Genomic DNA, 72,089 nt, shown 5'->3' with positions numbered 1-72,089 from the left:
GGAATTAACACAACCATTTTTTACTGTGTGCTGTATAGCTTCGCTCCTGGTAAAGATTGTAAATATAACTCACTCAACTGAACCTTTTCGCATTTTTCCTTAAATCTCTTAAACGTTTAAAGATATCAACATTTTATATTTATAAAATCGTACTACAAAACTTTATAATGTAAGATAGCAAGCGTTTCCAAAGAGTTCCTTACCACTTAGTGATCATTCTTGAAATTAATAGTGATGTGATATATTTCAATATGGTACTATCAAAAATTAGTACTGTTATGAGATCAAACCACTAAAATATTCCGGGTTTGTTGTTAAATTTTCACATTATTCTTTCATTTTAAGATTTTTTTTTTTAAAAAAGAAAATTTACATAGGAATTCATTCTATATTTTTAATGCAGTAAATAAACAAATAACTGGTTTATTCATAGGAGCGTCTGTAAGGGTGTTTATTTTCATGATAGAAGAGGAGGAGCTGGAAAATGAAATGAAATCTTTGAGTTTTACGTCCCACAGTTATGCCGGTTAGGCTAAAGGAGACGATGATGATGAGAGATGAGTGAAATGGTGGAATGAAGAAAGTGGGAGGAAACGAGAGAATCCCGAGAAAACCCACGAGCACGGTGTTTGTCCACCACAAAGTTCACTTGGCGGGGGCTGGGATCGAACCCGGGACCCCAAGCACCAGAGGTGAACGCTCTACCACTGAGCCACCGCGCCCCCGAGGAGGAGCTGGAACTATAGTTACATGTTTTATCTATATAATTAGAGGTCATAATCAGTACTTGGTAAATTAAATGCATATTTCAAATCAGAAGAACCATACTAGTGAATAATAGATGGTGAAATTTGATTAGAGTAAACAACATTTTAATGAGTAAATTTAAGATAAATTTTTAAATACATCCGGATATTAATTCTAATCTCTTTTAATCAACAAATTTGTTTTTAATGTGTGTGTAAAGTAATCTAGAGATGCTAGTAGACAAAACTTCTTTGAATATATATGTCTTATTTCTACCATGGGATGTACCAGCGAGCAAAAGAGAAAAGGAACATCTTTTTGAAAAGAACTCAAGTCAAGGAAACCTATACGCTAGTGAGAATATCGTAGGTAGCTACTTATGAAAGGTATAATCAGCTTGGAATCATTATCGACTGCAGACAAAATGAAATGGTGATGAGACGATCACAAACCTTAAGGAAGATGGATGACATATTTTCGACCGGATTATTCGTGTTAGAAGAAGAAGCAGCCACCTATTCATTATGCACTGCTAAAAAAAAAATAGTATACATTCGGTTTTCCTGACTTGATTTTTTAAAAATAAAATCACGGGATTTTCGCAGGAGAGGGCAAAGTTTATCCTCTGGTTTTGTATTTTTAATATAGCTATAATAAGCACTGGCACAAATCCCGGGGGGATAAGGAGGATGTGTCCCCCCAATCTTGGAACTGGGAGGACTGTCCCATCCAATAGTCCAATTTGAAATGTGTTTTTGAGAGAGAAATGTGATAATTTGTGTCCGACTGCCATAAAGGAAAGTGAGATGAAATTGATGTCTCCCAGAATAAACCTCTGCCCGCCTCCCAATGTTGAAGACAACTCTGCTTCCCTGATCCCCTACAGCATTGTTTTTCAACTTCAAAAATATTTTGAACATATATATATATATATATATATATATATATATATATATATATATATATATATATATATATATATATATATATATATATATATATATATATATATATATATATATATATGAGCGGAACGGTCTTACCCGTCTCCCTTAATGTTAAAAACAGATTGGCGCCGCTGAAATAAGAGAAAGGATATGCAAAGAAGTCGCACTGAGGCTGATTTATTTGATACCGTCTCTGTATTCGCGGTAGTATCACATTACATAATCAGTAAGAACGCCAGGAACTTTAACATAGTGGGGTGTTCAAAATAAAAGAGGATATGCACCCAGTATAATGATATACATTTTTACACAAACTCAAAGAAAACAATATTTTTACGTCCAGGGGTGTATGTGAGGAAATTTAGGGGATGTTGAGGGTTTGCACAATACTCCCTGGACGTAATATCTATTTTTACAACAGAAGTTTAAAAAAATAAACTACTGCAGCAATAAATTCAGAAAATTTTTGCTTATGCCTGGAAAATTAATGCAAACTATTCATTTCCTTGTTAGGGAGAGGCCATACACTCCCTTGTGGAGTCTATAGATGTATTGTAACATGCTGTTGTGGGTACTTGACAACCTAGAGCAGCAGAGCCATCTTAACGGTATCATAGCTCTTGGCTGGGGGGCCCCGCGAGCATAATGGCATGTATTAATTACATATATTAGAAGCAAAATTTAGTCATAGAGACCACAACACAGTTATTTGCTCCGTAACCTATTTGGTCTAGGAATTAATTCGTGCGGTTGGTACGCACACATTGAGGCTGTAGTACAAACACAAAATACATAAATACCTTAAGAAAAATATTGTCCATCGCTAGCCACCACTTTCGCCCATCTGTCAGGCAATGTACGGATTCCGTGGCGAAAGAAGTCCTCATCCTTGGAAGCGATCCAGTCAGAGACCCATGTTTCGATATCTTCTGAAGAAGTAAACCGCTGTCCAATCAAATCGTTGTTTATGCAATCGAACAAGTAGTAGTCCGAAGGAGCAACGTCTGGTGAATACGGCGGGTGGGGTAAAACTTCCCATCCGACATTTTCTAAATAGGTTTTGACCGGTTTTGCGACATGTGGGCGAGCGTTATCATGTTGAACAATAAGTTTATCATGTCTGTTCTCCCATTCTGGTCGTGTTCTGGCCAGAGCTTGCTTCAAACGCATTAATTGTCGTCGATAACGTTCTCCATTCATAGTTTCACCCGGTTGCAGCAGCTCATAGTACACCACACCTTTCATATCCCACCATATGCACAGCATAACCTTTGCACAGTGAATATCTCGTTTTGGTTGTGATGGACCTGGTTCACCTGGTTTCACCCAGGCCTTTTTTCGTTTAGGGTTCTCGTAATGGATCCACTTCTCATCACCCGTAATAATTCGATGCAGAAACCCCTTTCTGCTCTGTCGTTGAAGCAGCAATTCGCAAATGGTTTTTCGTCTTTCAACGTCTCTGTCTTTCAATTCATGTGGAACCCAATGTGACATCTTTTGAATCATTCCCATGGCTTTCAAGCGTTTGGAGACTGTTGTTTGATCAACGCCTAATGCTGCTGCAAGTTGTTCCTGCGTTTGACACGAATCCTGCTCGAGCAATGCTGTCAATTCTTCGTCTTGAAATTTTTTTGGCTGTCCAGCTCGCTCTTGGTCTGCCAAGCCGAAATCACCACTTCTAAACCGTGCAAACCACTTCTGACACGTTCGCTCAGCTAGAGCATGGTCACCATACACTTCCACCAAAATATGATGACTTTCAGTCGCACTTTTCTGCATGTTAAAGTAATGCAGCAGGACACCCCGCAAAAACACTTTATCAGGCACAAATTGCGCCATGTTCACTTAACTACAAACTGGTGTTGTTGACGCTTTAATCCACTGCCCTATACTACGAACGATACGCGATGACAGGGGTTTGCAACACATGTGTGGATACAAGGAACTGTGGGACGCTCCGTTCGTTGCGCCATCTCTTGTCCACCCGCACGAATTAATTCCTAGACCAAATAATATGCTGTTTAAACGGCACTGGAAAATAAATTAAACTGGACAGCACAGTAGACGGCACTAGCGCGGGATCCGATTGGGAGAAATTGGTCCAATCGGCTTAAGCCGGCCCTGCTATTAAGTTTATGCGTTCTGTGCCTGTCTAAAGTAACAAATGCTGGAATTGATTTCAAGGCTGTTTCTGAGTGAATACTTTCTTCAAAATAATTTTTAAAGATTATAGAAAGATTTTCGAGACATTCGAGTCGAGTCGAGATTTTTACAAGTAGTCTCGACTCGAATTTTTGAGTCGAGAAGTACGTTTGTCTCGACTCGTCTGGAATTTTACAAAGCGTATCTCGACTCGAATTCGAGTCGAGATTCGTGACATGTCTCGACTCGTTCGCATCCCTCTTTTTTCTGTTTCACATGCGAAACCCCTTAGAACAATATAATGAGATAATGATTCAAAACTAAAGTTTTAAATAATATCCTCAGAAATAGCGATACGATTGGGAACGTGAGGGCATTTTCAAGTGGTGATTACGATCACTAACAACTAACTCCAGAAAAGCGTGTTCCCTAAATCCAATGCTGCGATTGCCATAAAATGGAGTTTCATTGTATTGTAATATACGAAGTGTTCGTCACCAGTCATGCTGGTGTCTAGTAGAGTCTTCAAATCCCTTCTGCATGATTCAATTTATACAGGCTGTATGTTCTCAATTTTCCAAAACAATATAAATATTTATTTATAAAAATGAAAAGAACTGAATAAAATTATTTGTTTAAAAGATTTCATATAAATCTGAGAATAAAAATAAAGATTACAGAAAAAAGTCTATATAATGAACCCCCTCCTCCGTCATGTCATACTTCATAACGTAAGGCCGAACCCCTTCTCCCCCTTTGCTGCGTTATGTAATATGTGGACGACCCCTTAGATGTGTATCACACTCATTATACACAGAGATCCTAGTATCCCGGACATTCATATTCAAATTTCTACCTGCCCATTCAAATTTTTGTCTGCCCATTGAATTGAAACAAATGAAAGTTGTTTTCACAACAATACAAGCGAGCGGGAATAGTACTGGGGCGTTTTCACTAATTTGTTTGGCTTCTTTCTTTGACTCTTGGTTAGGTCATGCGTGTGTGTGTTTATCTGGGTATTCTATTACAAACGGTTCTGCGAACTCGAAACATTTTAACATCCGGTTCTAGCGAACCGGCTGAATAGCACCGCTGGTTGTTATGTTGTACTGTCTTTGGAACGCACGCTGCACGGTGGTGATGGATTCTGTCTTCACATAATCCACCACACAAAATGCTTTGTTAATTATTCGCCATTTTGCAAACTGTTATCACCCTGCCACCTGGTGAGTCACAACGGAATCTGCAATGACATAAAGAAAACTTTAAAGTATGCTCTTTCGATTGGTTATTAACACAAATAGGAGGGAATCAAATATTTGAAGTTATACGACTTTCAAACCTGATGAATCATTTGTAATAACCCTGTATTTTAAGTCTATGAATAATTTCAAATAATTTTTACATATTAAAAAAATACAATAAGCTATACCAAGGCATTATTTAATATTTTGAAACAGTGTTGATTTGTGTCAAAATGCGTTATACTTTCAATTGTAGGTTTTTCCAAGTGATTAAAAAAAAAAAGTCAAAAAGCATTTTTTTTTCGACGTCGCTATTCCAATATTGTTTATTTTTCCTTGTCTTCTATTTCTTATTCAGTGATAATCGAAGTAAACAAGCTATTATCTAGGACGCTTTCGATGCAAGGGCGTCATTTAGGAAGGACAAAGGGTATTACTGAGTTTGAGAAATACCTATTTGTGATCAATTGTATACTAATGTGGAACTCTCATGTCCACGGAAAATCTTGCTTCCTCCGAGCAAGAAGGCACGGTGACTCAGTGCTAGAGCTTTCACATCTTGTGCATGATGTGTCTGGTTCGATCTCCTGCCGAGTAAGTTTGTGGTGGACATCATGTCCGTGGGTTTTCTAGAGGTACTCCTATTTCCTCCTACATTCACATTGTACCGATTCTTCTCTTATCATTCAGCCTTAATCACCTGTTTTCCTTAGCCTAAAGAGCCTAATGGTGGGATAAATTGAAAGCTTTCATTTTATTTCTTTCAATCAAAATCTGAAATGATGCTGCTGGTTTTGAACCGCAAATCTTTATTATTTTTTTTTCAGTTTCTTCTCTCAACCGTCAATTAATTCTCTCAATTATTGCCACAACAACTATTTCTGTCTTCACCTTACAACATGTGTATACAAACAATGAACAAAGTTTGCAATTCACTTATTTCGGTGAATAATTTACATTGTTTACTTGAGGTGTAACAAACAAAACAAACAAAAAACTCTTCCAACAAATCAGTGTATTTACAGAATTATTCTCTGTGATGTTACCACCTTCAAAGTAGTACCCTTCAGCATTCACACGCTTCTTCATATGGTGCAGCCACTGCTGGTAACATTCGTAAAACAAGGTTTCTGGAAGACTCTTCAGAAGATTCTCCGTTTTCTCTTGAACATCTTTAACTGAGATAAAATGGGTTTCCTTTATGCAAGATTTAACTTTAGGAAATTAAAAAAAAAAAAAAAAAAAATCGCAGGAAGCTAAATCTGGTAAATAAGGCATATTATCCATTACAGTAATGTCTTTGCTGGTCAGAAACTGCTTGACAGATAGCGTCTTGTAAGCGGATTCAACATCCATCCATCACTTCACAACTGTGACATTTTTCCCCATTTTTTTCATGGTCTTTTTAGTATCGTCAGGTACGACTTTGGCACCCTACGAAAAAAATATGCAACCACTTCTACTCCCAAACACAGCATAATTTTTGTACTTGCTGAGTCTAAGCGAAAAAATTATGCTGTGTTTGGGAGAAAAAAAAATTGACAAATGCCAAAATCATCCCAGATGCCAAAGCCACCCCAACTGACGACACTTCAATGTAGTGTGCTGAGTAACAGTCTGACCACTGAGAACCCACTCAATCATTAGAATTCCCTTAATGTTGAAGAAGATAATCAACATTGCCTTGAATTTTGATTTTGACATGCGCGCTTTTTTGGGTCTTGGGGATCCTCGACAGCTCAACTGCATCGACTGGAGCAGACTTTCAGGATCATAGGTAAAAACCCATGTTTCATCACCAGTGGCGGCGTAAGGGCGGGGCGAACGGTGCCCCCGCCCCGGGCTCCACATTATGGGGGCCCCCGACAGTAGGTAAAAAAATAATTACTAAGGAACCTTTTTAGCATGAGGCGTAGAAGGGCCGTCAAGGTTTATAATCCATATCTTCCTTAAATGTAAACGCAATTACTTATCAATCAATATTACACAAAATAACGCATGAAACAACACAAATATATCTCTAATAAAGCTAATCATTGCTGAATTTCCGTATAAGCTGAAAGCTTCGAGCCTCACTCTCTTGGGGACCCAAAGGAATTTAAAGAGAAAACTGAGTGTAGATTAAAAATAAATAAAATAAAAGTTTCATTATCCTGGAGGCTCCCAAAGAAATTTAGAGGAGAAAGCTCTGAATATAGGTGAAAAATAAAGTAAAGGTTTCATGCTCTTGGGGGAGGCCCAAAAGAATTTTAAAGGAAAAGGCTGAATGCAGGTAGAAAAATAAAACAAACGTTTCAATTTCTTGAGGTCTCCAAGAAAATTAAAGAAAAATTTGAGTGTAGGTGAAAAAATAATAAAATAAAAGTTTCACTCTCTTGGAGCCCCAAAGAAACTTAAAGGAAACAATGTATGTGTATTGAAATACGAATACAATAAAAGTTTCACTCTGTTCAATAACCTCGGAGAAATTTAAAGGAAAAAGCTGAGTGTAGATTAAAATATAATAAAAGAAAGTCAAAGTATATTGTGTTGTTTACATTGTAAGTAATGGGGCCCCGTCTGGTAGCCTGCTTCCTAAAATATCACTGTTTATTTATTTATTTATTTATTCGTGTATCATTTCAATAGAAGGGTAGAAAGAAGCGATCAACGTACATAATGCTTTATTAGAGTACTAGCATTATGTTGCTAACTAAAAGCTCTTTGGTGCAGACGCTATAGTCGCTGATTCACTTCTGTCTTTTTTTCTTTTGTCTTTAAAAGTCGAATTTTCAGCGACCGAAACCCTTTTGCATAGCTGTTTTCCTCATTTCTCCTCTTTGTTTTTTGGCGTATGAATTTACATTATAGCCCACAAATTTAGAGTGAAGAAAATGTTCAATAAGAAAACAAGAGTCCCAATTTTGATACGGAATATAAGTCTTTTGGCCATTTTCGTTACTCGTAACAATAATTCATTGAACCTTGTGGCTTACATGCTGCGCACGTTAACGTTCTGGCGGTCACTTTGTAGTAATGGAACGTTTGTTGGTATTCTTCCCTAGATCTATTCACCGATGGAATGTGCTGTAAAATCATATAAAGATTGGTCTGAAACATGAAACTGATACTAGATGGAGTTCAAAAGCAGATGCTTTAAAGGCACATTCTAGTCAATTGGATGAAGTAATTAATCTGTTGGAAGATCTGCGTGACACTTCGATTGAAACGCTTGATATTAGAGGAGATGCTGGTGTTCTTCTTGCAAGCATCCAGTCATTTAACTTCATCGCTTTACTATATTTCTGATCTGCAGATCTCTCATATATTGATCGGATCCAAAAACGCCTTCAATCTCAGGATATGAGTTTCAATCAAACTCTTGTTCAGTTACAGAGCCTGGTTGAAACCATTGATACCTGGAGACTTGAGGTGGGCAAGGAAATCTTGTCCGCAGCTGAAGGAAGTTGCAGGGTATGGAACATAACTGTGGGTACACACAGTAGAAGAAGGAGATGCATGTCTGGAGAAGCAAAGAATGAACCCCTGACTGCACATTCCGAAGTGAAAAGCTCTATCAATAAAATTCTAGATGAGATGAGACAACAAATGTAGGATCATTTTACTCAGATGCATGAACTGAAAGACAGATTTGTATTCCTGTGTTCTATGGCCAACTTTGTGCAACAGCTAGATGATGAGATCAAGGAAAGGTAAAAACCATGTTGCTATGATTTGGTTTTGTTCTACCCGAATGACCTGGATGGCTTAAAATTATTTCAGGATTGTAAGGATATAATCCGTTCACTAAGGTATACTCAGAAAGCTACAGAACAACTTTACTTTTCCCCACAAGGCATCCTGAAATATGTATCATCAATGGAGCTTGTTAATTTACTAAAGATTGGCAACCGTTTTTCAGATTTTGATAACACTTCCTGTATTTGTCGTATCATGTGAAAGGTCTTTCAGCAAAATGAAATTGATAAAATCATACTTGCGTTCCACAATGAGTCAAGAAAGATTCACGAATCTAGAGATTCTTTCTATCAAAAATGAAATAGCATCTACTTTGGATTTTGATAATATAGTCGAGACTTTCGCAGCTACCAAAGCAAGGAAGATATCATTCTGAATGTTGGCGGAACACAGGCTAATATGGTAGTGGAAGTATTGTCGAAAGTAGTTTCATGTTTCAAGTAAAGGCAATAAAAATACAAAAGCACCAAAAGAGTAATAAAAAGCCGTCAAGATCTATCAACTGACTGGTAATAGGTGGTAATGAAAAGTAGGATGGTATAACCCGTAGAAGAATTCTGTGCTTACACATTTAATCTATTATATATCCCCAATTATTCAATATATTCAGGAATGTTTGTTATAATATATTGTAACACTAAGTACGTTAGTAAGTGGTAATGGAAATAGTCATAAGTAAGGGAATATAAACATGACTGAACTATTAAATACAAAATAATATAATCATAAAACAAGTGTAAAATCTGGAAACAATAGTAAAAAGGACAAGCAAGAGAGAAATATTCTAGTGCTTAACTATTCATTGATACTTCGGCAAAAGCAGTGGGACTAAATAGAACGTACGTTATTACTGGAGAGAAACCTAGTAAAAGATGAATGAAGAAGACACGCAGGGGGATGAATCTATTCTATCCATTATTTACGGATAGTTCGGTAAAAGAAAAAAAAGTATTTGACTATTGTGTATAATCACTGGAGAGAAACCGAATGTTAAAGTGAATGGGGCTAATTGTAGAAGAAAAATCTAATCAAATGAAATCCATCTAGCGTAAATTCAGACAGGGAGAAACTTTGAATAAACAACCATATGAGAAATTGTGCAGGAGAAACACTAAAGACGAGAACCGAACAAAAATATTCTAGAAAACATAGAACTTACATTTAGAAATCGCATCGGTTATATTATTATTTGCAATTTTTGCAATATCAGCTCATTGTTACGTTCCGTACGTAAATTTGACTCTAAATGTATTGTTAGGAGTATTACTTCCACTATTCCATCTAATTATAGTACGCGTTGATACTAGGCTAATATAGGTGTAGGATTATTGATTGTTACGTTTTGTCTGTTCTTAAGATTATGCCATTTTTGTCGTGGGTTGTAGTTTCCGTTACACTTATATCCCTAATCCTTTTTCTATCGTGTCCTTTGTTTGAAAATGAAGAAAAAAATATGCAATGATAGCCTAGTCCAGTTTTATTTTTAGATACCAGCCTGAAGGCGGTTCTAAGCATTTGAAAAATAGACAGAGGTTCTGAATGTGACCCCCATTTGTTTAATATATCCCAGATTAAAATATCTAAATACACACACCAACAGGAAAGGGGGAGGAGTATAACAGAAAGAATTGTTATGTAAATGAGTGTCAAACGTAGAAGTGTACCGTATAAATCACGATTGTTCCAAAAGGGGCCCCGATCTACTTGACTGGCACCGGGCCCCAGTTTGCCTTACGCCGCCACTGTTCATCACAAGTTACAATAGGTCCCAACAAATTTGGTTGATTTCTAATGCATTCTTGCATGTGCACACACAAGTCTTAACGGCATTGCTTTTGGTCATCGGACAAAACATTTGGAACAAACTTTGCACAAATCTTCTTCATGTACACATAATTCCTGTAAAAATGCGTCGAACAGCTTCCCTATTCAAGTTAACCAAATCCACCACTGCACGAACATTTAATCTTCGATCACCCCGGAATCATCTCACAAATTTTGGCAATGTTTTGGACTGTGATAGCTTAACATTTAAAATGTTAACATTTGAATTGTTTCTGAAATGAAATTTTGAGTTTTACGTCCCACGTTTATGCCGGTTAGGCTAAAGGAGACGGTGATAATGAGTAATGAATGAAATGGTGGAATGAAGAAAGTGGGAGGAAACGGGAGAACCCCAAGAAAACCCACGCAAACGTTGAAATGTTTCTGTGGCTGATTTCTTAAGTTTCACAAGAAACTTGATGTTGATTCGCTGTTCAGTTTTTACATTAGACATTTTTCCGGCAGGATGTAGTTGCGCGATTTCACTAGTAAATGCAATACGCCCAACTGTCACAACCGGTTGAATCGAAATTGGCAACATGGATTGAGGAGGGCTGTGTGATTATGTCGCCAGAATAGTTGTTGCCTATTCCAATCTTTTTTCAAGGTTGTGCACTCAGTCTTTCTTTTTTCTTTTTTACTGTGTGTGTGTGTGTGTCCCACCTCGTATACTATAAATGTACGCATATATCAATCTATACGACAAATATTAGGATATGCAGGTAATATCTATAATAACTTGATGATAGAAAAATATTTGATAAAATGTTTCCTGTGTATTCATGATAACCTTGTTTTTCGGAGTGAAGTCTTGATGTTCAGTGTTGAATTGTTAAATTCTCTGTACCTTAGTACGGTACAGCATTTCCTGCTTGCAGTGTTAGTAGTGAAAAACGTTTGTCAATATTTAATTTCATTATTTTACGCTAATATTTAACAAAAATTCTGATATTTTCATTGTTGTGTTTCCTTCTATTGAATCCTTAAAAAATTCGAGCATATAAAGATACGGAGGTATTTTTTATATAAAATTAAGGTATTTTAATCAATACCATTTTAAAATCATACTAGCTGAACCTGCGCTCTCTACAGAGCGCATTATTTACATATGAACATGAATCTCCTAGTCATTCCTCACAACATCTGTACATGTCCCTTTACAGACACAAGTAAAAGATGTCGATAAAAATCGGCAACGGATACCATAAAGGGGAGATTTTTTCGGTATCTCGCACAGTTTGAAAGATTGGGCCTACTTTCGCTTGAAGTTTCTAATTCATGTATTATCAGTTTTCTTTCTCCTTGCATGCAGTATGTAATAAGTAAATACATTACATACACAATTAACTATAATGTCAGTGATATATGGTGATCATTGGGCAAAACACTCCAAACAATAACGATTCATCTTAGCCTGAAGAAATGGTTATAATTTGTTTTTCATTATTGGGCCCTGAAACAAACGCCTGGGAGATATACAACCCCTGTAGATAACTATATTGTGTTGGAACGTATAACTCATAGGATGTGATGGTTTACTTTTATAAAAGGGTCTTTCCTAGTAAGATAGTGAAATCGACCCTTGATCCAAATTGGGTCGCTATTGACCCAAAAGATAATCCTTGAAATAAAACTAACTCAAAAAATTGACCCCCTTTCCCTCCTCTTACCGAATTATCGTATCATAAATGCTCAAAATTGAATATTTTTTAATTTTGGTGGAAGTGGTCGAAAAATTTTGAAAGTTTCACAGATTGTAGATACTATCTAGATGTAAATGTGCATTTTTTTTCAAAACCACCGATGCGTATTTATTTATTTATTTATTTATTATTATTATTATTTTGTATAACAGTGCTTCTACTTCAAGCGACTCTTGCACAACAAAGTTACATAGCTCGCGGTAGAGAGCGCTCCCGATAGAGAGCACCACTGTGTGTGGCCAGTGAAGAAAAGCACTGAGAGATACGAGGAGCCAACGCAAGGTGTGTGTAACTTCGTTGTGCAGTGGAAGCACTGTTACGGAGATATTTTTGGTGTTTCTATTCCGAAATGGACACAATCGAAGCAGCCGAAGAGCGACAGAAGCGGAAGGGACGCAAGAGAAATGAGAAATGAAAGATTTTATTTCGAAAACATGCTTAGGAAAGTATCATATTTAGTTACCTGTGTGGTTTGCAATTGGCAAGCAAATCATTTTGCCGTTTACAGCACTTCGATATCTTAAACCGTTCTGGAGATACGATAAACATTGATAAAGTTCGCTACACTGCTGAAAATGGTATATTTCTGGACAATATTTACACTGGTTGTTATTTCCTTCTCTTTTAAGCATTACAGTAATAACTTTTAGTAGGTGTAATTACAACAAGTTCTCGCAATTACATGATCTAAGCAGTGTTGCGAACATCAGCAATGTTTAACATATCTTCGCAAAGGTTTGAGATATCTAAGTGCTGTAAACGGCAAAATAATTTACACATCCATTGCAAACCACACAAGTAATTAGATATGATACTTATCTAAGCATTTTTTTCGAAATAAAGCCTTTCGAAAAAATTAAAATTTTCAAGCCTTTGTAACTTCGTTGCTATTCATTCAAAACAAGTCATACCATGACCATAGTATCTAACGCTAAGGTACTTTCGATGTGCATTGTCTTGTCCATCTTCGTTGTGCTGTATGTGTGATAGAGGCTTCCAAACTTTGGATGTTTGTGATATTATAACATCCTTAGTTTGCAACACTGAATAATAAATGTGGTATTTTAAGTTTTCGTTTGGCATGTTGATTTGAAATATGTAATAATCTGACGTAGTACTATTTGAAAAAATATACCTTTATACTGAGATGGCAACACTGTTCACTAAGTGGTGGTGTTCAATACATAAAACGATGTCCCCCTCCTTATAGTTGCTTCGTGCAAAGTTTTGCTTCTCTCGCTCTCTCTTCTGGTTTCTCCGTTATCACAAATGTTCCAGATAAATTGTACACCCTTTATATATAACAGTATTATTGGAATTGGCATAGAATATAGTCTACCTTGTTATACGAATATTAAATCGGATGAATTAGACATATTTGTTAAATACTTATTGAAACAAATACAAAACGAGTTTGCGTCTGTAAAAAAGAAAAAAAAAAAAAAAAAACCGGCTTATTGAAAGAAGGAAGCTCTCTACACGATCTTGTCAGTCGTAAATGACTTCTGGAAGTCCTAGTCTGCAATGGAGTTCGAAGTATTCGTCACTGATTTCTGGACGATGGACAAGAAAGCAATTGTTGAGTAGTGCTTTCAATTTGAAGAAAAGCAAATATTCAAAGAGGGACAGGTCTGGAAGTATGCGATTCATAGTAACAGACAAACACTTTTCTGGGCCAAAAACTCATTAATAATCACTGCATTGTGTGCTAAGCCATTATCATTTAATATTTTCCACTAAAGGGCACTCTGATACTCCGGTCTCAAACATATGATTCTTCGCAGCAGAATTTTCAGAACTTCCATATAAAAAAAGCTCCTCCTGTGACAGTTTGGCCACTAGTACAAATTCTCGGCAAACAATTTCTTTGCTGAAAAAAAAAAAGGAAGGTTAGCCGAATTAGGACGACTCCACTCAGCACTTTACTACTTGGTTTCCGGATCGTCCTGGAAAACACTCTCTGCAATGATGTTTTGAATGAAATTTGGCTCCCTTTCAGCATCGACCATCAGTTCCTGGCAATGATGTACTCTTTCCAGTTTCTGTTTCTCCGTTAAATAATGGGGAACAAAGGGTGCACACAGTTTCTTTCTTTAAATTCTCCATTAATTGATTGTTAGTGTCTTTATTCACTCCTCCTCGAGATCTGATATTGCCCTGGAATTTGCATTTCGGTCATTCGAAATGATATTCCGAACTCTGTCAAACATTTAGGTTGTTTTGACAGATCTGGTTGGACCTGGCACTCGTCATTTTCCATATATTTTTGTCAATACTCAACCTCCTTTGCTATTCAAAAACATGACAACGAGAAAGTCAATCGGCTTCATAAACCTTTTTCAACACCTCTAATGTTTCCGTTGGAGTTTTCCATAAGCCCACACAGAAATTGATATTCACTGTTTGTTGCATTCTTGAAACGGTGACGACGTATACTTTGCCATTCTATACTTAGTCGTGTTACGACGCCACTGGCCGAGCTGAAAATGCCTGCACGTGCTTCCAAGATTACACACCAGATTCACCACTACGAAAAACTTCCGTGCCAAAACTAATTAAAAAAAAAAAAAAGTATCGTTTCCTCATTCCCCATTACAAGATCAACCAACATCCTAGTCTATATATTTAAGAAAACACCAATATACATTTTCTTTATAATAAAATTTATTTTTGAAACAACTTTAATTATAAATTACATAGGTCAACACGCTCTTTAGATAATAGATATCTTCAAAGATTATATATATATATATATATATGTATGTATATGGTCTCATGAGGTCAATGAACTTCAAGCTAATTCAACCAGCAAAATAAAGATATATATAAATATTTTTATGTCTCAATAAATCAATGGAAATTATATTGTGCAGACATCCAAGAGATCAATTATAGTCTTACAAAGTTAATTCAGAGAACAACAGAAAATTCATGACGGCATTACATAAAAATAAAGTTATATATACATAATTTTGTATGATCCATTTTTTTCTTTTTCTTTGTGGAAATAAAGAGTTGTACCTTTACAAATAGCAATACTGAATGGTATTATTTAAAATGTCGCACGAATCTTTTCAATGTCCTCTGAAAAGACTGACTATTGGATATACCTACTGCAAGTAACAGGAGAATATATGCGAATATGGCAGTAAGAAATTTATGTTGTCTTATCCATCCGAAACGCTCCCTGCTGGAGACAGGTCTGAAAAACATATGTTAGTATATTTTACTTTTTACAACGCAATGAAATCAACAAAAACAGATTTCTGTCTATATATGTAACAATACAAATATATGCAAACTTGAGGATTTTTTAACGCAATTTTCTTATCTAAAATATAACACTTGTAAGAAATATTTTTAGCAGTGTGAAGGTCTCATAAAACCAAATTATATCGACTTTCGATTTACCGGGACGTATTAACCAGACTGCTGTTTTAAAAAATAGATGATTGCGGAACGATGGAAAAATAACTTGTAGGATTCATACATAAAACAAAACTGTCTAGAGATCATACGAAAAGGAAAGAAAATGCGTGATATAACAGCAGTGAGAGCAGATGTCATCATAGTACTCGTATGTGGAAGATGTTTTTAACCACAACAGTGTGTACTTTAATTGTGCTGATTCGAAATTTATTATTATTATTAAATAATTCATTAATCAGACAGAAACAGAAAGAACCAGAGAGAGAGAGAGAAAGAGGGGGGGGGGGCAGATACGTGCCCTAACAACGAGTAATCAACAGGTGCTCTCCTACTGGCTACTTTCCTCTCGTCCTACTCCTTGGACTAACATTGCATATTGTCACCAGTATTACTCCTGTCAATCAGGAGTTAACGTCCAAGAAGGTTTTGGAGCTATATTTATCTACAGGTTCCTACTGACCTGGACATATCTATTTCCCTGACTCCTCTCTGACTTTCCCTGACCTTTGGCAGGAAATTCCCTAACTTTCATGACAGGTGGCGGATGACGTTGACATATAAATAAGGAATAAATAACGGTGAATATTTATATATGAGAACATTTATTCTATAGGGACAACTAGTAAACAAATCCTCATACGTACATTCCACTTAAAGGGTGTCTACTCAAATTCCAAAATGAAATTTCGTGACTTTTTCGTGACCTTTTCTTAACCAAACCATAAAATTTCCTAACATTCTGAAGAGCGAATTTAAGTGCAAATTAGGCTGAATTTTCATGCACGCGATAGAAGAATGCTTTGCTTGCGATTTAGTAGCGTCTAAAGCCGACCATAGACATTTTTGGCGGTGAATTTTGACGTTTTATAGAATAAAATTTTCCAGTATGTGCTTACTTATTTGTACAGATAAAAAAAATTCGAGACCCAAAAGCTAAATTTCGTGACTTTTTCTTAAAATTTCATGACCATTTTCTGATTTCGTGACTTTTTCATGACTTTCGTGACCGATAGACACCCTGCACTTACCGTCCATACAAATCTGAGCAACGTCCCATACTGTAATCATTAACAACTACAAAGGAGAGAATATTGTTTCTTTGTATTCTCTGCAACCAGTGTCACTAACCTGATTTGATGTGTGCAAGATTTGAAGTCAGTCAGAATATACACTTTATAAACTTTTCCTGATTTCCAGTTTTTTTCCCTGAGCTTTCCTGACCTGCGTCATTTTCCCTGACTTTCCTGATTTTCCTGAACAGTAGGAACCCTGATCTAAACCTACAAAATTTCTTTGAATAAAGTTGTATTTATTGGACTTATACTTTACAATGGCGAATATAAGGGTTTCACCGTCTTTTTCTTCCCCACACGAATGTAGCTTTTAAATTAACATCAAATCCTTTACATGTAATATTAGTCTAACAAGAACTAAAAGTAGAAAACCAAATGTTACACAACTCACAAGTAACGAGATTGAATGTTATTTCTTTACTACAATACCTTAATACAATACTACAATACAATCTTCTTTACTAAAGAATAGATTTTTTTTTTACTACAAAACTCCATGGAAAAGACACACTACCGCATAAGAAACAACAGAACATTTTTCTTCAATCCCAATTTTTGCAAATCTTAGTTTGGCTACCTCGCAAGACATATAAATAAATTATTGATAGGATACATCAAATTGCAACCTGAGATTCAATGGCATCCAACAACTTACAGGAAGGGGAATGGAGTCGAGCTAAAAAGATTACCATGTCGGACTGTGTAACTGGGAAGCAAGCGAAACAAAATCAACACAATCCTAATTATTCAAAGGCGGATAGAAGAATATAGTGGTTATTTTATGCCTAAATTCCATTAATGATACAGTGGATATGCCAGTTTTCAGTTCCTGATCTGTCACTTTTTGTTTCTAGAAGACTTCATGAGTTTCCTTCTATGCTTCCTGTTTCTTTCCAGCTAATCCTGTCGCAGACCTTGTCCACGTTCACTGATACATTAATGAAATCTAACCTAAAAAAATATTCTTTCACCCGACTGTGATGCATTTTGTTCTGGGGTTGATCCTTTATTTTATCATTTCGACCAATTCGTGGTGGACTATATAATTTCGAAATAACGCATTTTTGTACATTCCTGTTAGTCTATAATTCTTTTTATGTTCTTGTATCAGGATTAATTTCCAAAGTTGTTTGGTGTTGTTTCCGAACACCCTGTATACTGATCAGGAGTGGAAATGGAATTCCAGACTATGGGGACAGTCGTTAATGGATACAGTCTGATCGGTTTATGTCAGATATTTCTTACCTCCAGCTTCGCAGATTGGACTTTTTTCCATGTGTAGATGGGAGTATTATGCTCTTGAAATTCCGACATTTCAAATAATATCATCACTAAAATAACGAGTCATTATCGAAATTTCGTTCAATCATTTAATTTTTAAGTAAAACCATCTTGAGCTAGATTCTGGCTGTTTTATGATGTTAGCCACTTTGTTGAAAACCAACATCCTCATGTTTTAACAAGGAACGTATCTTAGACTGACTCTAATCATTTTTCTTCCTCCCCCCCCCCCCTTAAACTTTATTAACGGGACGCCATTTCCACTCCTCATGATAAATCAACAATGAAGCTTTAATTTGAATATGGATGCAAAAAGGTTCGACTGAGATACCTCAGGTCCTACTTTTCCTTCCATACCCTAGTTAAGACTATAAAAGACGAAAAAGAACTCGTATTTAAATATATACTTCATTTCATTAGAACACTGGTCAAGTTCTGATTTTTTAAATTTCATTCCTTTAAACTAAAACTTCTGCTGTTAATCTTTACTATTGATTACCTTTCGCTGCTATCAAGAGGAAAACAAGATAAACTTAAGTACAAAACTTACACGGTTAAAGCTATTGTACAACAAACTTGCGTTACATATTACACATAGTACTATGAACTTTTGTTGTTATTTCATTTTATCTAATTTTACATGGTTTCTTACAGGTATATGTATGAAGAACATACCTGACTAGACTGCTACTTTTCCCGTAGACTAGAAGGTATCTGATTCTGACTAGGTCACTGTTAACTACAACGTAATACTTATATGGAACATCTCCACCTATGCTATCAGTTGTAGCACAGCGTACAGGATCCACGTCTAGATATACACAGAAAAGATAATACTTAAGGTTTAGATACTTTCATTTTAGCTGATTTAAAAATCATAAATTTGTGGTTATTTCCTAGCACACTTATATAGTTTTTCAAGTTAAAGCGAACAATAACATGTTATACCATTCTCCATAAATACATTGAGGAAAACTTAATTGCTTAAGAAAGACTTTTCACGTGTGGTTAACATTCTACAAGTGATTAAACATTTTGTACATGCTAAAATTCTTATTAGGCATAAAGTGAACGATCACACACGTTGGAATAAGGGGAGAGTGATGTCTCCCTATTATATCTTTCGAAACTTTCTAAAGACATTAAAATTAGGAGACACGGTGGCTTACCGGTAGATGACTCACCTCTGGTGCGAGTGGAGTCTGGTTCGAGCCCTGGGCATGTGAATTTGTGGCGGATAACATTGGATTGTGGGTTTTCTCGGGGTTATCCTGTTTCCTTTCATATTATCATTCTACCAATTTTTACAAATCACTTTCATTAATTATCCGTCCCATTTAGTCAACAGGACAAATTATGAGACGTAGAACTACAGATGTAATTTCATTTTCACGAAACAATATACAGAATAGCTAATTAAGAAGCTTTATCATGTACAGAAATGCACGTACACGATTTTCTTTTAACATACAGATAGAAGATCGAATAACCATCACTGCCACTTTCATAGCTAAACAAGATGAACAATTGCTGGGCTCATAGTGGTCTGGTCTCTTGTAAATAGTTGAAAAGTGACCAAAAGCACACGGAAAAGTGATCACAAGCACACGAAAATGTGACCAAAATCTCATCATGCCCCTTTTTTCCTTTGTCAATTTCTCCATCACCTCTCTCTTTGTTTGTTGTTTTGTTTCATCTTTTCTTCTTTAATTCTTCTTTTTGAGCTTCCTCCTTTCTTAGGTTTTCTAAGTATGCTTTGCAGTTACGGTAAGCAGACTTAGCAGATGTAAGAAGCTTCTGAGTAAGTGGAACCAGTTCTGGCCTATTTCCGAATTTCTTCATCCCAGACATTATATTTAACTTAGCATTGAGAGTTCTCAAAGCCATGAAATATTCAAATTCATCACCTACTCTTAAGAATAACATACAAGAAGCATAACATAAGACGAACATGATGACCCCCCCCCCCAAACACACACACACACACATACACACACACACAAAAAAAAAAAAAAAAAAAAGTTGAGCGAAGCGTTAACTATTACGAGAGAAAACTAAAAGACTATTGTGACAGAAGAAATAATAGACACAGAAGGGTTCTCAACGCCACCTTGAGAGCTTAAGCATCCACCAACCATCCACTGTGCTTTAGAAAGAATAAAAGCTGAAGTGAGAATAAAGTTGACTGTCTCACAGCAAGTACTGAAGCTTTCAGAAGAGTAATGAGTAACAATTTTCTGCCTTTTTCCATTTATTTTGATAATATTTTTCTTACAAAACTGCCAATGCAAAACATAAATCACACGAAAAAATCACTTTACCTCCCAAATAGTAACTTTTATGACAAATTTGAAAAAAAGTAACTTTTAGTAACCAACTTGAAAAAAGTAACTTTTAGTTTAAAAAAAGTGACTCGCTATGAGCCCTGCAATTGGAGCCGCAGTGGCTCAATGCTAAAGCACTCACCTCTGGCGCGTGGGGTCCCTGGTTTGAACCCAGCTCTCGTCAAGTGAGCTTTATGGTGTACAAATATCGTGTGCATGTGGTATTCTCAGAGTTCTCCCGTTTCTCCCACTTTGTTTATTCAACCATTTACTTCATTATCATTACCATCGTTTTCCCTCTGATTCAGAACATGATCATAGGACGTTAAACTCAAAAAACAACTGCGAAGAATACTTCTACTGAAGAAGCTGTTACACAATAGGATGTACATATTGTATATAGTGCAGTATACTTTTAATCTTCGTTTATTTTACCTCACTTTACACTCTTCTCTATAACCCTTGGTTTTTTACTTTTATATTGGTAATGCTAACAACGAAGTTCTCGAAAATTTGACTTTTTTTAAAAAATCAATTAGCTTAACAAGTATAAAGGATAGGAGAGTATGTTTAATGTTTTAATTGATAAATGAAAACAAGTTACACGGAAAAGTAACAAGAACAATTAACAGTTGGAATTTTTAGGATTATGCTTCTACTTCAAGCGTCAGGAAAAGACCACGATTTGTGCTTGAATCTTCCTCCCCCCCCCAAAAAAAAACAACAGGATTTTGTCTTAAAATGAGTTATCACTAAAAAATTCACACACTATTCAGTATCACTGGACTTGGTTATCCACAAACCATTTTAACAGTACCAAAGGCTGTTGATTTATGTTTACACGATCACCCAAATACGTTGCTAAAGAATGTGGATTTTACTGTGTGACAAATCGACAGTCTATGTTTGAATTCAGCTTTTAGCTTAAATTTATTTATTTTATATATACACAATAACTATTTTGCTAAAATCACATACTATATCTATACAATATCAACATCTTTGTTCTTATAGTACTCTGACTTGAAAGCTTAAAAATAAAAAATTAAAATTGAAGCTTTGGATTAAATAACATAATGAAAAGAAAGAGGAAATTATTGGTAATCATCGTATAACCACAGCTGATTGTTGATTAAGGAATTGCAGAGTAACAAATTTCATTTGACGAACTAACGTAAATAACAAGGTAAAAAAAATCTGAAAAACAGTGAATAATACAGAGATTAAAGTGATGTCATGAAGTGCATAATGATATGATCTGCTACTTAACTTGTAACCTCTTGTTGTAATGGATAGGTTTATAATATTTCCTTATATAGATAATATATATTATATATTTCCTTATACAATATTTCTTTCTGAAATACTTTCAAGAAAAAAATCACTTTTCAAAATTTTCTTTGCTTATCTAACAACAATAGATATAAGTCCCAGTTATAAATAGATGTAAATAATGTAAACAGGATCACCCAGTGTAAAGATATCTTGACCCTACCGGCTAAATATGGTTGTCCATATTTCTGTTTTTCACTTGAAAAAGGAAACAGAAATTCTATTAACATGGCTGTGTAATTTTTATTGGGTAAAACTGTAAGGTTGACGAGAAAGGCTAAATTGTTTGTGCAAAGTTATAGAGTTGGCAAACAAGGGCAAGTTGTTATGCCACTTAGTTCAATTGTTTAAAAATTGTTACTTGTAATTTTGTTAGTTCATGGATACTGTTGCGTATAGCGAAGTGTCGATTTAGTAGTTGGTTAGCTGTGGAAGAGTAAAAGTATATTGTTTTTAACACAATTGGATGAATCAATTTGTGTTGTGTAAGGAGAGCATTATATCGTAGCAAGATATTAAAAATCTTTGAGTTTTACGTCCCACGGTTATGCCGGTGAGGCTAAAGGAGATAGCAAGATATTAAATATAGGATACAGATTATTTTGTGGTTACCACACTAGCTGTTATGATTTCGTATGTTATGGATTCGTAAGTTCTCTTGGTATTGAAAACAATTGCACGAGACTATAATCGTTTGAGAATACATATTAAACCTTATCAAAAGCCATCACGACTTACCGTTAGGATCATGTTTACACTTGACATCCGGATGATCTATTATTTCACAAAGAGCAACCACACTGAGATCACTCCCTAGCAAACTTCCTCCCCAACCATACCCTGTTGGGCTGTATGGTAAGCACACTGTCAGTTCACTGGAAAGATAAATGCCTTGTCCGAATAACGAATTCTGAAACGAAAGAGAAGTGGCAGTTAGCACAAAATTAACGTTTAGGAAAAAAAAAAAAATCAAATCTAAGTAACTAAGTAATCATTTTATCGCATTTAATGTCCACAACATTTCATCACAGGCATTTGACTTAATCTTTGATGTATATCATCTTGACAATATTTCTACTTTATGCACGACCTACATCGGATGCATCCAGTCGACGGTTATCCAAATTAGAATAAATTTGATCTAGACTTACAATGGATTGAGAATCACAGTAGACCACTTTCATTTTTATATGAAACATAAAAGTCTGTTTCTGTTCTTATCGCAAATTATTGAGCTTGAAATTTTTAGTTATCATCTCTCTGCATATATGAAACTCTTACCTGTCATAGACATTTCAGAACACACTAGCACATTCTATCTCATTCTCGGTCACTAGTGCAAATGTCCAACTCCTCTCTCAACCTTCATGTACCGACACTCTTTGCATAGTAGATAAAACCGTGAGTCACTCTACATCCCTGTCCGTGAATAAACGGCAACGAAAATTTAAAACATCATTAACAGAAAAATAATCTCCGTCCCTAATATGGGCACTATATACATATATATATTCTAACGCTACTGAAACTATTTTAAACAGTAAAGACAGTAGCTGCAATAACGCAGTATTAGATTACAGAACTTTTAGAAATGCAACATTTGTTACCGAAAGGATTAACACAAGGATATCTTATATTGCCGAAGCCACTCATCCAAATCCAAATCCAAATCTCAATGGCACTTGCTGGTCATGAAACAACGAGTATAGTCTATTTTTTTTTTTTCCACTCACAAATAAATCAAATACCATTTTGGTGAAACTCCTGATCGCTGGGCAATCTGCGGTCTTGCAATACAGGACATGTACTCTCTGCAAGCAGCAACTAGCAGCAACATGATCAGTATTTATGCTTCACTTAATCAGACACCTTCTGGTAATAATTTCACAGAAATATGCAACTACCATCCTTCTCCATGGAAACTTCGAGTGATTTTTCTGTTTTAAAACCAGAAGAGTATGACAGCTCAGTGGTAAAGTACTTCTCTCAGCAACGAAAGGTTCTGGTTCGGTCCTACGTTGTACGAGCTTGAGATAGGCATCAGTAAGATTTCTCAGGATTTCTTCCTGAGTCAATTCTTCTCGTATCATTCACTTATACTGGGTTGATGCGATTGACATCACTTCAAAAGGCCAAAACTCTTAAATCTACAATACCTGGTTAGACACAGTAGTCTCCGCCTGCAGCCACACATTTTTACCACTCAATGATTGTATTCCACGACGAAAAAAGTTTGGAGTTTCCAACGTGAGTGAGTCCTCAACCGCATGTTGCACCGCTCGGTCATCAAGGAAGTTCTTCCTTGCTAAGAAGTGATCGAAATGCTGGAAGAGATGGAGTCGGTTGGAAAGAATTAGGATGATAAGTGAGGAAGGACTCGTTTTACTGACATGTGTACATGTATCGTCGTGCAACATGAATACACTATGTCTATTTACAATTGCTGGATGCTTGTGGATAAATTTGCGGTGCCTTTTATGGAGTTCATCACCGTAACGATCAAAGCAATGATTTCGGGAGAGAAAGACATGCTAGATCACCGCCACCACAGATCACTCACTATGCCAGCAACACCTGCTGTGGGTGAAGACGTGGTTCCGTAAACTGTCTTGAATGTTGATCATGAAACAGGTGTTCTACCATTTATGATTATCGTCGCCGATCAATTTTTCATCATAAGTGACAATCCGGTGCTGGAAATCTTCCCAGTTATTGCTTACACTCAGGCCTGTATTTAGGTAAGTGCTATTCTGTGCTGGATCACAGGGTGGCAGAATTTAGGGGGCGGCAAAATTTTGGATTTTTTTGAAGATTCATAATAAAGTAATATTTAAAACTAGCAACCCGCAGAGTCCCGCGCAACTGCGAGAAAATACGTTAATGTGTTTAATTCGCTCTAATTACAGTCGTTACTAATTAACTAGCTTATCTGATTATTTTTAAAAAGTTATCCCCTCCCACCTCCACCCGAAGTTTATTTGCATATACTTTGGAAAGAGTTTCTCTTATTCACCCGAGTAGCTTAAAAACATACGAAAGAATCCATACTCATTATGTAAACTAATATTTTTTTACATATAAAGTTTTATAAAATGCTTTTTACTAAACTCCCTATAATCTTTAATTATGTGATAAGTTCAAAATAAACAATGTGAAAAACACTGCCTAGTTTTTTGATTCCATATTTTACTATTACAATGATAAGAGTAAATATTTAAGAAATTTAATCATGATTCAAGTGAAATTATGAAATTTAAAAATGACATAACGGTTAAGAATTAATAGAATGCATTTTCTCCGGACAGTAAATTAAAACCTATGAATAAATTATTGCCAGTATTGAAAGAATGTTTCCCCAATGGATGAGTGGTTAAGCTCGCTGCCTTGTAATTAAGGGGTCCCAGGTTCGATTCCCAGTGTTGACACGAGTGGTTCGGATTCCAAGTTAAGCTGTAGGTCCCGTCCTTAGTACATCAACATCATCATTCCATGGAAGGCAATGGCAAACTACCATCGATTCACCTTGCCCAGGAATCTTCGGATTAAACACCTACCTTCGGGCAGAACGCTACATCATGATCATCATTGAGAGAATTAGGTCACTTAAAATTACGTTATAACTTTTGTAACTTGTAAGAACTAAACTGCTACTCAACAAGAGCTGGTATGTTTGCAAAATCACGGCTTGTTTCCTTGTTCAAGACAGAACTTTATGCGGGGCGGGGGCCAAATTATTTAGAGCACAGGGGCGCACACTATATAAATACGGGCCTGCTTACACTTAGAGAACTGCACACCTTCAGACGGTGATCCTTGTTGGCTGGTATCGACTCAACCAGCATCCATCAGTCCAACTGCTTTACCTTATCAATTGCACGGAGCCGGTGAACGACAGTATCTGCAATCCACGATGCTCCTGAGGGCTCATCAGAATAGGCTGTTCGTCGGTGGCCGCAAGGTTCATTTTTCACTGTTGTGTCACAATCAAGAAATTTTACAGGTCAACGGTGTATGGTGCGAACTTTCGCCACTCATAGCTCAAATGCATTGTAGATGTTTTTTGTGGCTAAATGCACAGAATATCTCAGTTTGAACTCATAAAAGAAAACCACTTGCAGTTGTGTGTTCTTCATGGTGTACTTTTATCGACTTGACACTGTCTCCTGGCTGAATGTGCATTCCAACCTGCTTTCTAAACATGTACGGAGTTCGTGACTAGTGTAAAATCTCCGGAAATTTTGAGCTTGTTGGTAAAAAAAAGTTTTTTCCCGGTTTCATTCCGGAAAAATTGGGAAAAAATAAAAAATCTTTGTATTGGGTTAATTTTAATACTAATTGAACAGTTTTCTTTTTCGAACGCATGAAAAATGTAAGTTCTGAAATTTCAATATTGCGAATATTTAAGAAAAAATGCACTCGAAAATAAAACTGCTGCAATTATTTTTGAAAATTAACAGTCTGCACTCATTTCCGTTATGTGGTTTTTAGTCGCTTATTCGTGGATGTGCATTAATTACAGAACCTTTACAGTTACATAGTGGTCTTCCATCATGAAACGTTTCTGTTGCGACAAATAGCTCTTTTGAATAAAATTCAGTTCTTAATATGCTCTTTGATCTGGTGACGATTTATTAATTTTAAGCAAATTATTTCTTAAAAGAAAGAGCAGCAGGCAAATTTCACTAATACTCATGCACAAAAACGTATAATTGCTATTATTTAATATTCTAATATAGACTTTTATATGAACTTCATGTACAAAATCCTGTATGTAAACAAATACCTGTTTTCTAGTGCGACAAATTATCTATATGTATCAAAATGAAAATGTTTGTAATTTTGTAGCTCTTGAGCCACTCGACCGACCTCGATAAAATTTTAAACATAGATGAGGTTTGGGACAGTTTTCCTCATTTCACTTTGAAGGTGCAGCTTAAGGAAAGGGGAGGGGGAAATATATCGAAAATGACCGATATTAGTGTCGAATTCATAATTTTCGTGGTCCCTGAGATGAACAGAAGATGCCGTTTAAATCCAAATCCAGCTCCATTGATACACCTAAAGGGGATGGTGACATGTAAAGATGATTGAAAATCACGGATATTAGTGTCGAATTCATAGTTTCGGGGGTCCATAAGTTGATTGGTGACAGTTTTGGTGCCCTTTATGTCACAAATGAAACGTATTCTCCCCGTGCGAAGAACGGGTATTCTACTACTCTGTAATAATAACGAACGGAAGTTTCACATATTCAACCCTTTAATATATTTCTCGCTGATTAAATTTACTCACTTGTTTGGTGTATGTGTAAATAAGGTCATATCTCTTTTTCAGTTATTCGAAAAATATACAAATAATAAAGAGGGATTTTTACCAGAAATCAGAAAACTAAAAAGTAAAATTAAAACATGTTGCTTTAAGTATTTTTCCAGTTAGCGAAATATATTGTATATATGCTGCAGACATGTTACAGCAAGTAAGATTAAAGCCTTTCTATTTCAAGTGTGGCCTCGAAAAAAACATTCTTCGGCCTCGCCCCCCTGACCTCCTACGGAGAAAACCTTCCCTTTGCTTTGGGGAAAGAAAACTGTCCGCATCCAACTATTGAAGAATCTCCACCACAACAACTTGTCCCTCCTCTTTCGAGGGAGGATGGGAAAACACATCGACAGCAGCGCCAGCAGGGGCATACTTGAAATAGAAAAGCTCTAGCATCAGGCGAAGAAATAGTTTTTAAATTATATTTTTCGGTTTTTCCCAATCTTTCCGAACAAATTATTTTTTCTAATGGGTTCAAAATTTCCGGAAATTTTACACAGCACGAGAAGATATCTCTATGTTTAATTTAACATATTAACTAAAATGATTCTGGCCCCATTATTTTAACACTTCCCTGCCATCAAGCGGAAACTTCATAAGATGCTTAGGATACTTTAAATGTGACTATATTCATTAATCTAACTAGGATTATATTTTAGTTTCTTTTGTAGCATGGCATTCTATCACGGTACTAACTTTAAAGTGTCTGCATGAGTGGTGCACATATATTTGTTGCCACAAAATTTCCCTATTCTAATACAAGAAATATAAGTACTCAATTATCTTAACTCTAAACTAGTAAATATAAAATAGTTTCCACTTTGAAAGCATAACATAGTAAAATATTCGAAAATCTCAATTTTTCCCAAACTTTCCGTTTTTTCCAAGCTCGGGAAAAAAAATCCGTAAAAAACTGATTTTTTAACAAAAATTTCCGTTTTTCTAGGTCTTCACAACACTATTCGTGACTTTACGTGTGACCTCAATTTATCCATTATTTATGTGCAATCAATGGTTTTTCACCAGACATTTTAATCGCACCAACTAAATATTTGTCTATGACTCCTTTACAATACAGGGATAACGTCACTCAGTTGAGAACTATACACATAATTCTAGTATGCACTGGACACTGGAACAATGTGTGTACTTCAAAAAGGTCACCAATCACTTCGTTTCCCATTCCTTCATTTTGCATACAAGAAACGAAAGTATAAATAATGTGATGGCTAATCTCGCTAAACGAACATATTCATCGTATTTATCAGAACCAATGACATGATAGCCAATGAAAACTTTTACACACAAAATTGTATTAAGTGGTTTACATTTGCAGGTAGAATTTCGTTTGATGTATTTTTAATTCCGTGTGAACTGTAGTCGCGCTAGGATTTAGCTGGAGGTGCATTCACATTCAAGCGTTCATCCCTATTTCTCAGCCTTAGTTGTTGTCATTTTTATGTGATCTCGAAAGGACACATTCAGTTGTTAAAATACACATAAATTAAGAAATGTACGCACCTTCCCTTCTTCTATTTGAATATTAATATGAATTTTGTGTGATTATCTTGGACAAGTATGATATCTGTTTGACTGTGATCTCTTTTCCCCTTTTTGTTGTTTTACACATTATTTTACTTCCCTTCACACTTAATATTTACAGTCCTAGTAGATAGAGTACAATCAGATAAAATGACCGTTATGAACTTCAAGTTACTTAATTAGGTAAGACGCTAAGTGAAAGTTTTACTCTTAAGGCACAGAACGAATATTGCATCTATTCATACATATTAAACATGAAATTTCCTTATTATATACTCTATGCATCTCTAGTCTAAAGTGTATATGATATGAGAATGTTCTTGACAATGCTTTGCTTTCTTTTACGTGACGCATGTTTTATTCTCTTTTTCTGGTTTCCGATTATTGGGGGTGGAAGGAACAAACAGCTGTAAAGAAACCATCCTGAGATCACTATTTGAAGTGCATTTATGAAATGCCTTTTACCATGGAAACAGACAACTGTTAGATTTTGTTTTTAAGTAGTACAGCACATCTGTTGTGGTGTTAGTACTTTCGACTCTGTTTTAATTCATTATTTTCTTTTATATATTTTAAAATGTAATTGGTTTATTAAGTAGTTTTTATGAAAAGTAACTATACATATTCTCTAAAGATTAATATTCTGTAGCTTACTTTATTCATGTGCTGCTGAAGTCCGTAATGCAAAATAGAATGGAAATTTTCTAGTCGACTACCATGATATGCATACATAGTTTTGTATTCCTGGCACAAAGTTTGCCACTTTTGCTCACTTGCGCTTGAAGGATCCCAGCACGTCTGGAATATAAAATTTGGTTCTTGTGCAGATGCTTCTGAAGGTACTAAACCCATGACTGATCGAAACTGAAATAGAAGACCAAACAATATTACTGCATTTGTTATTTATGAGAGATTTAACATTTGTATAATATTCATAATAATCTTACATATTTTATAACTGCCATAATATCTGCTTAAGACCAATTAAGTAGTTTACATTTGTATTATCAAAATTACTGTATATTCAAAATTATTTAACAAATGTATCCGATTTCTATTAGAATCTGTAATTTTTCCAGATAAAATTTAATATTAAAGTAAATATGACTTGACTAAAAGCGTCAAGCGAGCTTATTTATTTTGTAGAAGCTTGCGGATTGGTTTACTCCTAAATCATTGGAGTTTTGAATAAATTTCCATGATATACCTCTATCCAGCAAAGTATGATCTACTAATATCGAAAGATTTTGTTACGGTTTTTATTCATTATTGTATTTAAATTGTATTAATTGTATTGAAAGATTGATCTGATTTGTGCTCAAGAGTTATTCGAATTGAATATTTGAAGCAACTGAAAATTCATCGAGCAAAGGAACTATTATAATACAAATTTGAGTTAAGATATTACACTCCTTCTACGGTGAACATTCACTAAACATATATAACTTTAGACCATATAGTAATGAAGTATAGTAAGACATTAGATGTATCCAGGTAATACAGAGTTTGTTCAGCCTACGTTTGGCCGATTTCGTTCCTTCTCCCTCCCGGGCAGAGTGGACTCACCCGACCTGGCTTGTGGCGTCCTGCAGTGTTGTGCAGTGGCTTCCTGGGAACGGAGTTGTTTTTCCGCGCGGGCGACAATAACGCACAAAACAGGACCATTGTTGTGAGTGTTGTGTTAAATTTGTTTCCAAGTGTGTGGGTTTCCGCTCTGTGACCAAAATGCCGATCAAACTAAGCCGGTTTTGGAAAGGCTATGTTGCGGCTCTTTATGACGCCCACTTTAGTGTTTCTGTCATTAGAAAACAGTGCAAGAAGAATGGTTGCAACATCAGTTTAAGTGGAATAACAAATGTTATTAAAAAGTACAAGGGCAACGAAGCTCCACCATTTGGATCACCAACGAAGAAACCTACGAAGCGGGAATGCACCAAGGCCACCTCCACCATGCAGAGGAAACTTCGCAAAATTGCAATGCAAGAAAATCAGCCAACACAAAGGTGTATGGCTAATCGTCTTGACATGTCTTTGGGGACTGTGAGTCGGACGTTACACCATCAACTCAAGCTGGAAAAAGTCATGAAAGCTCGCGGACATCTTCTCACGGATGCCTACCAAAAAGAACGAAAGTGTAACGCCCGGAAGCTGTACGAACGGCATCTGGCAAAACAAAGGTGGATGTACGTCGTAACGCTCGATGAAGCATGGATTTACCTTTCCGACTGCGGCAAACCGAGAGCCATCATGTACAGAGAGAAAGTCGCCAAGAACTTCAGAAGGTGGGTCCGTGTCTGTAAAGAATCCTTCCCAAAAGGGTTCATGGTCGTTACTGGCTACTGTTACCGAGGTAAACTGAAAATTCGTAGGGTGGCGAAGAACTGCAAAATAAATTCGCAGTATTTTCAGGAGCAGATGATGCGGCCGATCTACGAGCATGATATTCCAACAATGTACGGAAATCTGGTGCGCATTCACATGGACAAGGCCTCATCATACCTCACGATGTCCCTCGCATTCTACAGGGAGATGGAGGAGGCAAGTGGTATACAGGTGATATCTTTCAATGAGGTACCTGTTAGATCTCCAGATGCAAGTCCTATGGACTATTGTGGATTTGGATTGCTGAAGCGGGCTTTGGGAAAACGGCATGTGACAACTGTGGAAGGAATTTGGAAAGCTCTGCAAAGACTGGAAAGCTGTGCAAAGGGAATGGGACAAGATTCCCCTCCCAGTTTTTCAGAGAAGCCTATTACAGTGGAAATTATGTTGTCGGGCTATTGTTAGGAACCGAGGAAAACACATCAAGCACTTACGGACCTGGAGCCATGGATTTTTCTAAATTTTAGGTAAGTCGAAATTGGCCAAATGCAGACTGAACAACCTCTGTAAAAGTAAAAAAATGCATGAATATAATTTTCTCACCTCTGACTTTGGCACGCTTTTAAGTTTTGGCTCGCGCATTGTTAGTAGCACCCAATGCAGTAGATCAGCTGGATCCATCTCTGTTTGGTGATTACTTGGGTCATTAAGGTAATCCACAAAGAGAGACAAAGCTGGAGTTTTGTCTACCACCTCTCTCTGTTCAAAAATACAATCAAGGTTAACATGAACAACTAAAACCTTTAAATAATAATAATAATAATAATAATAATAATAATAATAATAATAATAATAATAATAATAATAAACAAAGTACATGACCACTCAACAACGGAAGCAACAATTGCTAAAATGATAGCAATACTTGGGATTTAGCTTCGAACCTTCAACTTTGAAGGTGTACATTTTCCGAGTAATTGCCATTTCATTTTTCGAGTTGTCAAAATTCCCTTTTCATAAAATATTATCGGAATCCTTTATATATATAAAAATTTCTCGGACAACCATGAGAAACACCACATTACTAGATAAGTTATATGAATAAACATAAAATATTACTTTTAAAAAAAGCATTAGAGAAAATAAACTTATATATGATACAGTTAGAAATATTATACATTTTTTCCCTATAGTCTACTATTGTCAGCAATAGACAGATAACAGATTTCACTTCAAACTCGTAGCTGCTGTTTGGATTTCAATAATGTCTGTTTTCTTGAATGTTTGTTTTGTTTCAACTCTCTAATTTCTGATATACTGTATACTTTTAAACCATAGGATGAAAGAACTGACTTCATTAATCCTGCTCTACTGATCTAACGCTTCTAAGGTGGAATGATGGTGTTGTGGTTTCCCCAGGGCCCCCATCATGGGGCCCCGGGACCAACTTGAAAATTTCAAATGGGGATATAGGTCGAGTGACACCTTATTTGATAGATCGTGGAAAACCAAACAGCTAGTAAAAAAAAATGTTTTGATTTCGGGCAAGCATGTTTTAAATTGACCGCTGAAAATGGTTCCCCATTCAGATTCAAAGCGCAGTGTTGAAACTGAGTGTTACAAGCAGAGTCGGATTTAGGTTTGGTGGGGCCCAAAGCTATTAAAGATAATGGGGCCCTTTAAGTATCAAGATGAACGTAAGCACCCTATATACAGAAATGAAGAAACTAGTGATATTTTAGGAAGCGGGCTAGCAAAAGGGGCCCCATTACTTACACCATTGGAGTCTACACAACACGAAGCACTGTTGCTGTATGTAGAATTTATTTTATTTATTATTTTTCTTACATTTTGGAAAGATACATCCAGTTGTTTCCTTTAGTTTTTGGGGCCCTCAAGAGAGTGGAGTCCTAAGCTATAGCTTGTTTAGCTTAAACGTAAATCCGGCACTGGTTACAAGCCAATATCCAGCGAACTATGCATGAAATAAAAAATATGTTAAGAGTCAATGTACAATACAGACAGGCCTAAAAAAAATGGGTCAAGCACGAGGTCCTAATTTTGTACTAAGCTGTTTGGTATTTCACGATCTATCAAAGAAGGTATCACTCACCCTATGTTACCATTTCAAATTACAAGTACACCGCTCCCTCCAAAATGGGGAGGGGGCGGCCAGGAGGGTGATCCTCGTGTTTAACCCATATTTTAGGCCGTCTGTATTGTACATTGACTCTTAACACTTTTCTTATTTGATGCAGGGATATAGTTCGCGGGATATTAGCGTGTAACACTCAATTTGAACACTGCGCTTTGTATCTGAATGTGGAACCATATTCGGTGGCCATTTTCAAACAGGCTTGCCCGAAACCAAAACAAATTTTGTACTAAGCTGTTTGGCTTTTCACGATCTATCAAACAAGGTATCACTCGACCTATATACCCATTTGAAATTTTCAAGTTGGTCCCGGGCCCCATGATGGGGGCCCTGGGGACACCACAACACCATTCCACGTTGCCTATGGCGTTTTCCTTTTTCATTTTTTGTTTCACCGTTTTCTACTCAGCCGCTTCTGATTTATAAGTACTGGAAATTTTATCTGATACAGGACCATTTTTAGGGGTCATCTTGAAAATCGTGGCTCATATCAAAAATTGTTTAATTTTCCAAGCTCTTTCGAACGGGGTATCACTCAACCTATGTTACCATTTGAAAATTTCACGTATATCCTCCTCCCCCAAAATGGGGGACGGGGAGAACCTTGAGTTTGACCCATTTTTTAAGCCCTTTTGTATTGTACATTGACTCTTAATATTTTTCTTATTTGATGTATAGTTCGCGAGATATTGGCTTGTAACACTTATTTTGACTTTGACTCAGCCTGTATATAAACGATTTTCAGTTGATTTTGGGTTTAACGTTCCTTTCAGCAGCGAGGCTATATGAGATGGGACCTACTGATTAACATGGAATCCAAACATGATCTCCCGCTGGGAATCGAAACCGCGCGTATGCTAACCGCTTAGCCACGAAATAGCTCATATATAGACGGTTGTCAGGATGTCAGAATATGGATAAGCTTGCATATGTGCATCATTTTTATTCATATTAGTTTCATTTTTTGTATATAGTTTAGTGGTTTAGTGAATTCTTCGTGTTTCTTTTAGTAATTTTTCTGGTGAGTTTTAGTGAGTTGTGTTTGCATTGGCTGGCAACAGTGCCTTCAGTGTGCTATTCAAGTTGTGTCTGTGCATTCGACAATGTGCTGCGAAGTGCAACTAGGCAAGCATATTCATTAATAGTTTAGAAAAACATATTTATTCATAGTCTTTAGAGAAACACATGTTCATTCATAGACAAGATTTACATGTTCTTAACAGTGTTTTAGAGTGCTACTCAGTTTATGTGTGATCGAAGACAAAGTATGATGGTCAGCAAGCAACATGTGGTTTAGCTAGCAGCAAGCAACGATTACTGCAGAAAGATGTTAAGATAAGTAATTCATTGTACTAATATTTAAGTATTATATCAGTATATTAACATATGAACAAAGCATGTTATATTTATCATATTAACACATGTACCTTTAAATAAGAATTGAAGCAAGTAACATCTAAAATATTCGCCAAGTCTTATTTCTCGTTCCTTCATGATATCTGGGTGAATCAGTAATATGGGTTTAATCATACAGTTCATTAGCTTTGGATGTGATATGTGTGATTTGTAAATAAAATACATAAACATATCACCCCTTCATACATCATCATTTTTTTGGTCCTCCGTCCACGGATATCAGAACGAGAAACGCGACTGCATTCTTTGTTCTCGTGTGTGTTTGTGTGGGTGCTGGCCGTCATAGGCAGGACAGAACTGTTCATATCAGTATAGTGGTGTGTGTGCATTCAACCCAGCTGAATTCAAGGTTACACGTTTGTAGGTCACTCAGAAGTGAAAAGTAAAATATATTGTCAGCGGTTTGAGTAGTTAAAAAAAAAAAAAGACTGAAACAATGGCAGAAGTGCAGTTGGGTCAATTAATTAAGAAACGTGCTTCGGTCAAAGGTCAGGCAACAAGAATACAGACATTTCTTCAAAAACTACAGAATGAAAATAAACCTAGCATACAAGAAGCAAGAACAAGGCTAGTTGCACTTGAAGGGGTTTTTATTAAGTTTGATGAGATACAGTCAGAAATAGAGCTCTTAGATGAGACGGGTGAACAAGAAACGCACAGAATTACATTCGAGGAACTGTATTATGATTCAAAGGTTAAGCTACAAGAATTTATTGATAGTTTTGAGCAAAAAACGGATTCAGGGACAGCAAATAACAAAGCTGGAAATTCTAGTAGTAGTTCAGTACAATTGCCTAAAATTTCCTTGCCCACATTTTGCGGTAAATACGAGGAGTGGTCGCCCTTTAAGGACATTTTCATTTCCCTTATTCACAATAACGAATCATTAAGTACAGTTTGTAAGTTTCAATATTTGCGCACATCACTCAAGGGAGAAGCGTTTACATTAATAGCAAATCTGCCAACGGTAGAAGTAAATTACGAAATTGCATGGAAGCTTCTTGTTGAACGCTACGAAAACAAACGGTTGATAGCTTCGACATATGTACGAGGGTTGCTCAATATCAAGCCAGTAATGAAAGAAAACGCTAAAGACATTAGACAATTTGTAAATACTGCACGTAGTAATTTTCAAGCCCTTGAAGCATTGAATTTGGACAAACCTTTGCATGACGTACTCCTAACACAACATTTAGTAGAAAAACTTGATTCGACAAGCAAAAGGGAATGGGAAGCTGAGCAAAGTAGTGACTCCTTTCCATCGTTATCGGAATTATTTTCATTTTTAGAAGGTCGTTGTCAAATGTTAGAAAACATTCGTCCTACTCAATCTGAAAGTACTTATGACAACAAAAGTGTAGAGTCCAAAGCAAAAAGAAAGAATAACAGTCAAGTGAGTTCGTTTGTTACTGTGCTTCCAAATGCATGTAATATTTGCCGTAGCAAAGAAACGCATGCTGTTTTTCGTTGCCCAGAATTTCTGAGTGCCAACATTAATCAAAGAAAGGAGCTCGTGAAGCAAAATAAATTATGTTTTAATTGCTTAGGTAATAAACATCAAGTAAGGGCATGCAAATCAAGTGCTTGTAAGAAATGTAATTTTAAGCATAATACACTGTTGCATGAAGATACTACTCAGGAGGCTACTAACAAAGACAGTTCAAGCAAAACAAAAAACAATACTACTAACGTACCTAAAGTTAAGGAACAGAACCAGGTTAAAGTTCAACCACAGGACTCTTATTGCTCATTTAAGATTAATTATGGTCATCAAGTCTTATTAGCAACAGCGTTAGTTAACGTAACAGACACTAAAGGTCGTTTTCAACAATGCAGAGTGTTATTAGATGCAGCGTCTCAATCGAATTTTGTAAGCGAAGCTTTAGTTCATAGATTAGGTCTCAAGAAAACGAAAAATCGTGTTACTATTAGAGGTATCAATTCTGTAACCTCCGAAGCTCAGTACAGTGTTGAAGTTCATATTTATTCAAGAACATGTGATTTTAATGCAGTGGTCGATTGTTTAGTATTGCCAAACATTACAGGTTGCATACCTTCTAAGGATATCGATTACAGTAATTGGAACTTGCCAAAGGATATTTGCTTAGCCGATCCAAATTTTAATCGCTCGTCGTCAGTGGACATGCTTATAGGTGCGGGGTTATTCTACAGTCTCCTTGAGCCAGGCCAGAAGACTAGAAAAGGAAATTATCCAGTTTTGCAGGAAACGAAGCTAGGATACGTTGTCGTCGGAAATATGCCTTCAATACCCGAAGAAGCCAACCAGTCGGTAATTTCATGTTTTGCTCAGATGGAGACAGACTTGGATACACAATTGAGAAAATTCTGGGAACTCGAAGATCTTCAGACTAAGGTTTACACGCCGGAAGAAGAAAATTGTGAGAAGCATTTTTTAAAGAATACAACCAGAAATGGAGATGGAAGATTTATTGTCAAGTTACCAAAGAAGGAAGAGAATGCAGTTTTAGGAGAGTCTTACAACATGGCACTACAAAGATTTAAGCAGCTTGAAAGAAGATTGCTACAAAATGCTGAGTTTCATAAACAATATGCCGCCTTCATGGATGAGTATTTGAGTTTGGGTCACATGCGAAAAGTTACAGAAGAAGACGTGAACAGCAGCAGCAGTTGTTATCTTCCACATCATCCTGTATTCAAGATGGACAGTACAACAACTAAATTAAGAGTGGTTTTTGATGCAAGTGCAAAAACGTCTAATGGCAAATCATTGAATGACATTCTTCAAGTTGGGCCAATTGTTCAAGATGACTTGTACTCCATTATTTTAAGGTTTCGGTTGTATCCAGTTGCATTTACAGCAGACTTAGAGAAAATGTACCGCCAAATATTAATTCATGATGAGGACAAGTGTTTACAACGCATCCTTTGGAGAAATTCAGTAGAAGAACCGATCCAGTCGTATGAGTTACAAACAGTGACGTACGGGACTTCGTCAGCATCCTTCTTGGCAACAAGATGTCTGAAGCAAATAGCGGAGGAAAATTCCAAGGAATTTCCAGAAGCAGCAGAAGTAATAAAACACAATTTCTACATTGATGATGTGTTAAAATCAGTACCAAACGTGTCAAAGGCCTTAGAACTACAGAAGGATCTTATTAATATTTTAAGCAGAGCAGGTTTCAAGCTTTGTAAATGGAGTTCTAACAAAGAAGAAGTACTTCAAGGAGTTCCTGAAGACTTCAGGGAAAAACAACAGCCAATCATACTTGGTCAGCAAGACGGTGTTAAGACTTTAGGAATAGCATGGATTCCATTAACAGACAAACTTATAATTTCGAACAAAATTTGTAAACACGGAACTGCACCAGAAGGTAATGTTGCAATGACAAAAAGACAAGTCGTCAGCATAGTGTCATCTATCTTCGATCCATTAGGTCTAATCTCTCCAATTGTCATCAAATACAAGAATTTCTTACAGAAGTTGTGGAAGACAGGGATGGATTGGAATGACCCATTAGACACAGTCCTACAAGTTGAGTGGAATCAATTAATGTCTTGGTTACCTGCGATGGCGAAGATACAAATTACAAGAAACGTAATGTCTTCGGAAAACGTTAAGGAAATACAATTACATGGTTTTTGCGATGCAAGTGAAGAAAATTTTGGAGAAGTAGTGTACATCAGGGCTACAGACGAACAAGGAAACATTGAAGTCAATTTACTTTGTTCAAAGTCGAAGGTTGCACCACTGAAGAAGCAAACTTTGCCTAGATTGGAATTATGTGGAGCACTGTTACTTTCGAAGCTAATAGACAAAACGCTATCCATATTGAATATAGAGGTCAGTGGTATACACCTGTGGACAGACTCGACGATAGTTTTGTCATGGATCAAATCACCTCCCAATCGTTGGAAGACATTTGTATCCAACAGGGTGGCTCAAATTCAGAGAATCACATCAATCAATCAATGGCACCACGTGCCTAGTAAAGAAAATGCGGCAGACATAGTTAGTCGAGGAGCGGATCCCAATACTCTTATTCAGTCTCGAGAATGGTGGCATGGTCCAAAGTTTCTTCACACAGCAGAATGGCCATGTCAAGAACAAAATGAGCCAGCTAATATTCCAGAAGAGAAGAAAGTCATGATAAGTTTGGTGGCAGTTCATGAAACAAGCTTTATGAAAAGGTATTCATCGTTAAACAAAATGTTGAGAGTAGTAGCATATTGTTTGCGATTCAAACATAATTGTCTTTCCAAGAAATTAGAAAGAAAAACCGATAGTCTTGACGCTTCGGAACTTCGTTTAGCGTTACACAGATGTATCAAGATGGTACAACATACTACCTATCATCAAGAAATATTGAACTTGCAGCAACAAATGGAAGTTTCAACAAAGAGCCCAATCAAGGATCTTTTTCCATTTCTGGACACGGAAGGAATGCTAAGAGTAGGAGGAAGATTGGAACATTCAAACTTGGAGTACGACAACAAGCACCAATTCATCCTACCTGCAGGTCATCATTTCACCCATCTGATAGTCAAAGAAGAACATAAAAGGTTGCTTCATGCAGGACCACAGCTTCTTATTGCATCTTTGCGTACCAGATATTGGATTCCAAGAGCTAAGAAGATGGTCAAGGCAATAGTACACAATTGTTTGGTTTGTTTCAAGTGGAGATCAACAAGTTCATCACAGTTAATGGGACACTTACCCAAGGAAAGAGTAAATGAAGCAAGACCATTTGTACACGTGGGAGTGGACTACGCAGGATTCTTTTATGTCAAGCCCACGATTCGCAGCAAAATTCAAATGAAAGTCTATGCAGCGTTGTTCATCTGTTTAGCCACTAGAGCAGTTCACATAGAAATAGTTTCAGACTTAACTTCTCAAGCTTTCATCGCAGCATTGAAGAGATTTGTTGCTAGGCGAGGTAAATGCTTATCTATCTGTAGCGATAATGGTTCAAACTTTGTTGGCGCCAATCGAGAATTGCAACAATTTTTTGAATCCAAGACTAACAGAAAGGACATCCTGGAACACTCAGCTCAAGAAGGTTTAGAATGGAAATTCATTCCTGCCAGATCTCCTCACATGGGGTCATGGGAAAGTTCAATAAAATCCATGAAGTACCACCTACGGCGTGTAGCAGGAACAGCAAGTCTGACATACGAAGAGTTGAACACGTTACTTATTCAAATTGAAGCCATTCTAAATTCAAGACCATTGACAGCCATTTCCAACGATCCTACAGATCCAATGTATCTCAGTCCAGGACATTTTTTGATGGGAGCTACACTTCTCAGCCTTCCGGAACCAGATCTACTGGACGTACCTATCAACAGATTAGGAAGATGGCAACGGATTCAACAAATGAAGCAGCATATTTGGAAACGTTGGTCAAGGGATTACCTCAACCAGTTACAACAAAGAAGAAAATGGAAGTCAGCTCAGCCTAATTTACAACCAGGCATGGTCGTATTGTTAAAAGAAGACAATGTTCCTCCTCAAGTGTGGAAGTTAGGTGTGATTGAAGAAGTTCATCCGGGCAGTGATAATTTAGTGCGAGTGGCAACTGTGAAGTGTAAAAGTGGCATTTTTCGGCGTAGTGTTGCTAAGCTAATTCCTTTACCCCTAGAATATTAATTGATTGTGTCCAATCAAGGAGGGGGAGGATGGATAAGCTTGCATATGTGCATCATTTTTATTCATATTAGTTTCATTTTTTGTATATAGTTTAGTGGTTTAGTGAATTCTTCGTGTTTCTTTTAGTAATTTTTCTGGTGAGTTTTAGTGAGTTGTGTTTGCATTGGCTGGCAACAGTGCCTTCAGTGTGCTATTCAAGTTGTGTCTGTGCATTCGACAATGTGCTGCGAAGTGCAACTAGGCAAGCATATTCATTAATAGTTTAGAAAAACATATTTATTCATAGTCTTTAGAGAAACACATGTTCATTCATAGACAAGATTTACATGTTCTTAACAGTGTTTTAGAGTGCTACTCAGTTTATGTGTGATCGAAGACAAAGTATGATGGTCAGCAAGCAACATGTGGTTTAGCTAGCAGCAAGCAACGATTACTGCAGAAAGATGTTAAGATAAGTAATTCATTGTACTAATATTTAAGTATTATATCAGTATATTAACATATGAACAAAGCATGTTATATTTATCATATTAACACATGTACCTTTAAATAAGAATTGAAGCAAGTAACATCTAAAATATTCGCCAAGTCTTATTTCTCGTTCCTTCATGATATCTGGGTGAATCAGTAATATGGGTTTAATCATACAGTTCATTAGCTTTGGATGTGATATGTGTGATTTGTAAATAAAATACATAAACATATCACCCCTTCATACATCATCAGAATAAGCTAAATTATATCTGAAATGATTTTCCATTATACCTAGTTATATCATAAATACTGTCACAAAGTGTGGAGTGGCCCTGTAGGCATTCGGAGTGGCACAGCGCATCCATCTGTGTATAAAGCGGAAGATGCATGTAGTGTGTGTTTGACTGTTCATGACATACGTTGATATTGTACTGAGTTCTGATGGAGTGAGGCGATTACGAAAATCGTGTAGTAGTAATTGCACTACAAAAGGTCGGGAAGACAGTAGGTGCACTTCTTCAATTTTTACAATTATACTTAATATGACAATTATTTCACTCCTACAAGTATTTACAAATGCATTTTATTGTTATCACGTTAAACAAGTTAGTGACACGAGACTTGCTTTTGTATCAATCCGCTGCGTAAGTTATGTAACACTACTCTAGTTGTGACTTTTCTTAGACCATAATATGATGCTACCGATGCCAAGAGATGGCATTAGTATCAACGTCTATCAAACTAAAGAAAAGTACGAGCAATGACAACCTATTCTGCAATTGAGGAAGAATTAGCCAATAAAGAACGCTGAAACAGACGACATGCCAATCACCATGTTCGATATAATCCCCAGTTACCCTCAATATTACTGTTTGAAATATATCATATAATATACCTGTTAGTTGTAACTCCATCTGGCGATAATCGATTTAACTACGTGAAGAATTCGTAGAGTAACTGTTAATGTTTCAAAGTTAATCTACAATGTTGCCACATAGTAAATTTTCAGTTCTCCGTAGCGGCTGAATTAGGCCTCATAGGGTATTTCATCATATAGCATTTTCGCCTTATTTTGACCTGTAGAATAGTGCCCTGTGGTCCGTGGACGCCATTTTTAGAACACCCGACATATATATATATATATATATATATATATATATATATATATATATATATATATAGATAGATAGATATAGATAGATAGATAGATAGATACGCAGACTGTATTTTGTAAGTTTTGTTAACTTCGTGGAACTTCATTACAGCCCTGTGTCAGGTCTCCCTAGCCATATAATTGGGCGTAAATTATGCTGATACTTTAAAAATACATACTTTAATAAATATAAATTTGTGTCATTCCTTGCCAGTACTACCAGCATAATTTCACATTAGGCAAATTTTACCTTTTGTTTTAAGAGTTCACATGAAAATTTTATTACCAGAGTTTATTAGGCAAAACTTGATGTCAGGGTTGAAAAAATCATGATTAAAAAAAAAAAAAAAATTAAATCTTTCTCCTCGTACAATACAAGTCGCGAATTGAAGAAAAAACATTAGGAATAAGTATTAAATGTTAACTATACTATTTAAGTGAAAGTATTGGGGTTTAATTTTGAATTAATCCCCAATCGTTAACCTATTTCAATCTCATACAATGTTTCTTAAGCATTAAGGAAAAAACGTACAGCAACGTTTATCAACATGACACTTTTCTTTTCACGGAAGTTATTGATATTTGGCAGGGGCACATTTTTAAGAAATCGGAACTAGCTAGCGGCACGAAATACATATAAAGTACATAAATTTCACGTAAAATTAACTAACTAACTATGGCCTATGGCCGGAGGTTCAATGCCGCGATCTCAAAAGCTCTCCATTGACTTCTTAGCCAACTGGATCCAGCTTCTACTTTGTATTCCTATTTCTGCGAGATCATCTTAACATTGTCCTCCCATCTGTGCCTAGGTCTTCCTAATGGTCGTTTTCCGATTGGTCTTCCAGTTAAGACTTTGAAAGCGTTCCTACTTCTTTCTATCCTGGATACATGACCTGTTCACCTACGTCTCCTAGACTTGATGACCCTAACAATGTTTGGTAAACCGTATAAATTATGTAGTTCCTTGTATGAAGTTTCCGCCATTCCCGTTCCTCTTGGGTCCGAATATTCGTTTCAGGATCTTGTTCTCAAATACTTTCAGTCTATGTTCTTCCCTCATAGTAAGCGACCACGTTTCGCAACCATATAGAACAACAGGCATGATTATCGTTTTATATATTTTAAGCTTCAAATTCCTCGACAGAATTCGCGAGAGACTTTGACAAGAGATTTTGAACTGAATCGCGAATTTCCTGTTTTTAGACGAAATTTAATTTCTTCGTGAATAACATTTTTGTCTGTTAATATCAGGGTTGGCTGGTTTAAACCAGCTGTTAAAAAAAAAAAAAAAAAGTTTAAACCCCCCTCCAAAAAAAAAAAGTTTAAATCGTGTGAACTTCAAGGTGACGTTTCCACATATCAAACCATCCGCATTACGTTTATCTACTTTTCACCTTTTAATCAAAAGGTCTCGTGTTCAATTCTCAGTCGAACCACAACCCATCTTTCAAGTGTAAACCAAGTAGCGATTCGAGGTGTCTCTTTAAGCTAAAGTCTTTTCTGTGATAACGTTGGTATTTCATAAGGATTTTAAGCCTAAACATACGAAAGGAAACCAAATTATATATTTCTACTTGAATGAATGCCTGTTGTTTTATAAAGAAGCCAAGGTTGCTTAAACATATTGATAGAAATTGGCAAAATTTATCAACTGCCTAAGTAGCTTCCAACATCAGCTTGGATTTGACTTTGTTTTAATTTTATTGAATTATATCTACATACCAAATTTGTAATTTAATACCTCAGTTTTAGCGTAGTGATTATGATACGTTGACCTTAAAATTTTACACATAAATACATTTAAATAACAGATTTTTCCAATGGCTAAGGCGGGAGTTTCCCGATTTATATATAATTCTGTATAATGTTTTTACTTGTGTAACTGTTTATCTTTTTGTCCTTCTGAAATGACTCTTGACAATTATATTAACAAGTAGGCCTATGTAAAGATCAGTACAACGTATTTTTATTAGGAGTCCTTCGTGAGTGAGTCGGCAATCGCATTTGTTACCAATAAGCCCCGGTTTTGTGTCTAAATGGACAATTTCTCTTGGATGTAACCCGAGAAGCGGTTTGGATTCCGCTTTAAGCTTATATGACCCCTTCCAGCTAACTTCTGTCCATATCTAATATAAATACATAGAGTAAATTATTTAAACAAACAAAACAAAACAAAAAAAACTGGTTTAAGCCAAAAAACCGGGTTTAAACAAAAAAAAAAAAACTTTTTTTTTTTTAATAAAAACCATGGTTTTTGCCAACCTGGTTAATATTGATCCTAGATATTTGAAAGTATCCTCTTTATCAAAAGTATTATCCGATATTTTATCGCACCCAAAACTTGCCGTATTATGATCCCGAGGAACTTCTATGAGTTTAGTACATAAATTTCGCCTAAAGTTTTAAAATATTATTATTATTATTTTGTTTTGTTTTGTTTCGGAGAGGGGATCTGGCTCCTCTAAATATGCCACTATTATTTGGGAACAAACAAATAGACATGGACACAAAATAATTTAGTCTTAAATGTCCATGGTGATTTCCCCGTTGGAACAGTTAACGATTTAAAAACCCTATGTTACGAAGAGAAGAAAGCAGGATTCACTCGTTACCCGTTGAAAACGGGATTTTCCCTAATCACCCTCTGCATGATACTCGCTTTCATACTGAGCAGTACCTACATTTGAGTCTCATTGTATTATGATTAGTATCTTCCATAATCTAAATAACGGAACAGAAACGGGATTTTACTTATTTTCACTATAAATTAATTTACTTTGGAATTTGTTTTAAATCAACGATTTTTATTTTAAAAAATCACATGATTTAAATATTGATTAAAATCGTGATTTAAATCAGTTAAGTATATCCAAATATTCATTGCAAACGGTTCAACCACTGTTATTTATTTAATCAACTACAAGATCACTTTTATTTTTAAAATAGATTTTAGAGTGCTGTATACAATGGAACTATTTTTAAACCTCAAATGCTCTTAAAGTTGGGTTATTCATTTATATCTATATTTTGAGATAATTTTTCTCTTAACCCCATGGATGTAATTCCATTCAACGTTCTCAAACTAATATCAAAAAATCACAATTAGAAAAGTATCCAAGTGTTGCTACTTTTACTATTGGCATGAGTGATATTTCTTTACCTTAGTGTTAGATTGATTAATGATGTAAAATTGTTTTTAGAAAAGTATAATTTCTTGCCGTGTTGCATCAAAATCAAGTACTTTCTTTTTCAATGCAAGTTTTGGAAAACATATTTTTAACTGAGGGGAGAAGACAGGCCTCATTTCTGACGACTTCAGCTCCTAACAGTGTAGCTCTCAGAAATCTTCAAAAAGAAAATACAAAGACATACTAAAATCGAAAACAAGACTCGTACAATGAAGAATGGAAGAGGGCACTCTGGACCGATCAATCTAAAATCAAACTTTTCCCCTTCGTTTGTGCGTTGCCGTACCGAAGAACGCTTTCATCCTGACTGTGTAATACCAACGGCAAGACTCGGAGAAGGTAGCGTGACTGCTTAGGGATGCTTTACAGACTAACAAGTTGATAATTTAGTTCGAATTAATGAAATAATGAACAAAAAAGGTGTTTTACAACGTTTAAAAAGAGGGATAAAATTTCATCAGGAACGCGGATTTGGGACAGCAACTTCGTACTACAACAAGATTACCATTTGAAACATTTTTCCAAGATATGCAATAATTATATGTAATGCAAAGAAGACGCTTAAGCACCAACAAATAAAATAGTCGCCACAGTCACCCGACTTGTTACCCATCGAGTTCTTGTAAGACGAACTTGACAGAATGCCAACGAATACTGAAGACTTTTGGACGGTTCTTCAGAGCTTCGTAAAAGTTGGATAAATTAATCAAACAAATGCCGGGAATTTGTAAATCTCATATTAAAGCTAAGGATCAGAATTTCATTGAACGCAAACATACTCAATAAATTTGTTATAGTAAAAACAGGACCATATGGTTTACTTTCTTTGTATAAGAAATAATGCTTATTTTACAAAACAAGTCTAACAAACTGGGTTTTTTATGAGTGCACATCTTTCTTTTCTTTTTCAATTATAAACTATCAGTGGTGTGCTCAACTTCTAACTAACTAACTGACAAACAAACAAACACTCACTCACTCACTCACTCAAAAAATGAAAATCTCGGGTGATTCGGTTAACCCAGTTTTTCACCAGAGGTTTACAAAAATACTATATTTTTATATTCAATCAATGTGCTGAAACAACACGAAATTACTACTTACCAAATCATCTATCATTTTAAGGCCCTCTTCATTTAAAAAAGCAGGAGGAAATGGTCTCAAGCACGAATCATACCGGTAACTTTGGCACGCAGCAACAAAAAGACTCCATTTTAGATCTGCAGCGAATATGTCTCCTTTTAAAGTTGCTTGCAACGCCTCTATCTTTTTATGAATTCTATTGGAATGTTCTGTGTCGACAGATACTACATCCAAAGCGTCTGTTGTTCTTTGGTTCTGGATGATTGAAGAGTCTGTTAAAGGTTCCTCTCGGTCACCTTCCATCATTCATGCATGGTTTGGCCTAAAAGTAACGATAAAATGCTCTCTAATGAATAACTAAGATACACTAAATAAATATAACCACGGAACAACAAAGGTTTTAGAACGATGATAAATAGGTTCTACTAACCAGGACATAGACCTAAGGATACGGTGAAAGAAATATACGGAATTACTCCGGATATAATACGATATTATTATACCCTGGCCGGTGAACGATGATTTCTGACAGCTTTGTACAAGGCCACGGCGAGTAAGCAAAAGACAGCAGGTCAACCAACCTTAGGCTCAGAACTTGTCGCGTCTCCATGGTAACCACCGCACATTGCCAAACTTTCACTCACCCCCTCCCATCCTCAACGAGGAAGAAAACGATTCTCCCCTTGCGCGAGAAGCACATGGCAACACCGCACTCCTCAGTCGTCCTCGTGAGCTGAACTGTCAGAAATCATCGTTCGCCGGCCAGAGTATAGTACGAAAAACAGTTTCGTAAGAACTATACTCGTATTATAATCTGCTTAATTTCTGTCATTTATATCTCCAATAGTCACACATGTTTCTCTACTAGATAATAAAGTTACATGAATTGTATTTTAATATTCTTTTAATAGACGTCCTATTTTTAAACTTATTCATGTAAGTTATAAAAGAAAAGGATTTTCAAAATTTTTCTATTATTAAATATGCATTTTAGATAAAATTGAAGAATCCACAAGTTATTAGTGTTGAACCATACATATACACACAAATATTAAAGTTTCAAGTCAATTGGACAGTGGGGATAAAGGAAGGCACTGTGTTGTAGTAAGATATAATTAGACCACGTAAAATATATATACATACACAACTTTATAAGAACTAAGTATGCCTCTTTATTCTTTTGAGAAAATCAATTGGTTAGATTTTAAGAGAGGATGACATATTGCTAAAACGAATCTAGATAGTGCAGCAGAACACAATTTTAGACGAGCTCTCTCGTGCTTATGGTTAGCATACACGCCTTTGGTACGGTAGACCCGGTTTCAATTCCCGGTGAAGCTCATAAGGTTCGGATTCTACATTAAACCGTAAATCCACTTCTTATATAGTCTTGGTGTTAGGGGGAACGCTGAAACACAACGCAACCAATTGACTGACATACCTCCACCTGTTATTTTACACAATGTGCTAATTGGATTTCCTATAAACTAATTTCTCCGTAAGTTGGCTACGATTCTACAAAACAACGAATATTTTAAGTAAGTCGTTTCCTGGTAAATGAACTCAAGTGTAAAGTACGAAAAATGGAATAATAGAGTATTAGTTTGTGCATACTTATGATAAACCAAAAGCAGTACGAAATATATTGAGCATATCACGTTATTCACAAATAGATGATTAGTACTGTCTGTAGACCCAAGGTTGTAACTGTAGTACATTTGCATCAATCTGAAGGTTTCAGAGTGATGCTGTGAAAGTTCAGATATTTAAGAGAACAATTTTGTTAACTGATAATATCTAGGTATTTGTATTTTTATTATTAGACGAAATGTTTTTATTTGTTACTTCCATACCACAATGATTAACGCCACGTGATGTGATAGGACTCTGCCGTAGTTGTTTTAACAAAACACCGCTGAAGAAGACGGGAACTACCAGTGAAAATTTCGTTATTAAATGATACACGTAAGCCAAGGTAAGTCTATATTAATATTTCTCAGCTTAGTTTAACTGAGGATTAAGTTTACTATTGCATGAAGAAAATAAAAATACGAGGGACGTTTGTTCGTTGAACTATTTATACTTCTCCTAGCACGAAACAACTTTTTGGACCATTTTCCGAGTTCTTCGAAGTGTCTTAACCACTGAACTACATAATGTTTTGTCTCAATTTCTTTTAGTTCTGAAGTCGCATACCACACAGAGGTTTCTCCAGTTTTGCCAAGATATTTTAGTTACCAAGAATTTGATTAAGTGAACAAGTAGACATGGGAATAACTTCCGGTGCGGTTCTTTTAAAATCTCTTTGGTTTGGCGAGTACTATACATGCATAGTCTTGTAATGAAAATGAATCTTTCAGTTTTACGTCCCACAAATATACCATGTAGTTTACAGGAGACGATGATTAATGAGAGTAAATATGTTATGACAGAACTGGTAGAATGAGAAGTGGAAGGAAAAGGCAGAACTTCGAGAAAACCTATAGACACTTACGTTGTTGTCCACCACTTCACATGGCCTTGGATCCGTAATACCAGAGATAAGCGATCTACCACTGAGCCTCCATATATAGAGAGTTTTGTGTTGAAGCAATAAATATTCTGTTGGATCAACAGTCGGTCATCGAACTTCCCACGTTGGTCTTTGATAAGCGCTTGTCGCGGTAATAGATGGTTTGAATAATATTCTACGTTAATTGCGATACATTTTGATCAGTAACTTACACAATAACTAGAACTGGAACTGTGAAATAACTACAAAATAAACGAACAGAACTTTGTGTGCTACAAATTATAATATTTTTTGGGCTCTAGTTCGTTAGTTGGTGTTACGAAAGTAGTTTGGTGACGTTGGTATGTTGTCATTTTTAAATTGTTAAACATAGTTAAATATTTATTATACTAGTAATGTTATTGTTAAAGGAGCAGTTCGACTTAGAAATGCATTTTTTACAATTTATTTTCATTTGTAGAGTTGAAAATTCTAAAAGGAATGGCGTTTGTTTGATCGCGGTACGTTCAGTCGTTAGCGAGTAACAGAGGAAGAAAGATTTTGTGATGACGTCATAGGTGGTCAATGAGCGAGAGCAGGCTTACATACTACACAGTGTCAAGCATTTCGTTTGTGAGAGGTGCGGTGGCACGTTCTAAGTGCGGTTTCCTTTTCCAGAACTGATTGCAAAGACTTACAAATATCATCTGCATGTAGAAAATGATATCTGATGGTGGCCTGTACAAACGTTTTTATATTATAAAACGTATCCTATAAAGAATAAGTTCAGCGTTTCAAAAAATAAATAAATATATAAAATAAAAATAAAAAAAATTCGAAACCAATATCATGTAAACAGATGGCGGACGAGATTGCTGCAACACCTACGTACCTTTTCTTTAATCATTCTTCCGAATCCCAAACATAAGTATGTTCATTTTCACGTTTTGTTGCCATTTTTAACGCTGACCCTATAATTTTGTGCTCTTTTCAAGGTATGTACAGGAGCGCAACATATGAGGCAAAAATGAAATAACATCTGTAAAGTTTGCCAGAATACGAAAAACACTTCACTGGTTAAATTTCTTTTATTCTCATTTTGTCTTGGTTACAATGAGTTGCAGTAGTGTTAGTACTCTTCTGTAATGATTTATGGTTTTAATCATTGTGATTGATTGGTGACTAATTGTTGTTACCCGAGAGTCTGTGAGAGTTTGGTTACGGGAGAAGGTTAGTGAGGTTGATGTTAATTTTGAGTAATATTTTAATGTTTTTATTCGTAACGGGTAAGTGTTGAAATTGTTTTTCGGATATTGAAATAATTGTATTTTAATTATATGTTTGGAAGGAGATCAATGAAAATTAATGTAGGAAGAGTTATGTCATTCTCCGTGTTACAACCTTTCCATTCCGCAAATTAGAACAGGTTCGTTTCTTATATATATATAACTAATTTAGCGGGATAGCAACTAACGAACTTGACCTATTTTTGGTTATATGCGACCATAGACCTTTGAATTTTACAAAGAAACACGTAATGTTATGTTCTGCATAGTGTTGTAAAATTTCTGGAAATTTTGAACCCGTTGGTAAAAAACAGTTCTTTTTCGGTTTCTTTTTGAAAAACTAACAAAAGTTTTTGTATTAGGTTAATTTTACTAGTAACGGAACCGTTTTTCTCCAATGTGTGAAAGTGTAAGTTGAGAAATTTCAATATTGCGAATATTTAAAAAACAAAGCAATCGAAAATAAAACTGTTGTAATTATTCTTGAAAATTAATAGTCTGCACTCATTTCCTTTATATGCTTTTTAGTCGTTTATTCGTGGTTGTGCATTAATTACAGCACTTTAACAGCTGCATACACATCTACCATCATGAAGCGTTTCTGTTGCAACAGACAGAGCTCTTGAATGAAACTGAGTTCTTAATGTGCTCTTCGGTCTGGTGAAATTTTATTAATTTTAAAGAAATTATTTCTTAAAAGAGACAGCAGTAGGCAAATTTCACTTATACTCATGCACTAAAACATATAATTACTATTATTTAATATTCTAATATAGACTTTTATATAAACTTTATGCACAAAATTTTGTATGTGAACAAATACTTGTTTTCTAGTGTGACAAATTATATAAAAATGAAAGTGACTATATTTGTAACTTAAACAACTTTTGAACCAGCAGACTGGTCTTGATAAAATTTTCAACATAGATGGGGTTCGGGCCTTGGATGGTTTTCATTATTTCACTTTGAAGGTCCAACTTGGAGGAAAGAAGGAGGAATATATATTGAAAATGACCGATATTAGTGTCGAATCCACAGTTTTCGAGATATATAATGATCAAAAATGACTCGATATTAGCGTTGACTCCGTAGTTTTCAGGGTCGCTGAGATGAACAATGGCACTTCTAATGCCGTTTAAATAATACCAAAAAAGCGCAACTTAGGGGAGATATATAAAAATTATTGAAAAAAGCCCATATTAGTGTCGAATCAATAGTTTTTGGGGTTGCTGAGGTGAACAATGACACTTCCGATGCCATTTAAATCCAAATTCATGCCCGCAAATTGGGGGAAGGGTATATATATATATATATATATATAAAATGATGGAAAATGACCGATAGTATCGAATCAATAATTTTGGGGTCGCTAAGATGAATGTCGACAGTCCAGATGCCGTTTATTTTGCATTCAGAAGACTGCAATTCTGCACACTCGTTCTGTGCACCCTTAGTATTTTTCAGATGATTTCAGATCTGCGTGAAAACAGAGGGGCAAAAATGTAAAAAGATACTTTTAACAAAAAATAGCTTTCTTCGCGATTTTCCCGCCTAAGATGGAGACATATAAATGGTATCATCTGAAAGGCTGTTCTATTCTGAAGAGAATGATGTACAAACCATGATATTAGGATAAATAGGGATGCCTCAGGAAACTATTACCTGAGATCCTGTTTTATACGGGAATCTGGAATATTTGGGGATATTATTTTTCGCGGGCTTACTTTTGCATCTAGAAGTTTGAAATTTTGGACACTCATTCACTGCACCCTTTAGTATTTTTCAGATTTGTTTCAGATCTTTGTCTTTAAACAGAGGCGGTACAGAGGGATAAAAAGTAAAAAAAAGGGGATATTTCTTAACAGAAAATCCCTTTTTTTGCGATTTTCCAGCCCCTGATAGCCTACACGATGGAGACATTTGAATGCTACCGTTTGAAACTCTGTTTTATTCTGAAGAGAATAATGTTCAAATCATGATTCTAGGATAATAGGAATGTCTGAGGAAATTTTTATATTACATCCGGGTCATCTGGGGTATTGTAGGGATGTTCTTAGGCCATTGTTAAATATTTTTCCCGTCCTTACTATTCAAGATATAAGCTTGAGATTTTGCACACACATTTAGTACACCCTTAGTATTTCCCAGTTGATTTTGAGATCTGTGCGATAACACAGGGGAGTCCAGAGGGGAACAAAATTTGAAAAAAAAAAGTCAGAAAAAATCCCGACTTCTCTCAAAATTTTTCGCTTCAAGGATATGATAGGGAAAATGTAAATGTTACGGTTTTAGAGACTGTCCTATTCTGAAGAGAATGAGATATGAACCATGATCCTAGGATAAATACGGATGATGCTTGACTGAAAGTCTATAAATACCCCCCCCCCCAAAAAAAAGCCATAATTTAAAATTGTTAAAAAACATTGTTTGGGGTTGATATTGGTTAACGATTGGGGATTAATTCAAAATTCAACCCCAATACTTTCACTTAAATGACATAATTGGCATTTAATACTAATTCGTAATGCTTTTTCTTCAGTTCGCGACTTGTATTATACGAGGAGAAAGATTTGATTTAAATAATAAATAAAAAAAAAATCAAAAATGATTTTTTTCCACCCTGGTTTAAATTCAAATTCAGCGCTGCAACTTGGGAGAGGGAGAAGGGATAGATAGATAAAAATGATCGAAAATGGCTGATACTAGTGTCGAATCCATAGTTTTCCGGGTCACTGAGATGAACAGTGATACTTCCGATGCCGTTTAAATCCAAATTAAGCCCCCATCAGTCTCCTAAAGGGGGAAGGTGACATGTAAAAGTAATTGAAAATGACTGATACTAGTGTCGAATTCATAGTTTTTGGGGCCCCAGTTCACTGGTGACAGTTTTGGTGTCCTTTATGTCCAAAATGGAACGTATTCTCCTCGTGCGAAAAACGGGTATTTTGCTAGTATTTAATAACGAACGGAAGTTTCACATATTAAATTCTTTAATATATTTCTCGCTGCTCAAATTTACACTTGTGCGGTGTATATGTAGAGCTCTATGTGTAAATAAGATCATCTCTCTTTCTGAGTTGTTCGAAAAATATACAAATAATAAAGAGGGATTTTTAGCAGAAATCAGAAAACCAAAAAGTAAAATTAAAACCTATTGCTTTAAGTACTTTTCCTGCTAGCGAAATGCATTGTATATACGCTGCAGACACGTTACAGCAAATAAGAGTAACATCTGGCGAAGAAATAGTTTTTGAATTATATTTTCCGTTTTTTGCCGGTATTTCCGAAAGACCTTTTAATGGGTTCAAAATTTCCGGAAATTTTATACAGCACAAGTAAGATACGTATCTCCATAAAATATATATCTGATTTTAACATACCCGGTATTAATTTAAATGATCCTGGCTTAGTTATTTTAACACTTCCCTGCCATAAAGCGGGAACTTAACTAGCGGCACGGATTAGTGAAATCGAGCAGTGTAGTAGGATCTAAACGTGGGAAGAAATGAAAGCAAATAACTTAGTATTTTATTTAGCTACATTCTAACTTGTGCGTATACCCACCGTCGCTCACGCATGCAGCTAAAGGACGCACCCTTGTGCGGCTCCCCAAATTTATCCTGCTCTACGTCGGGTAGAGAGCATTCGTGCTTTTTAGTGGTCATCCAGCACAAGTTACTTTGCGCTTCTTGTACGATGTTGTAGCTTTCATGGCGTATATTCCGACAGTGTGGGAAGGTTCTAGATCACAGGCCCCGCCTTATAAAGCTAGTGAAATATATTCTCCTGTAACTTGTTTTGATTCCTTTTCGTTCCTTAATCTTTTCTGTCTTCTTTTCTTTCAGTTTTTGGGCTTTTTTATCGTTGAAATATTACCGAAACTAAGAACACTGAACTTCAATCTTTGAAAAATCCATTACCATGTTTGTTTACTTAACCACACTATACTAAACGCAATGTTAACTTGAGAGCCGCATCACAAGCGCATTAATACATGTCGGCGCGCGAACCTTTTCACAGGGAAGCCTTTGTATGTGTGTGTGTGTGTTTTGGTTTGGCTCTCAATCGCCAGGGTTTCAACTGGCGCTGTTCTGAGTTTCAGCTGATATGCGCGGAGCGATGATTTCTCGTCCTTTTCCTGCCGCTTACAAAAAATATGTTTCTTGGTCTATTTGTTTTAATAATTCATGAAGACACGACAATAGTAATAAATGTATTGGAAATTCGCACGTCATGTATTTGCAATCCTCACAATTAAAACCCGAGAGCATGAAAACTATTTTGCTTATTCATTTCAATTGATTAAGGTAAGAAAGGATAAGAAATGAAGGTATTCTCATATATCTACCTGGAAAAGGTCAATCATAAACAGAAACATACGAGCAGCCACCCTCCCACGCAATAAATTAAAAATACGATTTTTTTTTCTAAAAGCACAGCAACTCTACATTGGCACTGAGTAAACCACAGCGAACCGGCAACAATCATATTAACAATTTCTTCAATAGTTTTGTCTGCATATTTTTCTCTTAGTCGAGCGTACAAATTGTTGACAATTTACTTTGCTTGACTTTAAAGAGGTTTCCCTTCCTCGTGTTTGCGATAATACTGAGAAGATGATAATTCGGATTCATTCATATTTTCAACTTCGCGCTTAACACTCTTCATAGTTCCAGTTTCAGTACACCCACGTACCCACTCTAACGCACGCGCGAAGACGATATTTGGCAGAGGAGTGTTACTCTCTGCACAAAAATTGCAGAAGTTACATGTGAATTCCGTTATTTCTTTTGTTTCATTTATCAGCAGGCAATGAAGTTTCTTACGGGGTAGTTACTCTATTTAATTTATATATCATATAAAAATATTAAGCCATTTTCTATCCATTGTGGACGGTTTCTAACATTGACCAATTAAGTAATTTTACTGGTCCTCTGCTTTTGTTATAAGATTTTTCAAGTTTATAATCTTGCAACACTTGCAAGAGACTCGCATCTTAGCTGCCGGCTTTTCACTCCTTTCTTTCCTTCTCTCTTTCCGATTCTGAGTCGTGACGTCATTTTCATAACCCTTTACTAATAAATGTAGTATCTATTATTTTAAGTATTGTTTCTGTATTGACATTTTTATATACTTGAACTCAATTAGCTCTTTGAATTGAATCGGTGAGTTGAAAAAGGTACACATTCCAAAAATATAAACTTTCGGAAAACTAAGAAAAACTGCTTTGTGAGAAAACTAATTGTTCTACCAAAACATTTACTATTGTTAATTTGTTTCGTTTAGTGTAGCAAACCTATTGCACATGGTACCTGTACATATTTTTTTTTATATATACCATATAATTGTGTAAAAATGGTTAGGAATATGCTCCTTTTTCAACTCAATGTTTTTAAATGCACAATACTTTATCCCAATTAGTGGATTATGTTAAACAGGTTTCAGAAATAAGGGAGTAATATTATTCAATCTTTGTATAAAGGCAAACAAATGTATTTCAAAACTGTTAGCTACACATATTGACAACAATAACAATGTTTCCCGATAAAACAATGGTCATTGTTGAATTTTTTAGAGTAGACAATCGTCAATCATCTTGATCTAGCGGATCAGCAGCTGAAAAACAAAAGCTTCATCGAAAAACATTATAAAAACATGTTTCCTTTCAGTTTGACCATCATTAGTAATTTTTTATGTGATTAAAACACACCGAGCTGCGAAAAAGTGCTGAGATAATAATATTAAAACGATTTATTTTACTTTGCCATTGCAGCTCAGTCTTTTTTGTTACATACACGCTCCAATGTCATAACCTACCATAAAACATGTCTGTAATAAAGATAGCAATACTTAGGTTAAGTTAGGTTAGGTTAGATTGTATTATGAAGTTTCGTGTTATATTCAGACTGTAGTTAGGATAGATAAGTTCAGGTAAAATGAAAATAGTCAAAACTAATTTACAAAATGTAAAATACTGAATATAAAATTTACATGTTTTTCATTGTCATTAAGCGTGTTTGATTTAATTTTGATCTTCAGGTCTTCACAGGTACTGCAAACACCTACCTGAGGTCTACCAAATCGGTAACCAAAGTTTTTCTTGAAATATTCTAAATAAAACTCATACTTAATTACATTCTTCAAGTCAGGACATTTTTCTATGAAAACTTCATGCATTAGGCTGAGCATCGAGATATATGGTTGATGTAAACGTATAATGTGCAACATATTTATAAAATTAATCAATATGTACATGTATTTTAACTACATGTGAGGCTGGAATAGCATTAGAGCGGTGTTCCTGTTAAAATCTCATGTCAATAGGGAATTTCCAAGAAGCCAAAATCTTTGTCAACCTAATAACAACTTTGTGTGATACCGCATGAAGGCTTATGTACGCATTACGACATACTTCAACTCTGCTCATCCCTTTCATGGCAAATTATTTGAAAGAGGACTCGTATTGCTTTGGGTTTTGATTTGATGGTCTGAGCCTTGCAATCTCATACCTCTCAATTAGGCTCACTAATAATTTGTCCTGCTCGTTCCTAGGTCTGCCACTATATAGGGTTTTAATAATGTTCTCCTTTTCCTCAATAGCGAAACTATCCATGCATTTTCTCACAGCTTAGGCCGGTTGTTTTGGCTGGAACAAGAACGCCTGCTGAAGTTACAAACTCCTCACCTCGACGCCTTGCTGACTTTTCCATCTTCCGTACACGTTTTTCTTTGTTAAGTCTACCCTTTTTAAGGCTTGGTTCACCACTGTCACTGTCTGTTTCGGACATTGTTACTAGGTTAAAGCAAAGAAACATTAATTAACTTCACTACACTACTTTCCGCAATCATCTTCACTTTCCACTTTAAACATAACCAACATGACCTTAAACAACAGCTCACCTGTTAAGTCATAACACAACTGAGCACTAACGCTGTAGCGAGTGCCGCCGACACTAGCACGGCTGTGAGTTGAAGAAGGGACATATTCCTGGAATATGTTCCTTCTTCAACTCAATCGCATCTACATATTTTTGGCAAGCTCCTTTGCAATAGTGAAATATGTTTCTTTTTCTGCTCTATGGATGTAGATACGTCCAAAGAAAAAAATGGCTATCTCAGTTTAATTTGTGATATTTTCGGAATATGTACCTTTTTCAACTCACCCATTCAATTGATCTCCTAAGTAATGTTTTACTTGTGTAACGGGAGGAACTATGTAATGTGCGCGGAGTCGCCTGAATTGAAGCTGCGTATCTCGGCTATCAGGATAAGGTCGCGGCAAGTATAGTCATATGTAGGTTTATTGTTTTAGACATGAAGTAATAATGTTTTAATTAACTATAATTTTAGATTTTTTTTTTTTTTTTGCTATTTCTTGGATTTTACGTGCATAAATTTTATTTTAGTTTTCGTTTTTTTCTCCCCCGAAATTCCATTCAGTTTCGTGTTCGTCTTTGGAGTCAATGTTGAATTGTCCATTGGCGGCACGCGTGATATGTGATTGTGTTGTTGAAGTATCTGTTCAAGTATTTATACATTTCAATATACTGCTTTATACTTCGTGTGTTCTGTGTTCATTTTATAGTTTCGTTTAGTGTTCTATTTCTTGATTATATTGTGTTCGTGTGTGTGTTTGGGTTTTGAGATTTTTTTTTTTTTGTGGCATATATAGTTTGATGTTTTTCACTATTTGATGTTATTGGTGTTCCTGGTTACTTTTGTTTTTTTTAAGGGTAAGTTGGGTGAATTACGACAAATTATTATTTGAAATTATTAATTAACCAAAAAATCCACTTGCATTGAAGGATTCCTTCTAATAACATATAGTTCTAAAATAATATACATGTGGGGTATGGGAGAGCTCTGCCCCCACTATTATTTAATGATGTAGATTATTGGAAGAAATCCTTTTATGCAAGTGGTATTTTGGTTAGTTAATAGTCTATTTGTCGTAATTCACCTAACTTGACCTCTGGGTGGTGGACCTTTAGGGGGACCTGTGTTCTAGAACCTTGCCCGACGCTGTATTTAAACGCCCTCCCAAAGTAAGTCTGCTCCGAGAAATGCAACTAGTATATTCAGAAATCCTTTCTACAGCAGTTAACAGTGAATTTCCTTATAAGAAAAAAAATATAAAAACATTCCACGCTGTAACATTCTGGGCCTACTCTAAGGCACAAAGGTCCTTGCTAAAATTGATACTAGTGCTTTACAATGGATAAAATAAGTGAGTGCATATGAGAAATGGCTTTAATAGATGGAATCTTCCACCGGCGGCACATTTCAGTACAGTGTACAGAACCTTTATTTTATGTTTACAAGTGGAGCGTTACTAGTATGAAACTCATATTATTGCCAAAATCCACTTGTTCCCTCTATTATCGCTTGCGCGCGTACCCGCAATCACTGGCGCGCCCGCTCCCTTCGGGCGCAGACCCTCACTACCGCGCATGCCTACCAGCTTCGCCCTGCACTGACTCGGTTAGGTAGTATTCGTGCTTTTTTAGTGGCCACGTAGCACAGGTTGTTTTTGGCACGTTTTTATGCCATATATCGAAAGCTGTATATATACGCAAATTGTAAAAGAATTGTAATTTTTCAACAATTACTTCTGATGGCCCCTTTGAATTTTACCTACGCCAAGTAAGATATTTTAATGTCCCCCAGCGCAAATTATTTAGGAGACAATAAAAAGAAAATTAGTGAAAGAACTATAGCTTTTCAACAATTATGGTGCGCCTGCACGTTATAATTTTTCAACGAATCTTTCTAGCGGTACGCCAAAGTAAATGTCTGGAAATTTAGTTTACAGGCGCCGACTGCAGTTTAATATTCGCATCTCTGCCGGAACTCTTTAATAAGCATAAACATACCTCTTAAGCGAATACTAATTTAGATCATATAATGATCAAATGGTTTGATTCTTTAAATTCTGTATACAATTGGACTTCGTACTAGTCTCTATTTTTAAGAGAATTAACAGTTTATAAACACAGAAAATAATATAATACTTACACGTAAACTAAAAATTTTAAAAATACTTCATTGCTTAAATTTTGATCCTCTGTTACCAGAAGGATGAGAAATGTTGACCACTGACATACAAACCAGTTAAGTTTTTATTTTACATCCGCTACAATACGCAAGTGTTGATACGTTGTTGGTTACAATAAAACAAATGAATGCAACTTTGCGATAGCCAAAGATAATCCAATACGTAGCTCCACTGTTTGATAACTGTTACACTTATCTGTGTGTTTTTACATACAATAGATTTCTGCTGATATCTCTTACACACAGATACTATAACCAAATGAAAATAACCGGTCATATGACGCAAATACGATTTATTATATGCTAACATTTTCAAGATAAAACAATTACCATGAATAAAAGAGTAATAGTTTTTATTTTTTATTTACTTTTGTTACAGGCCTATTTCCATTCAAATCCTATGCAGTCATGGGCAAACCTTAAAGGGTGTAAGTGGGGCGTAACAACCCCCACTTAAAATTTATTCGTTAAATTTGGGTTTCTAAAGATTTCACCGTGCAGAGTTCAGGTTCAAGGTATTTTCATAAAATTCACGAAACATATTCTTCTTTCTCCCTGCATTCCTTAGTGGAAATTTACTTTTTGAGGTGTTGTGCAAAAGCACCAATCAACATGTGCTAGGTGGCCACTAAAAGCACGAATGTATCTAACAGAGTCAGAGCAGCAGCGCAACGGGTGTTCGTCCGTAGGGAGCAAGCACGTCAGCGATGATGGGTATATGTGTAAACAAGGATTGGAAAACCACTGCTTGCACGATACAAAGATGTGATTGATCCATTCATTTACTTTCACCTAGAAATCTAAAAAAAAAAAAAAAAAAAAAAAAAAAACTTACCTTCTACTATTCTGCACATCTCTACGCTTTAGCCCTCGTTAAAATTTCACGAACACTAATGGTTCCGCTTCTTAACTCTTCACCTTCGTATACCCTGATTCACCTTCTTCAATGGTTCCGCTTCTTAACTCTTCACCTTCGTATACCCTGCTTTATTTACTTTGTAAACTGTGGTTGGGGCGGCTACATGAAGGAGAATGTGTGTGCAAGATGTTACATTTCTATTTCTGTTCTTCCACATATAAATCCATGTCGGATATGTGAACACAACATACTTCAATTATTCAACACTGGTCTGTAACAATATTATTAGGCACACTAATTTATTCTGTAAATTTTAGAAATTGTGCATCCATCACTATTTACCTTTTGGGCCAATACGTATACTAGGTTCGACTTTCAGTAATGCATTTTCACGTTCATACTCATCTCATAAGCAAGAACACAACTCATTTTGATTATTTACACACTTCTCTATTAAAATATTATTACAAATTTCTTCTGTAGGTTTTACAAGTCTGTGGATCCGTAGAATCAAGCTGCACCGATTTCACATTGAAACCTTGGAAAAGGGAATGCAAGAACACTGCAGATCCTTATGCAGAATCGTTTTGACGTATGATTAGCGAAATACTAAAGGCGTGACTACTGCAGGAAACATATATTAATCCAAATTTTTAGTATGGCACTAAACACACTTCAGAACGAGTCTGCATAAGGCCCTTCATTTTTACGTTTAATCAGAATCAAGTTGATATTAATCAAGAATAATTAAAGTTATCGTTTCGGTTCAGGGATATAGAAATGTTATTTGTAAAATTTATTACCAATTCAGCAAATTCATAATATATTTTATGAACCGTTCCGTTCGTTCATATACACTGTGAAACAATTCGGCAAATCCACATGTTTGTCGGGTTTTATTTAAGCACAAATCAGAAACTTTCGTTTATATTCATCAAATAGCCCTATGTAGGATAGGCACATCTCTAAAAGGATAGGATATATATCTATAATGTGGTTACAAAAGAAAAGTTTTATTGTTTTAAACTTTGAGTTTTTGAGTTTGACGTTCCTTTCAGCAGCATGGCTATATGAGACGGAAGCTACTGATTACGTGGAATCCGAACCACATGAGCTCCCACCGGGAATCGAACCCGAGTCTCCTACGCCAAAGTTTTAAAACTGTGTCGAAGTACTCCGCATACTGTGTCAACCAGCCCCGTAAATGGGGAAAGTTGACACGGTTGGCATGACTGTATTCGTGCTCATATCTCCTTAGTACAAGGTGACCAGAACTTTTACTTTCAAAAACGGGACGCATACGAATCGGCGACGGGGGGGGGGGGATCTTCCACATTACATTTTGGGACTCAGCAGTGTTTTCAATTTACAAAATACACAAGTAAGAATTATAACACAGCGTTTCTAACTTAAGTACTACCCAACAATACTTTTAACTACATCAATACTCAATTCCCACTTGAACCACAGAACAATCAATTCTCATTTGAATATTCAGAAATTCTAGGCACGGCTGATCCTTCTCAATGCGTGTTGGTACGGAAGAGTGTAGAATTAGCATTGACCATTTATATTTTGGATAATAATTACGGGACACCTGGGTCATGTTTGCTTAAAAACGGGACATTTAGGCGTCCCGTTTGAGAATCAGAAAAAAACGGGATAACGGTTGAAAATAAGGGACTGTCCCGGCTAAAACGGGACGTCTGGTCACCTTGCCTTAGTACCAAACACAAACTAATCGAGGTTCTCGTTTGTGATAGATGAAAGAACAATGATGTGTTGATGTGTATTGATTGGCATGTATTATATTAAGACTTTCAAGTGACACGTGATTATACTATGCCTGTTATATGTTGAGTTTTGGTGTGCATTCTATGTTAACTCATTTTTTTCTGTAGAAAATTAGCTCTACAAAACAAGATTTACTTTCGTTATATTTATTTTCCATACTCTAACAGAAAAAACATAATACATGTATACACATTTTCCCTATATGTGCATTTTGCCCCATTATTGGGACAATATGCCCCTATTGCGAAAATCACTCTAAACTTTTGTATACTTTATAACCTTGAATTGCCCAATAATTTTTACATTTACAAATAGCAGGAAGGTGTAAGAACAACTACCGCAATTTTCATGCTCTTTGTTCAGCCAGTTTAAATTTTATTTGGATAAATGTCAAAAATTGAGCATATTTTCCTTTCTTTTTCTTCTTCTTCTTCATTAGTAGTAGTTGTAGTAGTTTTTAAATTATAAGCCAAAGAGCTATGGGTCCTTGAAGTTTAACTGCAAATGTCAGTCAACCTAAGCCACTATCAAGAATCGAACAATGGCATTACATGGGGATATATACCCCATCTGAACTCGCTAATTAGGAAAAAGAATTGAAAAATTGTTATTTTTCAGAGCTTTATGTGGATCAAATTTGTAAGTTTTCTTTCATCATGGCGAATTGTATGGAGTATGCAACCCGTTCCTCTTTGTATATACAGTGGCTCGTAAAAGTATTCGTACAGTTACTATTTTTTAAAGAATGATCACCTGTTTACGATTGTTTAAGGAGTAAGTTAAGTTTAGCATTACATATATTATATATAGGAACTCCATACATTTACGTCCACACTATCTTGCACCATTAGTTCACCAGTTGCTCCAACTATTCAGTGTCGTTCGCTGGTTTCATGTCTTACTCCCGTCGAAAAAGTATTCGTTCACCGTATTTTTGTTCGTGGTAAAGATACCTGCCAAGCACTATTAGTGTGATTACTCTTGCATTGATGCTTGAGAAAGTTGCTGACAGAAGTATTATAACCGTCACAAGGTTTTATAAGTAACTTTTGTGGACGTCCTGTATATTTTAGAAAGACAGAAATCATTCTTCAATTTATATTTTATTTCTGCGACGCAAATAATTTCTTTCCTTGTGTGGGAACTGCTAATAAGTCAATTTTTCCTCACAAAAGTCTTTCAAGAACAAAAGTCTTTTATCGTTCACTCATATATATATTTGAAACGTTTTTTCACCGTGAGAGACTTTAGTGGGTAACAAAGACCACATTCATTATCTGAACTACATATATGATAATCGTTGATTGAGTTGATTTTAGTTTAGCGTCCCTTTCAGCAGCGAGGCTATATGAGATGTGGACCTACTGATTAACGTGGAATCCGAACCACGTGAGCTCCCGCCGGGAATCGAACCCGGGTCTCCCACGCCAAAGGCGCGTATGCTAACCGCTTAGCCACGGAGGAGCTTTATATGATAATCGTATTTCTACTACTTGGATCCTCGGGGGCGCGGTGGCTCAGTGGTAGAGCGTTCACCTCTGGTGCTTGGGGTCCCGGGTTCGATCCCAGCCCCCGCCAAGTGAACTTTGTGGTGGACAAACACCGTGCTCGTGGGATTTCTCGGGGTTCTCCCGTTTCCTCCCACTTTCTTCATTCCATCATTTCACTCATCTCTCATCATCACCGTCTCCTTTAGCCTAACCGGCATAACCGTGGGACGTAAAACTTAAAGATTTCATTTCAGTTTTCATTTTACTTGGATCCTCAGTGTTTCTTCCTTACTTATTATTATACAAAGACTACGTTCTATAGTTATTTGGAACGAAATTAAGTGCTTTCTTCAATTATTTATGGAAATAATGTGGCAGGCCCAGAGCAGACCAGATGTTTGAACAACTCCCCGGCGCCAACCATCTCCATGTTCTCACGCTTGAACTACTCACCCTCTCCTACATTGTGGCCAGTAAACTGTGAATTAACGCAAATTCTTTTAACATTTAATTTGCATATCCATACAGGTGGCTTAACCTGATTACATATTAAAATGAACTGCCAATATTGACCAGTCGGTCAACCCAGCTTACACCTAGAGCACCTGGACTCTAGGAGGGTTTCTCCGCGTGTGAAGATAGCCAACATGTTTGTTGAATTCGCTACACAATTAAATAAAGGGGCACACGTCTAGTGCCGCTCAAGGATTGGTATAGCAGCTAGCCCCGGTTAAGTGGAGTCCCGGGTCAGCAGACCCTTTGCGTATAATTAGTTAACGGGCTCACCAATGTCCTAATTATGTAGTGCGACGATTTGCATTCATCCTGCTGGATAATACCGTCAACTTTTTACGGATTCTCGCAGCAGCCAGAAACTTACGACGGGGGATTACTTTAGTGTTAACCCCCACGTGCAGTAGTGAGTGGCGTGAGAAAAGTGTTTGTGGTGAACCCCCAAATTTAATATTTCATCCACATACATATGTGATACAAAAGTAAAGGGCTATCACGCCGTGCAATGTGAAGTGTAATTTTATATTAGTGGAAATAGTTGTGTTTACGTCTATATCAGTGTTTAGTGTTGTGATTGTTTTCTTCTACATACACATAGTGCATTTAATAAATAAGCATAGTGTCATTTTATTTAATGTGTTTTCGTTGCATGTGTGAATGATATTGTTGTGTGTCGCGGTCTGAGAGATCATCTGGATGTCCGTGAGGATTTCGAGACGAGACATCCAAACCTCTCGATGCTTGATGCTCATCTCATTGTAGAGACCTGAGGACGATCCGGGAAAAGTTCTTTAATCCCTTTCTGGAAATGTTCTTTGATACCTTAACCAAGTAAGTTCAGATCTCCTGAAAGTACTCGTTGGTGGGACAGCGAGAGACAGATCCGGCAAGTGGTTACAATTTCAACCTACTTCTCGGTCTCCGTTCAACACAAACATTCAGAAAAAGGCACGATGGGGTACAAAGGAAAAGAAACAACGAAAGATGAAAGAAAAGATTATTATCAGAGTTAACAGTTAGATTAAATCTGTGTCTGAAATATCTAAAATTATGGAACGACTTCCCTCAATGGTGCAGTTGATATTAGATAGATTCAGCATTACGCAGTCAATTAAAAAGAAACGTAGAAGTGGTCGCCCAGAAGAACTATCAAATAGATACAAGAACATAATAGTGCATATTATCAAAAAAATAATCCAAAGATAAGTGTCCCTCAAAACCAAATGAGTTGCAGAGATGACTAGTAAAGGTATCATTAGCTTCAGTGAGGAATGTGTTGCAAACAGCATGCTATAATTGCCACATCTCAAGAAACAAAACTTGGGGTATTAAGAGTAATCGCAAGAAGGGCCTAAAATTCGCTCTGAAGGGCGTAAATAAACCTTTTGACATTTGAAACAAAGTTATTTTCATTGACGAGACATAAGTACAACTTGTTTCGGTCAAATGGGAGAAAAATCCGAAGAATGAAGAGAACAGAGATCAATCCCAAAAATTATACTCCCATTGTGAAATATGCTGGAGGATCTATGCTTGTTTGGCGGTCAATGAATGCTGTTGGTGTCGAGAATTTGTGTTTTGTAGAAGGAACGATGAACCAAAGGAATTATATCAATATTTTAAATAGCAATCTTCGGCAAAGAACTGCAAACATGGGTCTTAATAATGACTTCGTACTTTCCCATGATAAGAATCCAAAACACATCGCACATAATACTAGGATGTGAGTACTAATAATGTGCTCAAACAAGGTCTCTCGCATACATGGTGACCGGACATCAAACCTATAGAGCATTTATGGGAAGTTTTTGATTAAAAAATCAGATATAGGGTTATTTATAAGACAGCAGTTCTCTAAAATGCTTTATTTGTAGAATGTGACATTATTTCACCTAAAAATACAGTGGATTTAGTCGTTCTCATTTGCAGAAAACTTCACACAATTATAGCTGCTAAAAGAAACAGTATAAAGTATTAATCAATTGAAAAATGATGTTATTATTACTATTATTTTCTTGAATATGTCAGCTGTACGAATACTTTTTCCACGTACAATTTTAAAATTATTTTGTTTTTATTTTTTATTACACAGAGAAAATAGCTTTTATTTGAAAGTTACTTCGTTAATGTTCTCATAGATGAATATACGTAATTTTATCACCCACTTTACAACCTTGATAAGAATAGTACCATTGAAATTATATGAAACCTGGGATTGTACGAATACTTTTTCGAGTCACTGTATGTAAATAAATACACTTATATTTTTAGTTTTTAATCGTAGGCCAAAGAGCTATGGGTCCTGCAAATTTGGTTCCAATCTTTCTGGTTCTTCTAGGTTAGATCCTAATCGATACAATTTTGGCGACAGTCGGTAAGTCTGGGGAAGCTGATGTCCGAAATTCATGCGCCGAATTCTCACATTCCCTTTTGTACACAAACGAGAATTTTTGTGCACAAACAATTGGGTCCATTTTGGTGCCAATCGGCAATGTTGGAGGTCTTGCGCCTAAATAAATACGCCAATATCTCACACTTCCTATTCTGTACAAACGATGCACTAACGATTGAGACCAATTTGGTGTCAATCGGCGGGAGATGGGCTACCGTTTAGGCAGCCCCAAATTAATTTTTGAATATTTTAAAATTGTAATGAGTAAAGCTCAAAATATGAGAAATGTACTACACTGGCAAACAGCATATGCCGCCTTGCTCTTACTGTCCCAGTGTCAGTTGCATCTAATAAAAGAGCATTCCGCAAAGTTAAAAATTAGATACGACAATGACATACAATCCACTAAATTCCCTTAAGATATTGTTTAGCGAAAAGGATATTGTAAATAGTCTTGATAAAAATCAGATTGTTCACAGATGTGCAGCTCCTTAAATAGCACCATGTTTTAGATAGATTCAGCATGTATTTTTGTTGATTATTATCGGACTTGGACAAGAACTATATTTTTCAAAGCGTAAGGCATTACAAAATTTCGTATGATACATAAATTCTTGTTTGAATCAAGAATCAGTGTTCGTATGTTTCCTTAAGAAAATTTCTCTCAACTGACATAAAAGTTTTTCTTTTCTTATCAAATATTCCCTAGTTCGTTGAGTATCCAATTCCTATGATAGAAAATATGTTATAAAGATAATTTACTTATTAAAGGAAGTGTCAACCACATTTGTTTTTTGCTTTTATTTTTTCTACTTTTCCTTCACTTTTTTCTTTTTTCTTTCTTTTTTTCTTTCTTTTTTTTTTTTACAAAAAATACATAGAAATACACCCAGACAACAGTGGGTGCGAATTACGCTACTTTGAATACATACACACTATTGCTATTGAATTGGTTTATTTCTGAAGAACAAAGAAAAAATTATGCATTTATATTGGTCAATCAGTCAGCACAAGAATTTCCCTAAATTTTCACGTTTTATCGAAAATATCCCTTTTTGCTAAATTTACTTACGAAATTTCCTTAGATTAGGGAAATTTCCCTCAAACTACGAACACTGTCAAGAATTTAAATAAATGTATATTCAATTAAGAATCCTTCTTTCGCCACAATTGTATAATGCCAAATCCATTTTTGTGGCTGGAAGTTTGTTATTGTTATTATTAACTTACATAATATACGCATTACAATTTAAAATTAAAAACAATTTGAAACACAAAAAGTACCTTGTTTTATAGTATTTTTATTGTAACTTTAATGCTAGAGAAAACTTAGTATTTTTTTCCTACTCACTCAAATGTAAGAAACACAGGATGGTTCATTTTGGTAAAAGTTTCATATGTTGGCTGTATATGTATAGTCTTCTGTAAGGAGAGTTTTTCAAAAGCTTATAATAAATTGAAAATAGTGTTGTCATTCTTGAATTTTTACCCAATCATGATGTATGTATTAATATTTTTACATTAACATCTAGAAATTAATTTCAAATTGCAAGAATAACGATTTCAAACTTAATCTGCTACAAATTTAAAATTTACAACACTTTTTAATAAGATCTTTATCCAGTAAGACCTTCAAATGTAAATTTTGATATGCAAAGGCATTAAATGTTTGTAAAGATCTTTCTGCATCAGTATACTTATTTTTTTCTGTAGCATTGTTTCTATAGTTCAATCAACATGTACATTAACCCGAAAAAAATCGTAACAAGCTGAAACTTTGCACATATCTTTGAGAAGGTGTATATAACAACATACTAAAAGTCCTGAAAAATCCGGTAACAGGTTTGGCCGCCATATTGGAAAATGGCCGCCAAACAGTGTTTTTTTAAAAAGTAATAACTGGTTTTCACTTTAATAGCTATAACTCACGTTCTATCTGTACAATTGATATTATTTTTACTTCATTCGAATAAGAAAGGATTAGGCTTACAGATCATGCATCACACTTACCAGTTTACTGCACATGTAGGAAATAACAGAGGAATTTCTTTTTAAAAATCACCAAAATCCCCCCTTTCCGATTAGTTTTCTTATACATTAACCCAGAAAAAATCATTACAAGCTGAAATTTTGCACATACCTTGGGGAAGGTGTGTATATAACAACACATTAAAAGTCCTGAAATACCTGGTGAATTGTTGGCCGCCAAACCGTTATTTTAAAGGTAATATCTGGTTCTCACTTTCATATCTATAACTCATGTTCTATCTGCACTATTGATGTTATTTTTACTTCATTTGAATAACAAATGACTACGCTTTCAGACCTTACCTAAACACATGGGGGAAGTGACGGAGGTATTTTTTAAAAAATCCCCAAGCCTTCCCTTCTTCCGATTACTTTCTCTTAATCACTTGACAATCTCGTCTTCTGAGAGTAGCAATTGAACTTACATTAAATACAACATAATACAGTGGAGTCTCTTTAATTCGAAGTCCAAGGGGACAGGAAAAAATTCGAATTATCCAAAATTCGAATTAACCAAAACCTCTCATTTTTAAGTAAAATCAAGGAAACAAAATAACCGTACTGTATATGAAAAACAAACATGCAGTGCACCTTACCTTTTAAAGCGCCTTACCCTTTAAAGCACCACATTTTCGTAAGGAATTAGAATACGCTCCGCGATTCGACATTGTGCATAATGCACGCCAATAGATCACAAACGAATCTGCTTACATTTTTGTCACTGCTTTTAGTTCAGTTAATTGGAATTGCACAAATTCTCGCACAAGTCATTTGCTAGTGGAAGACAGGGTTCAAGGTCATTCACACTTCTATAGAAGAGATGGACACTTTTAGGTTATTGAGGAGGAGAGATGCGTACCAACCACCTTCTGCCAGATTCTCTAGAGCGAGAGGGGTTCCAGCGGAGGTGGTATCAACAAATAATGCTTTCTCTTTCCCACGGTCGCTTCTGGATAAAATAACAGATAAACAAAAACCAGTTGGAATTGCATTGTTCTGTTTGCAGTCTGTCGAACACTACAATTTTTTCCACTGTAAATACTTCGAATTATCCAAATAAGAGATTAAAAAGTTCGATTTATCCACAATGTTTTACCATTGTTTTCAATACAGTGTTCAAGGGGAATAGACTTTAGTTCGAATTATCCAACAATTCGAATTATCCAAGTTCGAATTAAAAGGAGTCCGCTGTATGCAAAATATAGCATCCAAGTTTCATTGGGATCATAATGATAGAAAAGAAATAACAAATATTTATACAACTTGTGTACCAGGGTTCTATTGGAGACAGTTTACTCCTAATCTTAGGCAAATCACCTAATTTATCTCTAATTTATCAATAGTAACACTCAAAAAAATAAAAAAATCTGATAAAGAGCACAGTCTACATAGTTTCAATTAGAGGCTTTTACAATGTTTTCATGTATCCGAAAGGAAAGGCAATCATAATTGTAGAATTCGTTAATAACAGAGTGCCTTTTTCAGTACACAGTGTTTCTAAATGCAGTCTGGATTTTGAATAACGATTATTACGTTTCAATAGTGTATACGTTCGTATTTTCATCGGGATTGATTTGCAACCACTGCCATTACAATGTACACACAACGTAGTACATATCAGTCCTATTTTTTTGCACTTAAATACGCGTTCACATCCCATCTTGCGGCTACAATATATATGTTAAAATAGAGAGATCAGAGCAAGGGTTTTTACTGTCATGATTGGTTTCACACACGTTTCAATCCTCTGCGATCCCCAGGAAGTAGGGGTTATCTTGTTACCCTTCCAGAGTTGTACCTAATGGTAAATCCGAAATAATTGTGGATGGTCTGTTGCACTGGTAGGTGGCAAAGCTTCCAACTGAATTTCACTTGTGACGGGATATTTCGCAACAGTTTTCATAAATGCTCGATAACGCAGCTGATCTAAGGTAATCACTGACCTTTCAGCATCGTACAAAGTCGCATCGTACATAAATAATTCACCAGGAGCAGTGACGGATTCAGGGATCGCATTCTCATTTTTGAAAATACCGTCTTGTGTAGGCCTTTGCATTTCTTCAGCAAATGATATGTATGCCTTTTACTTTCCTTCGCGGTAAGTAGTTGATGTAGATATCGCACCTGTGACAGCATATAAAAATGTTAAATGTGTCTTCATGTTTCCAAGTTTTTCTTGTAATTTTCTTGAACTGAAGACTTTAGAAGTTACTTTTCCCCTGCCGCATTTAATGAATGTAACATCTGTAAAGGTAACCAAGAAAGCTCTGTCGCTTCTTCATCTACCACCTTCGAACATTGATATGTCACTTAAGACCTACCTGGAAGATAAAAAATAGTCCCCATCAGCATCGAAGACCTTCTGTTAACGTTCTGGAAGGCCATGGATTCCATTGCGGTAGAACTTGGTGGATCTGAAGCAATGAAGGTATCAAGTGCATTTTGCACCTCTACTAGGAATTTGAACTGGCGTCCCCTAAGGTGATTGTCTAAGGAATGCAACAGCTGATTATCGGACGGTGCAGTGTCCGGGGAGTATGGCGGATGCAATAGTGCTTCCTATCCAAGGCGTAAAACGGTGTCCCGGGTCATCCTAGCCACGTGAGGCTTAGCGTTGTCCTGTAACAGGAGGACCCCTTTGCGATTCAGAAGTGCTGGCTTCAGAGTTTTGAGTTTTTCTTGAACACGGTTCAACTGCTGACAGTACACAGTTGCACTGATCCTCTGACAAGTTGGTAGCAGTTCCCAATGCACGATGCCGCGAGCAGCCCACCAAACACACAGAACCTTCTTATGGTGTAATGCTGGTTTCAGCTGTTTTGCAACCGGGTCATGGGATGCTAACCAATGATGACGGCGCCGTGGAGCATCGTACAGGACCAATTTCCCATCATTATCAACACTCTGTCCAGAAATGGCTCCATTCCCAGACGATACAGCAAAAAAAAAAAAAAAAAAAAAAAAAAAGTGTCTGCTCGCATTGCCTTCTGGCTCGGAGTCAAATCAGTGGGACCCATCGGCTCAACTTGTGGTGCATCCCAAGTTGATCGCGGAGCTGCCGAGTGGTTTCTCCACTCATACTGAATTGTAGTCCCAGTTCCTCACATGTCTGGCCACTGTTCGCCTCAATTGCAGCCTGAAGATATCCATTTTGTGCATGTGATAGTATTTCGGCGCGTGGTGCGTCTTCGAGTGTTCTATCACCGTCCTTAAACTTTTTAAATAACCGCTGCAATGTCCGCGTAGTCACGACACCCTCACCAAAGGCCTGGCATATCTTCCGCCCGCTCCAGCGGGTTTGATCCCAGTTTGAACTCGTACAGCATACACGCCCTTGTGACGCTCTGTGGAAGTCCTATGTTCACTTTGTTCTTAATCAAATTCAAGGTGTAACTGAACTGCCACAGCCAGATAATATGTTGGATATACCCACACCAACAACATATGAACTTTCGAGTATTCTATCATCTTATCTTCAGTCGCATTCAACTCATGGTGTGAGAGCCAATTGAACACAAACCTTCTCAAAAAGCGACAGAACTTTCTTGCTTATTTTTATATTTCATCACTTGCTAATGAGATCAAATGTACAAGCAGATCAATATCTCCTTCAATAATTGATACTGGAAATTGCCTGTTTGAGAGAAAGTTCTATTGTTGTACGCACAATCTGGGTATAACTGGTGCCAGCGGCCGTGAGATGTAGAAAGTATTTCAATAAATCTAAATTTGTTCTTTAGATTCGCAAGCAACTACTCTTGAGATGTGACAACTGGCGTTGAAGAAGTACACATAACAGTTGAGGAATGTAGCTTGGCAGAATGCCTTATTCGCTCTATGGGTAGTCAAGGAGTAGTACTTAATGAAGTTTGATTTGTTATTCCGAATCTATCACTATGATTTCAATGAAACTTGGATGTTATGTTGTGTGTATTATGGTGTATTTAAGGTAATTTTAATTGTAATCTCAGAGAACGAGATTGTCAAGTGATTAAGAACAAGTAAGACGTTATCCATGGCTTTGGATTGATTATTTTAACAAAAGAAAAGATGCATTTCGCCAGCCCCCCCACCTTGGAGTTTCGAAAAAAAACCTATGCCAATCGTTTGTGCT

At 36.0% G+C, this 72,089-nt stretch overlaps 1 protein-coding gene across 2 annotated transcripts; it reads right to left on the bottom strand.

The window, feature by feature from the left end:
• Positions 1-14,987: 14,987 nt before the first annotated feature.
• Positions 14,988-59,055, bottom strand: Parp16 (Poly(ADP-ribose) polymerase 16). 2 transcript variants are annotated; one of them, XM_081747231.1, is made up of 7 exons: positions 58,861-59,051; positions 46,090-46,390; positions 31,571-31,726; positions 29,300-29,509; positions 22,523-22,694; positions 18,804-18,939; positions 14,988-15,547 (listed from the first exon to the last, which is right to left on the bottom strand). In XM_081747231.1, exons 2-7 carry the CDS (start codon positions 46,372-46,374, stop codon positions 15,394-15,396), a joined length of 1,113 nt encoding a protein of 370 aa, XP_081603357.1. In that variant the 5' UTR covers positions 46,375-46,390; positions 58,861-59,051; the 3' UTR covers positions 14,988-15,393. The 2 variants fall into 2 exon arrangements, with proteins under 2 accessions (XP_081603357.1, XP_081603363.1); XM_081747237.1 differs by lacking the exon at positions 18,804-18,939 and having other exon boundaries at positions 58,861-59,055.
• Between the last annotated feature and the right edge of the window lie 13,034 nt (positions 59,056-72,089).

Source organism: Thermobia domestica, chromosome 2 (genome assembly GCF_964235325.1).
Source record: "Thermobia domestica chromosome 2, izTheDome1.hap1.1, whole genome shotgun sequence".
Taxonomy (NCBI): domain Eukaryota; kingdom Metazoa; phylum Arthropoda; class Insecta; order Zygentoma; family Lepismatidae; genus Thermobia; species Thermobia domestica.
The sequence above is the reverse complement of the archived record's forward strand: the minus strand, read 5'-3'. Positions and strand labels throughout refer to the sequence as shown.

Bases quoted from the DNA above. Each gene is read 5' to 3' on its own strand.
- Parp16 (XM_081747231.1), bottom strand. From the start codon at position 46,374: ATGATGGAAGGTGACCGAGAGGAACCTTTAACAGACTCTTCAATCATC. The intron at 18,940-22,522 runs GTAAGTCGTGAT...GTGTATATCTAG, and splicing joins GTGTAAACATGATCCTAACG to ACGTGGATCCTGTACGCTGT. The intron at 15,548-18,803 runs GTATGTTCTTCA...TATGTTTTTCAG, and splicing joins AAAAGTAGCAGTCTAGTCAG to ACCTGTCTCCAGCAGGGAGC.